At 46.1% G+C, this 69,970-nt stretch overlaps 6 protein-coding genes across 11 annotated transcripts in view; 5 read left to right on the top strand and 1 right to left on the bottom strand.

Moving 5' to 3' along the window:
* Window positions 1-2,576, top strand: part of cnksr1 (connector enhancer of kinase suppressor of Ras 1) — a 16,107-nt gene extending 13,531 nt beyond the window's left edge. For all 6 annotated transcript variants that reach the window (XM_007894877.2, XM_007894875.2, XM_007894873.2 and 3 more), the window contains 2 exons: window positions 401-588; window positions 1,335-2,576. In XM_007894877.2, the coding sequence (XP_007893068.2) occupies window positions 401-588; window positions 1,335-1,811 (665 nt within the window). In that variant the 3' untranslated portion in view covers window positions 1,812-2,576. The remainder of the gene's footprint in view (window positions 1-400; window positions 589-1,334) is intronic.
* A 982-nt stretch (window positions 2,577-3,558) lies between these two features.
* On the top strand, window positions 3,559-11,936 carry LOC103179620 (cation channel sperm-associated protein 4). The gene is made up of 11 exons (XM_042338606.1): window positions 3,559-3,606; window positions 7,117-7,185; window positions 7,583-7,726; window positions 8,382-8,483; window positions 8,991-9,082; window positions 9,532-9,652; window positions 9,922-10,055; window positions 10,287-10,467; window positions 11,134-11,345; window positions 11,531-11,672; window positions 11,841-11,936. The coding sequence occupies exons 1-11, from the start codon at window positions 3,559-3,561 to the stop codon at window positions 11,934-11,936; spliced, it is 1,341 nt and encodes a 446-aa protein (XP_042194540.1).
* Window positions 11,937-13,278: 1,342 nt separating this feature from the next.
* Window positions 13,279-13,872, bottom strand: cldn23l (claudin 23-like). Its single transcript, XM_007894995.1, has one exon. It carries the CDS (start codon window positions 13,870-13,872, stop codon window positions 13,279-13,281), a length of 594 nt encoding a protein of 197 aa, XP_007893186.1.
* Window positions 13,873-26,110: 12,238 nt separating this feature from the next.
* Window positions 26,111-30,386, top strand: LOC103179535 (uncharacterized protein C1orf232). The gene is made up of 4 exons (XM_007894872.1): window positions 26,111-26,286; window positions 26,674-26,763; window positions 28,481-28,584; window positions 29,814-30,386. Exons 1-4 carry the CDS (start codon window positions 26,200-26,202, stop codon window positions 30,130-30,132), a joined length of 600 nt encoding a protein of 199 aa, XP_007893063.1. The 5' UTR covers window positions 26,111-26,199; the 3' UTR covers window positions 30,133-30,386.
* Window positions 30,387-33,194: 2,808 nt separating this feature from the next.
* Window positions 33,195-34,742, top strand: LOC103179534 (protein ripply2-like). Its single transcript, XM_007894871.2, has 4 exons — window positions 33,195-33,358; window positions 33,678-33,738; window positions 33,838-33,914; window positions 34,474-34,742. The coding sequence occupies exons 1-4, from the start codon at window positions 33,285-33,287 to the stop codon at window positions 34,625-34,627; spliced, it is 366 nt and encodes a 121-aa protein (XP_007893062.2). The 5' UTR covers window positions 33,195-33,284; the 3' UTR covers window positions 34,628-34,742.
* Window positions 34,743-36,471: 1,729 nt separating this feature from the next.
* LOC103179533 (serine incorporator 1) lies at window positions 36,472-47,072 on the top strand. Its single transcript, XM_007894870.2, has 10 exons — window positions 36,472-36,582; window positions 39,131-39,292; window positions 40,646-40,833; window positions 41,358-41,437; window positions 41,883-42,020; window positions 42,711-42,880; window positions 43,235-43,325; window positions 43,748-43,898; window positions 44,292-44,498; window positions 45,466-47,072. Exons 1-10 carry the CDS (start codon window positions 36,544-36,546, stop codon window positions 45,602-45,604), a joined length of 1,365 nt encoding a protein of 454 aa, XP_007893061.1. The 5' UTR covers window positions 36,472-36,543; the 3' UTR covers window positions 45,605-47,072.
* Window positions 47,073-69,970: the final 22,898 nt, after the last annotated feature.

Below are 69,970 nucleotides of genomic sequence, written 5' to 3'. Positions count from 1 at the left end.
TGTGGGAGAGGCTGCATTGTCAGAGACAACGTCCAATGAGACATCAATCACTTGATGGCAATTCACTGTGAATTATTTTTGAGAAGTTTGGTTCTGGATCAAATGCCAGTGGGACCCAGGTAAACGACAGGACCCAGGTTCTTTTCCCAGGCAGGGTGAAAACTTAGGCAAGTTTCCTTTCTCCACACGCCTCCGTTTACCCATCAGTAACTAGGAACCTGGTCGTTTGTCGATTGGCAGATCACGTACCCTCTGAAAAAAAACATTTGGTCACTCATTTGTCATAGTCAATCCACATAGTCAATCCACTTAACAATATGTTCCGTGAAGCGCTTTGAGACATCTCAATGAGGTTCAAATGATAGGATTATTATAACCCGAGGATGCTTCTGTCTTCCAGAGTCCATTCCCAAGTCCACTGATGAGCTGGAGGTGCTGATGAAGTGTCTGCAGCAGGGCGGGGTCTCGCTGATCGGAAAGCAGCAGCCGTTTTGCAAAGATTACCGCAAGTCCTTCATCAAACGCTCCAAGAACCCCATCATCAACGAGAAGGCACACAGGCTGCGGACCCTGCACAGCACGCTCAAGGTACGTGAGCTCCTTGAGCCGATCACCCCCATCCTTGCCTGGCTCCCTAAAGGATAGAGTTCAAAATCCTTGTCCCCGTTTCAAAGCCCTCCACGGGCTTACTCCTCACTTACCTCTGTGACCTGCAAACTGATTTCGGCCACAAATATCCAGTTACTTCACTTTATAGTATATCCTGTGAAGTGCTTTGAGACATCTCGGAGACATGATAAGGCACTATATCAAATGTAACGATTATTAATATTTATTTATTACCTACTAAGTGAATACTGACCTGCCCTCTTGCTCAGCAGACTCTAGTCTACTCCATATAGTCTACTCCACCCTATTATCGGCAATTGGGTCCTTCAGCCTTTCTGCTCCCACCCTATGTAACTCCATCCCACAGTCCCTTCGCCTTGCCCCCGCGCCTCCTTCAAGACACATCTCAAGATCCTTCTCTTCGACTGCATCTTCAGTCACCCTCCACCCCCAGCTTGGGTGCAAATCCTTGACTGTCCAATGCCTTAGGAAGCCCTCCCAATATTAAAGGCGCTATACAAATTAATTTATTGTTGTTCACATGCTCTACCTGTTCGAGTGGGTATATCAAAGATCTTCTGATACCATTAAATAAGAGAAGGGAGTTTCTCCCTCCCAGTATCCTGGCCAGCAAGCCTTTCATTCTCTCCCATGGTCTCGTTGCTGTGCACAAGGTGGTTTAAGGAGCTTGTTTTACTAACCCTCGCTACTTCAATGCATCCCAGGCAAAGGAGCTGGACTTGCAATCCATCAACAAGATCCTGGACGACAACCAGCTGACGGTGGACAAATTCCGATTGTGGAAGCAGGAAAACCAGGAGCTGCTAACGGATATCATCAAGAACCGTCATGCAGGGCGTCCACAAGGAGACAGAACAGGTCGGGATCCGCCAGAATATGGACAAGAAATGGGACTGGGGTCCACAACAAGCCTTCCATCCCAGGGGAGCTTTAGATTGAGTTGTGGAAAAGCCTCCCCTTCAGGAACTGATGAGGAACTGGGGGACGGGAATCATCTGTGGACTAGCCGCCTGTCTGTGAAATTGGGAGGCCCTAAGCAAGAGGTTGACGCATCCTGTGCCTCTGGGGTAGAGACAGGGCATGCAGTTAGCTCACCAGATCAAGACTCGGGTCCCAGCAGAGGGTCTGAGGACAGACCCCTGCGGCGTAGTAAGAGCCATCGTCTGAGCACCATTGTATGAGTGGGATGGGGGTGGTCTCCGAGTGTGCTCAGAGTCAGGCTCCATCCCTGGTTCAGTAAGATTTTCCAAATCTGTCTGATTTCTCCCATTTTCTTTGTCAAAGAAATTCAGTGCCTTCAAAGCAATCTGTCTTTATTTTTCTTGTGTGTCTCGATCCTAAAGCTGATGAAATCATTGAAGCAAGAAACAGTGAGCAGGGCCTGGGCTTGTGAGGCGGAGACAGCAGAGCCTTGTGTGTGTGTGTGTGTGTGTGTGGGTGGTGGGGGATTGAAGTGGTGCTGTTCTCCTACACATGGCCTTCTGCTTTTCCAACTTTTGTCTCCTCACTCATCAGTCCTTCCCACCATTGGTGGCGGAGCTTTCAACTGCTCAGGCCTCCAAGAGCCGGAAACCTCTCCCCAAAACTCTTTGCCCTGGGTATTCCCTCCCATATATAACCCTTCTGGAAAGCATATCTCTTTGACCACATGGTCAGAACCCTCACTGCTTAGCAATCCATATCACTCTTGTGAAGGGTTAATTTGACGTGAAAGGCGCTGTACAAGTATAAGTGAATGTTCTCCTAGGAAGCTATGAGTAACTGGGCTGCAATTTTAATCACTTTGATCTAAAGAACTCTGCAAATACCATTACCTGGTTCTGCTGCTCAGCTTCCATTTCAGACAAGTTTAATCAGTGTAAATAAGCTATTTACAGAATTAAATACAACATTTATCCTAGTGCTCTCCTGTATTCATTGGTTGAAATAAACTAGATTACACGTGAGGTGGCTGTTTCTAGTGAATCCAGCGAAACAAATGCGATTTCCATTGGGTTTATATATATTCTTTGCAGCTGTTATGGGGGTGGGGGAATGGGAAAAGACTGTTGAAGTCGAGATTTGAAGCAGATGTTTTAAAATGTCAGGGAGAGCAGTTGCACAAAGGGACAGACGCAGAATGTTGGGGAATGGAAAGCCATACAATGGCTGCTTCGGGGCAACTCAATTATTTAGTTCATAGAAAATACACAAGAGAAAGGGTCAGTCAGTCTGTATTGCTGAAACTCACACACTGTGAAACCTGGTTTAAGTACAGTATAGAAGGTGATTCATTGTGTCCTATTATTTACTGCCCTTCACAAGAAGAGAGCGGAGAGAGGGGGACAGAAGAGGTGCTCTTTCCCTCTCAATTAAAATTCTGACCACTGCGTTTGATTTGTTGGAGATGGCAGTAACGGCAGAGAGCTGGGAATGAAGCTATAATAATAATACTAATAATACTAATCCTTGCATTTCGGTACAGTCGCTTATCACAGAGGAAGGATGGCTTAACCCACAGGAATCACTATGAAATGTAGTGACTGTGTATTTGTAGCCTAATGCAACTGCACAATTGCACACAGCAATGCTCCGCAATGGAGCGAGTTTACACGCTATTTACGTGTGACCTCCCCCACACCCCCCCCCCACCAAACACCCCGCAACAGAGCGAGCACAAGGTAACCCTTCTCAAGCACATGGTGGCGCAGGGCCGAAGGTGGACCGACCGCACGTGGCGCTCGCAGGGTTTGAATTGCCCGCGCTGGCGGGCGGGGGGCGGGGCGGGGAGCGGCGCCTGCGCAGAGCGGGCCGAACGCGGTCTGTGAGGTCACAGAGGGCTTCCCCTGTGACGTCAGGACGTGTGGAAGGGGGACCCGGCACGTGTAGCGCTGTCGGGGGGAGGGGGGGGGGGGGGGGGGTAGAGCCCAAAGGAGCAGCTGAGCCACCATGACCTTCAAAGGACAGGCAACTCTGCGAAGGTTCACCACCATCCTTGTGAGTCTTTGCCAAACTTTCACCAGATCCCCACCCCACACCCACTCACCCCACACACCCCACACCCCCCAACTCCCACACACCCCACCCACTCACCCCCCACCCACTCACCCCACACCCACTCACCCCACACACTCACCCCACACCCCCCAACTCCCACCCACCCAATATACCCCCCACCCACTCACCCCACACCCACTCACCCCACACCCACTCACCCCACACCCACTCACCCCACACCCACACACCCCACACACTCACCCCACACCCACTCACCCCACACCCCCCAACTCCCACACACCCCACCCACTCACCCCCCACCCACTCACCCCACACCCCCAACTCCCACCCCATATACACCACCCAACTCCCACCCACTCACCCCACACCCCCCAACTCCCACCCACCCAATATACCCCCCCCACCCGCTCACCCCACACCCCCCAACTCCCACCCACTCACCCCACACCCCCAACTCCCACCCACCCAATATACCCCCCACCCACTCACCCCACACCCCCCAACTCCAACCCACTCCCCCCTCCCCCCACCCACTCACCCCACACACCCCAACTCCCACCCACCCCATACACCCCCCCCCACCCACTCACTCACTCACCCCAAACCTCCCACCCCACACCCACCCAGGCTCCATAACTCTCCCCTGGTGGTTTGCCCATTCCACAGCTCTCCAGCTGACCAGACAATTGGGAGGATGCTCTCAGATGCTCACTCACACTGCACCCCCCCCCCCACCCCCCACCACCCATGTTTCTGCCCTGCACTTGCTGTGGATGGCAACACACCTTTTACCTGCTTGACCTCAAGGTGCACCTGGTTTTGAGCCTCCTGAGCCCATCTTACCTTAACATTCAGGCTCGCGCAGAAGTGTGGAAACTTCTTTAATTCATTCAATTCTTAATTTAGAAGCTGGTTTTGCACAATAAATAACAGGAATCTGCGCACTAAATAAAAATTGAATACATTTTCCACACCCCTGCACAAGCTTAAACCTTAAGCAAACGTGGATTTACAGGCTAAGGTTATAATTTTCATAGAGTCCTGTAGCTCAGGGGTTAGAGCACCCGCCTTGCAAGCGAGACACTTGGGTTCAATTCCAGGTCAGGGCGAAACCTTGGGCAAGTTTCCTTACTCCACACGCCTAATAATAATCCCTCCAAAACAAAAAAAACAATAATAAATTGGTCATTTTCAATCCACGACTGTTTGTGGGATACTGCTGTGCGCAATTGGCTGCCGCGTTTTGCCCCCACACAAAAAAAAACAGTCAATTCACTTTACAGCATATTCTGTGAAGCGCTTTGAGACGTCGAGAAGATGTGAAAAAGCGCTATATCAAATGCAAGGATTATTACTATTATTAATTTCCAGCCACAGAATTTGACTGTAGTCATTAAAACCCAGTTCACTGTGAGAGTTTGCTTCACATCTCACTAAATTGTGCATGTCCTATCTGCATTAAAAATGAGTCCACTTTATTTTTAGCCTAGACTGTAGATAAGTTGTTTGTTAGTTAGAAGCACTCTCGCCTCCAAGTCAGAAGTTTGAGGGTTCAGGTCCCATATTGAGATTTGAAGCTTACAGTTTGGGCTGACTCACCAGTATAGTATAGTGCTGTACTCGTTGCGTTGTTAGAGGTGCTGTCCTTCAGATGAGACGTTAAAACCAAGTTGCAGCCAGGATTTTCAGGTGGGTATTAAATATCCTGTGACACTGTTGGAAAAGAAAGGGTAGTTTCTCTTCCTGTGTCCTGGCCAACTGGTTAAATTGTTCATTCACTTCATTGTTGTTTGTGGGATCACGCTATATGCAACTTGACTGCTATGTCTGTCTATAAATACACAGTCAGTGCACCTGGCAACAATTCTTTGTGAAGTACTTTCAGCATTCTCGGCACAGTATGCAATGATTATGTGGAGTCCTGTAGCTCAGTGGTTAGAGCACTCGCTTTGCAAGCGAGAGACCTGAGTTCAATTCCAGGCAGAGGGCGAAACCTTGGGCAAGTTTCCTTACTCCACACTCCTAATAATAATCCCTCCAAAACCAAAAACAATAATAAATTGGTAATTTTCAATCTACGACTGTTTGTGGGACATTGCTGTGCGCAATTGGCTGCCGCGTTCGCCCACAAATATACAGTCAATTCACTTTACAGTGTGTTCTGTGAAGCGCTTTGGGACGTCCTCCCGACGTGAAAAGCGCTATATCAAATGCAAGGATTATTATTATTATTATATGGAGTTGTAACTCACTAACTGCAGACATGGCTGAGCTGAGCTGCCTCTGCATGCTCAGAAACCGAACCTTAAACTCCACAACTCTGTAGAGCAATTTCAGGCTGAGAACTCGATTGATTTTCCTTCTTAAAGCAAAGAAAATTGGAGGCTTTCAAAATCAAAGAAAGAGAATGAAGAAGAAACTGGGGAGTTGAAGTATTCAAACTCTCGGTGACCAGAAATACTGATCAGAACACTAAATATTTCAATACTCGGTGTGTGAGTGATATTTGGAGCACAGAGAGAAAACAGCCAATGTATAAACACAACAACTTTAAATTCTCAATAAAAATCCTGTTGAAATTCCCCTGAACTTTCCCTTTCCCTTTCCCCCCGCCCCCCACTATGTCACATGTTTAGCTCAGCAACACATTAAACCAATTCCCAAATAGTTCTTTGCGGATTCTATTGAGTAATCATTTATCTCAAAGTGCTCCTATGACTGCAAAAATTGGAAGGATTCTGTATTCTGTGGCAGAGCGAGAGCCAATTCAAATCTCAATCTCTTTTTTGTTCTCGGCGTGTGTGCTTGAGTGAGGCCAACCTGGGGCGTGATCAAATGCACACCCTCCCTCACCTGCCTTAGCATCCCACAGACACCTTCCATCATGGCCAGACTGACCTGACGAGAATGTATTCTAGAATAAACGGCGTGAACAAGAGATGGAAGGTTAACTGCTGCCTTTTGCCCACAGAATATAGAATAAGTCAATTCACTTTACAGTATATTCTGTGAAGCTCTTTGAGATGTCTTGGGGACGTGATAAGGCACTATATCAAATACAAGGATTATAATTATTTTATTATTATTAGGAATTCACCTTATTGTAAGAATCAATCCGGCTCATACCCCTTCATGAGCTCTGATATCGTGCATTGATTTTCGTTGGATCTCCATGATGCAAGGATGCCATCAATTCCATGCACTATGCAATATCACATTGACCCATTCTTCTGCACTATCTCTTCTTCCAGGCAGGGGCAAAACATGAAATATATATATATATATATACAGTATATCTAAGATACACTTACATGCCTCCTATGAGCCCAAATTCCCTCCAGTTTCAGGTGTTCTCCTCATGTCTTCCTCGGTGCTGACTGCCCACACCTGCTCCATACACATCGCGTCTCAAACGGTGCCACAGATTTGAGGCAAAAAATAAACAGATGTTTTCTGGAGTTGATCCCAGCTTTTCCCTTTCCCTCTTAGAACCCAGTCCAAAAGCGGAGATCGAGCATCCCAAAGGAGGAAGTTTATTTCAAATTTAAAAAGTTCAAGGTAACACTCCATCTGCTCCATCTCCTTATGTGTTGAGGCATAATATGAAAATAATTGTGTGTGTGTATGTGTTCGTGCGCCCGCGTGTCTGTTTGTGTGTATGGGTGGAGTGGGGGGAGGACAAGGGTGAGACGAGGCTGTGTTTGGGAAGATGCCCTAACCCTTATTGCTTAACCTTAACAATAACTTTAAACCAGAAGGTAACCTTGAGCCTAAAACCTAACATGTGCCACATGTCCTAGTTGTAATTTTTGAATGGTTTGAGTATATCTCTCCCCTCCACATCCACTCCTTGTTAGCGTAGTGGATAGTGTGAGGCTTCCTGCTGAAGGTGAAGTGGGGGGGGGGAGGGGGGTCAGTGTCGGATGTTCTCAACTATCCTGTGCTTCACTGTAAGGATGAGTGGGAGGCAGAAGAATACATTACCCAGGTGATGCTGCACAGTTTGCTGGACCACGTTTTCCTGAGGACTCTGGCGGTTGGGCTGCTGATCGGAACGTCGATCGTTATCAGTTTCCAAACTGAACCTTCCTTCTCAGAGGTGAGGCTGACCGTTCGGTCAGAGGTTGCGTAAAATGGGGATGAGCCGCAAAGGGAGATTTAGATAAGCCGGGGGCTCTGCAAGTTTGAGAAGAGATAGTTCCACCTGTGCAGACCTTATAAAACACAAGAAAGTAAATACGGAACGATCGTTTTGCCTATAAAATAAACAGTCAATCCACTATAATATATTCTGCAAAGCACTTTGAGATGTCTCAATGATGTGTTGAGGCGCTATATCAAATGCAAGGATTATTATTATTATACACAAAGACTCGGCCCCATGGGTTCCAAATAAAATGTTTTTAAATTGGAATCCAGTGTGACGGAGCTTCTTGCATTGTGGTGCCCCCAACTCTCCTTCCCCCCCAGCACTGTGCTGTGCTTTCAGCCTGGACTGTGAGCTCAAAGGCCCCTAACTGGGAGTGGGGGGGGGGGGGGCTCAAACCCCGACCTTCTGACTCAGTAAATCTCTCAGTGACTTTGCTGGTTCTGACACTGAAAGGAAGTCTCTTGTTGCCGATAGTAAATGAGTGTCGATTGTTGTGATGGTGACAGACTGCGAGGCTGTGATTGTGGGTCGCAGGGGGACACACCTCCTTGCTCTGCTCCGCTCATGTCTGGACTCTCCCTAACTCTCCGCTTCCTCCTCTCAGAAATACTCTCTGATTTTCACCATGTTCGAGCAGATTGTCACCACAATATTCTTCTGGGAGATTTTACTGAAATGGTATTACGGCTTCTGGATATTCTGGACGGTGAGTCCTGAGCGGCTGATATCTCAGTTCAGGGCTGATATTTAAAATTTAGAATTTATGGTTGGAATATTCAACGATTCCTGGGCATGGCGGAAACCTTAGGCAAGATTCCTTACTCCACACGCCTCTGTTTACCTAGCAGTAAGTAGGAACCAGGTTGATTAGCGGATCGCTTTCTGGAGGTGCTAATCCCTTAAAATAATAATAATAATTTTGTCGCTCAATCCAAAACTGTTTGTGGGACACCACTGTGCGTAATTGGCTGCTGCGTTTCAACCTTAAAAATATACAGTTAACTCACCTTACAGTATATTCTATGAAGCGCTTTGAAATGTCTCAATGAAGTGATAAGGCGCTATATCAAATGCAAGGTTTAATATTATTGTGATATCCTGGGTTAGCAGCTGATATCCCAGGTCAGAGTTCGAAGCAGTCAGTTACTCCTCAATGTGAAATCTTGCACATCTTTCCTCTTATTTCCACTCTCTGTCTCCTCCGCTCCTATAGGAAGGTTGGAATATCATCGATTTCTTGGTTACCTTTATCCTGTTTGTGGGACCCCTGTTTATTAAAGATCACCAGTTATTTTACGTGCTGAGGTAAGAAATACTCCAGTCAATAGGACTGCTTTGGGTGCTTTAAGCGTATTGGCACAACCTGGAGACAATGAACACCAGGCCAGAGTCGGGAAGAAGAAGCCCGAGGAGCGAGAAGCGGCTCCTCCCTCTGCGCTCGGCCCACTCGCTCTCTGAACTCTCCTGCGCTTTGGTGCCTTTGGAAAAATTCAGCATTTTGCAGGTGTGAGGATTCAGAGGGAAGTCACAGTTAGTGATTTGTCCATCTCTAGAATCCGGACGTCATTTCTCCCTCCCTCTCCCCCCTTTCCTCACTTGCTCCCTCCGTCCCTCCCTCCTTCCTCCCACCCCATTTCCCTTCCCCCCCTATTTGAATCCCAGCCACATCCTTGTTGCACCCTTGTTCCCCCGCCCACCCCCCCCCACCCACCGTATGTTTGTCAGTGTTGATGTTCCGCCTGCAGGGTGCTGAGGCTGTTTCGAATGGTGAAGAGCTTTGTGGCTATCAAGGGCCTTGCCGTCATTGTGCACGTGATCTTACAGTCCATCTCAGACATGGCCAACATCATCCTTCTGATCATTCTCATCAGTCTGGTGAGTGCAAGAAGAGCGGCACTTACACAGAGAACTTTTCACCGAGAACTTTTCCCTCTTAGCCCCTCTAGCTGGGTGGGCGATAGAGGGAAGAGGAGTGAGACAACTCAAAAGGAGATTGATCCTGTGACGGGAAAGGTGGTGGTGGGGCGGTGGGGGTGGGGTGGGGGAGGGACGCGGTCAGATGTCCTGGAGGGATAAGATTGGATGGAATGAACAAATGGGCCTTCTTCATCCAAGCCGATCTGGTGATCTTGTCTCTATCTCAGGTTTTCGCTGTCTTCGGGGTGATCTTATTCAGCACCAGCGTCCCCAATTCCTTCGGGAGTTTGCAGGAAGCCATGTACTCGCTGTTCATCTGCATCACACAGGACGGATGGGTGCAGATATACCAAGGATTTATGTAAGAGTTCACCAAGCACTTATGTGAGGAACAGCCCGACACTTTGTGAGAATGTCTGGAAAAGCGCGGGGACCGTGGATGAGGCAGTTAAATCCATGTTATTATTTTAAGAGGGAATTGAATAAATATCCAAAACTTTATAAAGGGGTTGTGGGGAGAAGGCAGGAGAATGGGACTCTCCAAACCATCTCAGACCAAGGCCTGTCCATCAAACTGCTCCCTCTCTTGTAGAGCAAACGGCGGGTTGATAATGTACGGAGGAGCGCTCTACCTCTTCATCTTCATCATCGGCGCCTCGTTTATCTTTGCCAACATCATGATCGCCGTAGTGACGGCCAACCTGGAGCAAGCCATTTCGGAGGAAGAGGAGAAGCGGCATCTGATTCAGAGAGGGTCAGGGTACATGGCACAGGTAGGAGCGACAGATCCCCTCCTTGTAACTGCTGGGTTGGGAGGGGGAGAGGGGATCGGGGGAGGGGGTGTGCAGAGAATACACAAGCACACACGCGTCCCTCGTTAATAAATCTGATAAACCAGATTCAACAAAAGAATGCCGTATAAAGGCAGGGGGAGTGCGGCCGGCATCTTTGACAATAAAGATGTTTTATTTGATGTTCAGTCTAGATTGTGAGCTCAGAATCTCCAGCCTGTGTGTGGGTGTGTGTGTTCTCTAAGCGCTCAGAGGCGAGCTCACATGAAAGGTGCTGTTTTTTCCTCTTAATTCCTTGTCCGCCCAATGCTTGACAACTATCTTCTGGAGTGGAGTCCTGTAGCTCAGTGGTTAGAGCACTCGCTTTGCAAGCGAGAGACCTGAGTTCAATTCCAGGCAGAGGGCGAAACCTTGGGCAAGTTTCCTTACACAGAGCCTAATAATAATCCCTCCAAAACCAAAAAAAACAATAATAAACTGGTCATTTTCAATCTATGACTGTTTGTGGGACATTGCTGTGCGCAATTGGCTGCCGCGTTCGCCCACAAATATACAGTCAACACTTTACAGTGTGTTCTGTGAAGCGCTTTGGGACGTCCTCCCGACGTGAAAAGCAAGGATTATTATTATTATTATTTCTGTTGCCAGATGAAAGATGATACTGAGTCGAGTCCTGAGCTGGACCTGGTCAACATAGACAACTGTATCCGGCATATGGGCACCGGGAACAAGAAGGGGCCCATGAAGTACAGCGCCATGGAAAACCTGAACCAGGGCACGTTCGAGGAGTTCTGCTTCGTGCTACAGTCAATGCAACAGAATCTGCTGGTGTATTCCAGGATCCGCAAAGAACTGGACAGGTGTGGATGTCTATGACTCTCCCTATAATGTTTACTGTCTCTGTACAGTGTTACTCTCTCTCTCTGTATAGAGTTACTCTTTCTCTATACAAGTCTTAGTCTCTCACTCTCCCTCTGTACAATGTTTCCCCGTTCAGTGTTACTGTCAGTGCACTGTGAATTGTCTGGTGTTTGGTTTTGCACAGCATATATTTGGAGGTGTCGGAAATGGAGGTTAACCGAGACCAGCAGACCCTGGTGAAGCAAGAGAAGAAAATGCTGGACATAATGGAGACTTTAGCAGGAAGGAAAGTGGACCTCCTGAACACTCTCTTCCCACTGGAAAAGGTAACGAGAGCAAAGCATCCACACTGGAACTCCCTAATCCCATTCCCTGTTCTCCCACTCCCCATCGTGTGCGTGTTGGGGGCTCGCTCCCCCACGAGAGCTCTCTACTCAGGTTTATTGCTATAAATACTCCCCCCACCCACTCCCTCTCCCTCTCTCTCCCTGCAGATGTCACAGATGATCAACACGGGCAGCCTTAAGATGGACAAGAACGAATCGGATGAGAATTCAGCGAAACATTCTGCAGTGCATAGGCCGCAGTGATGGACCCAGCCCTCGCTCGCTGCTCAGCTCAGCAGCTCACTGTAAATACCATCAGCACTGCCTCCCACACAGAGCTTGGTACCCAACCCAGTGGAGTCAGACTGACCCGGTGAAGGGAGTGGGCACACAGCGCAGACCCCCCCCCCCACCACCCCAGCCCAGAACAAGAGCCCGAGGGTCCCTCGCCTTCCCAGATTTTGCTCCAAACGCTGGGGAGCGGAGAGGAGGAAGGGAGGAGGAGAAGGGGGGGGGATTGCAGGGGGCACGGTGGGACTGTGATGTACCCCTTGTGATGGGGAGAGAGAGAGAGAGAGAGAATGAGAGAGATAGAGATAGAGAGCGGATTAAGGGGAAGAGGAGCAACTACGGCAGAGTTTTAAAAGAAAACCACCGAAGTAAGTAATGGAACGACGGGCAGCGGAGAGCACAGGGCTCAGCTCCCCCACCTTCGCCCCACTAACCCCCCTACCCCACCCCGCTCCTCCTCTGCTGAATCCCAGCCACACGGCGCAGCAGGGATGGTGAGGTTGGCAATGCGTGCCACATTGGGGTGGTGCAGGTCCAGTTTTCCAACCCCACCTCCCCCCACCCTCCTTCGCTCTTCGGTGTGGATCTGCCGCGCAAAAAAAAACACCCAAGAGGAAACATTTCGAGAGCAGAGCTCAGATGAGATTAAAAAGTCATTCCGTGACTTCAGTGACACGTTTGATCGGTCAATAAATTAGATAAATAAAGAATGTGTTAAATACGCACACGCTCAGGTCAGTTTTGTTCCGCGAGTTACCCCCCCGCTCCCCCCCAACCTCATGCCAACCCACCACCACCTCTCCATCTCTCTCTCTCTCTCTCTCTTGTTGGCAGAATGAGATGGGCGATAGTCATAAATTCCGGCCCCGGCTTTTTATTTCGCTGCATACATTTGAGGCAGAATTAATAACGGAACAGCATCTCGCAACCGGACGCAACGCCGGTTGTAATGGGGTGGTGGTGGTGGTGGGGGGGGGGAAGAAATGCAAACGCTTGGCTTCGGGCTTCACCGTTTTTAGCTTAACATTTTATAAGCTTCGATCCGGTGGGAGACTGCTCCCGAGTTAAGAGCGGTTTCGAAGCATTTAGGGCGACGTTTCAAGTCCGTGGCTGAGCGCAATTCTCAAGGGTTTTTCCCGCGGGGTGCACCAACTCTCTCAAGCCATCGGTGGAGGGTTTGGGGACGGGTGGAACCGGACCTGCGAAGTTTCACACCGCGTTTCCTTGGGCTTGGGCTCGGCGTAAAATTTCACCCCCACGGGGGGGAGGAGGGGTGGGGGTGGGAATTATCCGATGATATCCTCCGGTGATTCAACTAGTAATCGACCGGGTAGGAGCGTTTGGCTTCTCGCCGAGCCTCTCGGCACTGGACGCACTGGGGGCAGCTGAAGCTAAGGGCCAGCGAAAGCCCCCCTAAGATCTGGACGCAGCTCCCGACCCACCCAAAGTACAGCGAGTTTCCGTAGCGGTACCGCGTGTGAGTGTCCGGGCTGATCTCCTGCACGTGGCTCATGTAGAGCGCGAGGGGGGTGATGCACAGGGAACCGGCCAAGATGATCACGACCCCGCTGGCACCAGCCACGTTCCGGAGCGGGAAGTCCATCCAGCAGCGGACTCCCACGCTGGCCATGATGATCCCCATCCCGCACACCAGCAGGGAGCTGAGCATCAGGGCTCGGCACCACTGCACGCTCTCGTCCCTCTGGTAGATGGTGGTGACCGGCCAGCATTGCTTGCTGTCCTCCAACTCCAGGCAGGACTCCCACAGTCCATCGTACTTCACGGCCGTGCTCTTGCCCAGGTTGACGAGCCCCTCTCGCCACTGGGGGGTCAGCACGGCTGTGAACACCAAGACCAAGCCCACGGGGGCACAGACGACCCCGATTATCATTGGCACTGGGGTCCTCATGGCTTCCGCACGCTCTGCCCAGGGCGAGGACCTGAAACCAAGCAGAGCAAAAGAAGATCAACACGCACAGTCAGCCCGAGCTCGTTTTCTGAACAGCCCAGAGGGTCTGCAAGGCTAACCCTGGAACTTGCCCCAGGAATCACAATACAACACTAAATTACATTTGTATCGCGCTTTTCAAGTTGGTAGGATTTCCCAAGCGTCGTACAGTCAGCGATTTGGACCTGAGCAGGGGGTGGGGGGGATCGGGATAAGGAGGGTGTCAAAACAGTCCACGTCCTTCCCAGGGCATTGCGGGGTCGAGTGCGGAGACTGTGTATGTTGGCAAACAGCGGTGACCACTTCGCAAAGTCCCACGATCAGGTAAATAAGCGATTTAAGGTGGTGGGGCGGGGGGGGAGGGGAGCTGTCGGCCTGGCCATCGGGAGCCCCTCCCTTATCTTGTCCAATAGCACCTGAAGGCTGATCGAAGGTCTACACAAGCGAGCGGGCGGGGCAAATGGATTTAAAGCTTCACCTGAGCACGATAACAAGAAGGACAACAGACTGCATTGATGTAATAATAATCTCGCATTTGGTATGGCGCCTTATCACTTCATCGAGAGGTCTCAGAGCACTTTACAGAATATAATGTGACTCGATGCTACCAGCGTAGCTAGCGCAAGGGTCACCAATTAGGACATTGCCGTGGTAACCAAGCGTTCAGAAGGCTTTTGTGGCTTCGGTTTGATCCATGATTTCACTTCTGTTTATTGGAATGTGTGGCAGCCTGAACTCCGAGCTAGCCTCCGGAATATCTGAGGACGAATTTATGCAGATTTAGTCACAGGAACCTTCATCCTCAGCGACAACTATCTGCTAATGTTTAAATCTCCATATTTTATGCTACGAATGTCTCCGGCAGCACCTTTCACGCACTTCAGCAAAAAAAAAGAGACTTCGAAATGGAGTCGAGAATGTTTAGGAGAGGAAAATGGTTGTGAAGCTCCTTGAGCTATCTTCTCGTCAGCCCTCATAATCTCATCTCCCGTCTTTCCTCATTCTTCTCTCTCACTGGCGTTGAGGCAACTTTAACGTTCCACCCCAAAAGGGAGATGGGACCCGGTTCCAAATGTCTCATTCAAATGACAGCAGCTTCAACAACCCAACGCTCTCCATCTCTCTCTCTGGCCATCCCCAGCATTATACTGGAGTATCAGCCTGGACTGTGAGCTCAAAGTCCCTGTCATAATAATAATTATAATAATAATAATCATCCTTGTATGTGGTATAGCAGTATATCACCTCGTTGAGATGTCTCAAAGCGCTTCACAAGATATATTGTAAACTGAATTGACTGTATTTTGTGGGCGAGACGTGGCAGCCAATTGCGCACAGCAGTGTCCCAAAAAACAGTCGTGGATTGACTGACCTAATTTTATATTTTTGGAGGGGTTATTACCCCCGGAAAGCAGGGTCTTCATTGACTCACTGGTTGATACTCACACCTATTGAACTGTACAATACAAACCAGAGGAAACTCGTTCAATGTGCTTTATTCAGTGTTGGACAGGTCTGAGCTCTTTGCATTGCTCTATCAGCTGCTCTGACTCCTGGATGCAGACAAATTCACATCCTGAGGAATGTTAATGGCTTTCCATAGGCAAACGCAAGGTTTTTAATTAAACTTTCACCACTCCATAGGTGGTGAATGGTGGTGCATGTCGCTATTTATATTCATTCAAATGCAAATTAGATAGATTTCTTGTAGAAAATAATAGTTTGGGATACTGTTTATGAGTAAATTAAGACATGAGTGACATCTAGTAAGTATATTAAGGCTCGGAGGAACCAGGCAACTTTGGATCTTAGGTTCCTAAAGCTTTCCACTCTGTTGCAGATGAATCCGTACAGATATAATTGCTACGAACATCTCCATTATTTTAGCATGCGACTACCAGGATGGTGGAAGGTTTTTGTCTAGCAATTTCTATGTACCTATAGTGAAGCTCTTTGAGGTGCGTAAGACCAAGGCGCTGTATCAAATACAAAGTGTGTGTTGGTGGGGGCGGAACTGCTGCATTGTCGGATGTGTTTGATCAGATCACTGCACTGTAAACTTCACTCAACTTTATAGTAAAAGTTCTGTCCAACAATTGGAGATGTTTCAACATGACATAAAGCACTATCAAACGGGAGGATCATCTGTGTTTGTTTGGAAGAGCCACAGGCTATTTTTTAGCTGGCAGCTTTCACTGGGGATTGTATCCCAGTGTATCGATTAATCTCTTTCTACCTGTCAGCAACAACTTGCATGTATATAGCGCCTTTCACACAGGGCAGCATCTTGGAGCGCTTCACAGCCTAAGGCTGAGACGGGGGAAATGACTGTAAGCACGGTCGAAGAGTGTAAGCAAGGTCTTGAGGTGTGATCTGAAAATGGGACAGGTGGAGGGATTGAGCGAGAGAGTTCCCATGTTTGGGGCACGGCCACCAAGGTTAGAACGGAGGGGACAAAGGCCAACGGGGTTGCACAGAACTGTCAATGCTGGGGCAAGACTTTAATAGGTTACTGCATGGTTCATACGTGAATATAAATCTCAAAATCAGAAGGTGGATTCAGCCTCAACCTTCTCTCCCTGACGGTCTCCCTGGTGATGCTCGAGTAAGTCTACAAAGCAGGAATTCAGAGTGCTGCTGTGCAGAAGGCTATGGGGACCGTTAACATCCTCATCAGCCTCCCCTTAATGGCATTAACACAAGGGCAGCACCTTCAGGGGTTTGCTCCTTTGAAACTGGCAGGAGAACATGAACTGAAAATTAATAACAGCCTTACACACACACACACACACGCGCGCGCACACAGCACTCTTGGCTGACTGATGCCTCGAACCAGCTAATTCTGCTGCTGAAGAATTCGAGCGCAAAATGGGACGCACGGGGGAGGTTGGACGAAGATGCTCGTGAGAAGCCTCAGACCTGGTGAAGGTTTACTGATGTTGGGAGCAGCTGGTGCGAAGGCTTGAACGTTAAGCAATCTCAGTGTGGCCGCGTGTGAGTGTTTTCTTTCACACGCAAAGAAAAAAGCGTTCAGATTTCTGCGATCAGCACAGCTGTAATAACAGCAGCAGATCCGGGAAGCAGAAACCCCCTCCCTCCTCCCATCCATCCCCTGCACTCCCCCTCCCCCCCCCCCACTCCTCACTCCCCCTCCTCCACCCACCACTCACCCCAAAGCTTTTGCCCACAAAACACAATCAATTCATGTTACAGTATATTCTGTGAAGTGCTATGAGACGTCTTGAAGACATGGAAGGTACTATATCAAATGTGAGCACCACTCTCCCGGAATGTTACTGTGGGACCTTCTGACATTATATCAGCGGATCCACACCACACAGCGCTGGCGTTATCAGTAATTAGTTGTCACACAATAACGATAATCGGAACAAATTGCCATGCAGTGTTTACACCTGTACTGAAGGACCGGTCGGCATGACAACCAGCCTAGCTTTAATTTCCTCCTTGGATAGAAACGAAGATGAGAGAGTGTGTGGCACTTCACGTTAGCTGTGCTCCCAGATCCCAGTTACTCTTATGAAGCCTAAAGATCTACCTTAATCAGGGTGGGAGACTAATTTGCCTTAAAATTTACCCTCGTGTAGATTTCTGTCTGTATAATTCTTCCAATCGGTCTTAATTTAGGAGGCGGTTTTTCACAGGTATAACAACAACAATAAATAGCATTTGTAACGTGCCTTTCACGTCAGGAGGACCTCCCCAGGCGCTGGACAGCTGAGATTTACACTTGTCTAAACAACCAAGTTTAGAATTTCTTCCACAGTTCCACTCCCGCAGGCTAAGACTGGATGGAATTCCAGACCTGTGCTTGAGTCACAGAAATAAATATGAAGAATAATCCTTGCACTTAATGCGGCGGTTTCACGTCTAGAGGACACCTCAATACGTTTCGCACGATTGCACGTGATTTAATGTGGTGACTGTGTATTTTGTCGGCATATCGATTGGCCTCCTTGTCAATACATCTTCCCACTCCCCACCCCACACCTAACCCACCCCAGTGTGAGCTCAAAGCTCCATAGGGTTTGAACCCACAACCTTCTGACTCAGAGGCCAGAGTGCGGAAAATGATTTTTCCCTCCCCCAAAATACATGGCTTTTGGAGATACTGATCGATCCTAATAGTAAGGGGAATTGTAACCCAGTTGCTTTAATAGATGACATTCTGCTGACATTCCTGTATTGATTTCTGTTTTAGATAAAAGACAATATAATGGGAGAGACAGAGCGAGAGACACACACACACACAGGGAGTCTAAAACTTTCATTCTAGCGTTCAGCACTGAATTGACCCCCACTCTCCGCCCTGTCAGAGGCTGATCTGCAATAGAATAGCTTGCAATCCCCCCGCCCCCACCTCAACACATACACACAAACCAACCCCAAGCCATGAAATAAAATAACATTCATCCCAGGGAGTAATATCATTATTACCGACCAAGCCAGCATCCCAACTTTGTGTCCAACAGGATTCCACATTCCTGGGACCTGTGGGAAGCTTCATCACACCCGCGCCCCCCACCACCCACCCCCACCCCAACACACACACCCTAATCATCCCCTGATAAAGCATGTCCTATTCAGCCGTGGATTCCCAAAGGTTAAAGGAAGAGAAAAGCAGAGAAAAGGTAGCATTTGCACTCACCAAACCAACGTAAGTGCAGAGAACGGTGCTGTTGCAGTGAGTTCTGAATCCAGTTACTGAGAGAGTGAGAGACAAAGCCTCTCGTACAGGGAGCTGTCACAGTGGATCTGGGAGTGTCTGATCTCCCTCCTCTGCCCCCACCTACACTTTAATCTGAATTATCTCTTCTCCTCTCTATCTCCCTGGCTGCGCCACCAACTCTCAGCTTCACCTGAGCACCACCTGCCCCAGGATAGCGTTAACCACTATGCTACGAGATTCCACATAATAAGAATAATTATAAGAAAAATTACATTTCATATAGTATCAGCAGACAGCAAAACGTCTCAAAGCGCTTCACAGAGGACTGTTGTCCAGTGTAATAATTGTATTTGTAGGCAAACGCAGTGAGTCAATTTGCACACATCAACCTCCCTCAAAGAACCATGAAATTAATGACCAATTTGTTGGCAGGATTGTTAGTCAGGAGAAAATCTTTTCTTTATTCACGTCCCTCAAATGACCTCAATCTTAACCTGTTTTCTCCTGGTTTTAAGATCAAGTTCTCTCGCGATAATAATAATAATAATCCTTTCATGCTGGGAGGACATCTCAAAGCCTTCATAGGATTTACTGCAAAGGGACGTGACTGTGTGTGTTATAGGCCCATCTGACCTGGATTTTTTGAGTTTATTTGCTAACAATGTTCTCGTAGGTCTCGTATAGTTTCTGTGTAATATTTATATATATCACAGCCATGAAATACAGCGCAGGCTCCTGATTCCATGGCAACACAAATCAATGGCAATCAGAAAGGTTCACTCGTGTGCCTTGCGATTCCAAGCTTCCCATCACAGGGCCAGGAGAAATGAGCCTCAGACACACAGGTTCATAAGAACATAAGAATTTGCTGGTGAAAGAAGACCATCTAGTTCGCCTTCCACCAGTTGCTTGACATGTCATATCCCAAACTATATATTGTATCCTGAGATATTATTTTCTAGCAGAAATCAATCTATTTCTATGAATCTATTTAGTTCAAAGAGGCTTGTGTTAACCCAGTGCCGGACAGATCAGCAACCCTAGTCTTTAAAGAGTGTCTTTCAGGCCATGAGGACCAATGCTTTCACTGCTCTGTAATACTGGGCTTTACCTGACTTCGCTAACGGCTTTAACATGAGATGGATGTAAAGAACAGAGGACGGGAAGCCCCGAAATTCCAACTAATTTCAGCTCGTATACATTTAACATAGTGCCGATTTGTGGAAACCCACGCTTAATTTGGAAGTCGGTTTTCCCCAGGTCATTAAAAAAAATGCTCAACCTGGCGATGGCAGATAGGCGGCAATCAACTCACAGGTTAGATGGATTCAACCGAAACTTAAATGCCAGAGTTGGAATCAATTCCTTCACTCAGACCCTGAGAGAAGCCCACTTGTAGGAAAGTGGAAGGATCTTGGCTTGAGATGGGAAACTGGGAACGGACGGGTTAGGCGGCCAGTCTGGGATTGTCTTAACCAGGGACATGGTTAGTCGGCAATAATCAGAGTATTTTCTTAACAAATAATAATAATAATAATAATCCTTGCATTTGATATAGCGCTTTTCACGTCGGGAGGACGTCCCAAAGCGCTTCACAGAACACACTGTAAAGTGAATTGACTGTAAATTTGTGGGCGAACGCGGCAGCCAAATGCACACAGCAATGTCCCACAAACAGTTGTAGATGGAAAATGACCAATTTATTATTATTTTGGGTTTTTTGGAGGGATTATTATTAGGCTCTGTGTGGAGTAAGGAAACTTGCCCAAGGTTTCTCCCTGCCTGGAATTGAACTCAGGTCTCTCGCTTGCAAAGCACCACCGGACAAGAACCGCAAAGAAGCAGGAATTAATTTTTCGCATCGGATCAAACATTCAGGGACAAAGAAGAGAGTATGTTTTTTCCCCAGAATAAGGGGCGGACTCAGGCTGTATGCTACCTGCAGTGTTGTGGCTGAGACCTTGAAGTCTTTAGAAATGCACAGTTGTACAAACAATAGTTTCACAATCTGACTGGTTCTGAAATGAAAACATTCATATCGTTCCTCAATATTTGCAAGAGCCACTTTTATGCATAAATATTGTGTGTAGAATGCAAATAAAAATGTAACAAGAAAATATATTTTATGTTAGTGATTCATATTATTGGATTCCCACGTTATTGTATTATTATAAAATATTTATATTATATTGGTTTGATATGACCTTAGAGCATTCGATCGTGTTTTTTATGCAGGAAAATTGTTCCCAAATGATTTAAACCCTAGATAAACATTAGGAAGTTAGATTAGGGATGGAAGCCAGGCAGAAAATGATCACAAACTGTGGAACGAGCATCATTCTGAGCACAGCAAGACCTGCACAAGCCATGAAGTGAATAAACAATATGGATCCACAGACAAGCTCTCTTCTCTTTTGGAAAATGCACACTTTGGAACTCAATCCCACAGTCGCTTCGCCTCACACCCGCCTTTTCCTCCTTCAAGGCCCGTCTCAAGATCCTCCTCTTCGACCCCCACCTTCGGTCAACCACCTAACACCCCCCTCCCTGCCCTCCACCCCTCCTGATCCAACCTCCCAGCTCCGGTGCAAATCTTTGACTGTGCTGTATAAATTTAATTTGTTGTTGTTCTCTTTTCCAATTTAACCTGTGAGATGATCTTTAACATCCACCAGAGTAGGCAGATATAACCTTGGCTCAGATTATCATCTGAAAGACAGCATCTCTGTCAATTAACGCAGCGTCTTTCCTTCCTTTCCCAAAGCAAACTGAGAATTACATGCATCCCACCTACACATGGAAATTCCACAGATAGATTGTTGGAATGGAATGCAACTCTCTCCCTGGACGGACGCATCCTGTTTACCTAACATCTGGATAGGATTAGGCACAGTTTGGCAAGAGCTAAGGCTTGTGGATCCCAGAGTGTGCACTGGAGTCTAACCAACTAAAACCACGTAGCTTGTCAATGAGAGCACAATTTGTAGCATTGTCTGAGAAGAGAAACCTTGGAGATGTTGGACACCAGGAGAAAAGACCTCACAATTGAGGAGATAATTGCAACGACAAACAAAGATGTCATTTAACTTCTGGAAGAAGATTGGAGAAATCACTTAGGTTTTCCTGCCTATGTTTTGTGGCATCACCAGATCTCCATGTAGGAGTTACTGTCTCATACCTCGATGCTGTATATCAGGGCCACATTCATCAGTTGGAATGCATCATTTGCAGCTGGAATTGTAGTTTAGCAGATTGATGGACTCGATGCAATGTCCATCCACGGCACACATTCCCCACCAGAAGTTAAATCCAGAGATTTGGCCTCTCTGCCTGTGGAGCTCTCGTGGCCTTGTAGGGTCCTGTCACATCCCCTCTCACAATACAACACACAGTAGTCTACTTTTATACAATGCCTTTCACATTGAAAGGGCATCTCAAAGCGCTTGGCAAGAGTTCTGTTGCTAATGGCCTTTTCCCTGCCCGATTACTGGGGAGATTGTACCAAACCAAGCAAGTAGGTGTCTAACACAGCAACAGTGTCTGTAGCAACAGAAGAGTGAAGCAAACAGTCCGGACCTTTATTTGGGATTGTGACTGGGAAACGAAACCCGTGACAAGCTCGCTCCGAACAGAAATGGGGAGTGGGACGTTCAGCGGGAGAGCTGGTTAAGGCATCCATCCAGTGGCTTGTATTGCGTGCTGCCGGGGTGAAGGTGATATTAAAGCCTGAGGATAATAATAATAATAATCCTTGCATTTGAATAGAGCCTTATCATGTCTTCAAGATGTCTCAAAGCACTTCACAGGATATACTGTAAGGTGTTGTGACTGCGTATTTTGTGAATGAGAAACCTCACTGTTCCCCATCCTCCTTCTCTCACGCACCGCCCTGCATTGCTGGCTCTTTCCTCACTGTGAGGCCTTTTCCCACATGAAAACCCTAATTTTTCTTCAGATATACTATTGGATACACATTTCTTAAACCCCAACACCTCAGAAACGTGTTTCCTGACCCCACATGTCACTGTCGCTGTATGTTATTTACATTTTGTGCATAAAGCATGACAACAGCTAACAGAGCAAGAAATTAGTTTTGAGATTATCCAACCTTGACATGCAAGGTTAATGATGTGATGTTAATGATGAGTCTGGCACAGTGGTTGCTAGTGTAGTGTAATGAAGCTGTGAGGTCTGCGCCCCACACAGATAAGATCAGCTTGGCTGAGAAATCCTTGAGTTGCCGTGATTGGGGCTTTCGGAAAAAAAAGTGATTTTTTTTCTCCTGGTGATCTGACTGACAATCCCCCCACATACCCCCACCCAGATGAATCGCTCATTCACCTTATGCCACCTTGCTGTGAGTGCATTCGCCTACAAACATCCAGTCACGACATGTGAGAGCAATTACCTCTGAATTATGTAATAGGGGGCTACCCCCAGCCAAGCAGGGATTAATGTGTTTGTGATATTGTCATGGAAAAAACTTTAATGAATGAATGGCATCACTGAGGAGTAGAGTAGCAGCCAATTTATGAAGAGGTTAAATATAAGGATTATTATTGTTATTATCGTGGAGTCCTGTAGCTCAGTGGTTAGAGCACTCGCTTTACAAGTGAGAGACCTGAGTTCAATTCCAGGCAGAGGGCGAAACCTTGGGCAAGTTTCCTTACTCCACACAGAGCCTAATAATAATCCCTCCAAAACCAAAAACAATAATAAATTGGTCATTTTCAATCTACGACTGTTTGTGGGACATTGCTGTGCGCAATTGGCTGCCGCGTTCGCCCACAAATATACAGTCAATTCACTTTACAGTGTGTTCTGTGAAGCGCTTTCGAACGTCCTCCCGACGTGAAAAGCGCTATATCAAATGCAAGGATTATTATTATTATTATATTGCTTCTACGATGCCATACTCCAGCTCCCCCCTCCATCGTATCATCTCAACACATGAATTAAAAGCTTGAAAGCCGAAAATTCCATTCCGCTGGTCACCATTGGGTGACATTGCTAAAACCCAAGACAAAACTGTTCTACAGGCTAAGACTGGATGGAATCTGGAGTCTCCGCAAATTAGAAGCCGTGAAGATAAAACCATGAGAGAGCTGAATATTTGAAGGTGCTGAATATAAATCCTTTGACAAACTTAAAGTTCATGAGCAATTTGCCATTAAGTACCTGGACAAATATCTCTGGATCTGACATTATAGCTCAATGGTACGCTGGGAAGTGCCGACTGGTGTGACAGTACTCCGAGAGATATCGATGCTAGCTATAAGCTGGACATGTCTTACAGGAGAATAACATGCAACTCTATACAAAATACACAGTCACTACACCTCACAATCAATACACTTCACCGTAAAATCTCTGAAGTGCTCTGAGACATCTCACACACTGGATCAACTTTAAGGATCATTACTCTTATTACAGGGCGTATAATGTCAAAAGTCACGTTGTGTGTCAGAGTTTAGTGACTCTGTCGTATTTGTAGACAAACGGCCGTGGAGTCACTGGTCAGAATTCCGGTCGGCTATATTCCTGATTACAAGAATGAGTGACCCCATTTGTACACTTCTGATCCTTTATTAAGAAACAGAGCAAATTAGACCTCACTGATCGGCTCGATTAGACGTAATGTAACCTGTCCGGGTTTGGACGTTGGCTGAGCACCAAAGGTCACTGCTGAGTCAGTCACGAGCCAGACTTAGTGTGTGCCTGGCTCTGGGCAGACGTCTGTGACCGGGCAAGACAACAGGGCAATAAATCATTGATCAGACATGGAAACATGAGCCATCCCATCGCTGGGATCAACTGCATCAGATTGGGTGAGGGAGCTGAAAACTCAGGTCATTTTGCTTTATGCTGTGATGCATCCCTCCTTCCCACCCTGACTGCCTCTCTCCCCCAAACCCCCCCCCCCCCCCCCCGTCCCATCCTCCCTCCCTCCCTCCCTCTGGACGCTGGGAACACAATTTGAAAGCTTTCCTTTTCGCGACCAGTCTTAAAACCCCAGAATCAATCTTTAACAGAGCTGGCAAGGAGGAAGACAACCTGCCCTCTGGTGGCTGTCTTGAAGCCTCTTGCGATGGTTTTCGGGGCAGCAGCAGAATATCTCACCTTAAACCAGGTGCCCCCAGTGTTCTGTATTCTAGCTGTGGGGAGGAACCTGGCCTCTGTCTCTCCTCTGGGAACAGTCACACTTGCTTTACAATTTACTTTTGAACATAATTATATATAATAATAATAATCCTTGCATTTGATACAGCCCCTTGAGACGTTTCGAAGCACTTCATAAAATATAATGAAAAGTGAATTGACTGTGTATTTTGTGGCCGAAATTGCAAGAGTCTGGAACATAGCGTGTGACGCTGAGCGTGAGCTTCGGGTGAGAATCAACACCTCCCCCGGCTCGCTGCCATCAATTCCCTGTAGAGGGGAGAAATTCCAACCGAATCTAGATTCAATCTATTTGAAGCATCCAGAGTTAGATTGAACTCAGTCCAAACTTTTGAAGCTGGTTTTCGGTCGTCAGCAAGAAACGTGGATCTGGAATTTTGACGCAAAGTCTCACACGGACTGAGAGCGGGTGAAATTTCAGGAATGGCTATAGCGTAGAATGGATTGGCAGCTCTCTCCTCGCAGCGTGACTCAGGATACAGGGAGGGTCCGTATTGTGAACAGCCTTGGTGCTTGATGCTCGGAGATCGTGGTCCACGACAAAGCGTGGCAGAAAGCGCGTGCGTGAATTTGTGATTTGATTTATCGCAGGCTCCGAATGTTTTGTCGCCATCTTCGTTACGACGAGAGCAAGCCATAAGGAAAGCGCCATCGGAATATACTGCAAAGTGGATGGACTGTATTTTGTGGGCGAAATGCAGCAGCCAATTGCACACAGCCGTGTCCCACAAACAATTGCGCATTGAGTGACCAATTTATTTGAAGGAATTTTTACCCTGCAGAAAGCCATCTGCCAATTGACTAACAACTGGGTTCCTACTTATTGTAGGCGCGTGGAGTAAGGAAACCTGCCTAAGGTTTCACACCACCTGGGAATCAAATCCGGGTCCTCTCGCTTGCAACGTAAGTGAGCTAACCACAACGCTACAGAACTCCACTAGGACGCGCTGCGATGTGCAGGTATGAGCTGCGCATCTCAGCAACCAAGAGGTTTGCAACATTAATGAAGAAATATGAGCTCAAACTCTCAGAGCCAATGGCTGGGTCACATTCAGCAGGTAGCAGCCTGACTGGGAGGCAGTTTCAGGTTATCCTTCCTCCCAGCGTAACCTCGTTGAAGGCTGAATGTCTCGGAGCACCATCAACTCCCGCACTCAGACACTTAGCTCCTCGAGGCAGGACCCGGTCTTCGTGGAGCATTTGTCTTCATCTTTACCGGAGCCCCCTCCCCGCCATGACTGAGGCTCACAGTGATCGCCTTTAGATACTCCTCGATACTTGACCCCCACCCACCCCAACCCCTCACTCCCTCCCTCCTCCCTCCCTCCCAGCCGTGATCAATTGATGGTCTCGAAGCAAGGCTTCTGAAATTCATTTTTATCGAGGAGGTCCGTGCGCCACCGGCACACGAGGAAAAGAAAATGAATCAAGGAATTTGGAAGATTTACAAGAGCAAAGTGCTGAAAAACCTCAGCCCTGAACAGGAGGAAGAAGATATCAAAGAGCAGGTACGTGAAGTCTTCCCCCTTTTGCCTTTCGATGGGCTATTGCTGAGATGTTGTAAGGAAACATTTTCCATCCTGAGCACAAAGATCAAGTGTCGTTGATTCAGTCTTTAACCTGGCGAGATACTGTCAGCACTGTTGTTGGGAATGATAGCATGCTCATAGCCTCATTAAAGAGCATGAGGATTAGCGCTCTGTGTAGAATGGGAATCAAATCTAATTCTCTCCTTATTATTCCACATTACAACTGGAGAGAAGATGCTCTGAGAGATGGGGAGGGAGCGCATGGTATGTGAGGCATCCAATACTTCTGAATTTATTCTGTGGAAGGGTTAAATGGGCGAATGTTGGGATGTACTGTGAATTGTGCAGTGGCTGTGTGTCTTTCAGAGCAGCGACACGGTGACTGGTACACCCCTGCCCATGCCCATGCCCATGCCCGAGGAGGGGTCCACGCCCGTCTCGCAGCTGGCAAAGAAGGTACGGTTGCCATCTTCCCACCCAAACCCACGCTGTGAGCTCCGCGTTTACGATCTCAGTTCGTCAACCATCGATGGCCAACGCAGTCACTCACACTCACGCTCTGTCAATCCATCCTTGCACACTCACTGCACTGTGCCATCACTTCGCAACATCTCCACGTTCTTAATAGGACAAGCTATGAAATGCAATGACTTTTCCCGACCTTCCTTGATTGAACTATTCACCAAATAGATTCCTAATTATCTCTTAGTCTCAGAATTGGATTGGATCTTTCCCCCATTCCCCCATCTCCATTCTATAAACATCAGAGAACCAACATTTCTCATGGTTTTAGCTTTTGAATCAATTTTCTTCTTAAGCTATAAGATTGGGAATCTTTCTTAAACTTCAAAGTCTTGATTCAGAGGCTGGTTTTCAAGTTATCAAAGAGGAATTGAGCCCTTGTTCAAAAATTTTCCACAATTCTATGTGACCTTGAGTCTCGCAGGCTGAGAATTGGCGGAATTTAAGATATCAATTTAAGAAGTTTGGCTTTTGGGCAAAGATCCTGCCAACACTCACTATCCAGGGACGGAGAAGAGTCTCTCGAGTAAAGTGCTGGAGGGAGCTTGTGAATAAGTACAGAGGGAAAAAGAGGATGAGCAGAGAGGTGGGGAGCTGGTGAGAGAGAAAAACAAGTCTTGTGACTGGATCAGGTGTAAAGGTTTGAAAGCCACAGTAACTCATGAGAGACTATAACTTATTGAACATCTCATTAGAGAAGAAGAAAGAAGATAGTTTGTGCATAATTCATTGTGCATAATATGGTACCAAAGTGCATCACATTTCACTGAAATATTTATCAGTTTCAGGCCAGAGACCAAGACTTTCGGGTCAACACCTTTCCAGGGACTCACTTGTTGCAGGAAAGACCGTCCGTAACAGCTGAGATCTCTCTAATCGGGCATTTCCCCCTCCATCTCCTTCCATTTCCATTGCATTCATGTTGCAATTCACAACCTCTGCCATAACAAAAACAACAACAACAAGAAAATTACATTTGCAAAGCACCTTTCACATCAGGAGGACATTCCAAGGCACTGGACAGACAGAGTTACGGATCTGAGCTGAGGGAGGGTAGAAGCAGGGGGGGAAGCAGAAAGATAGAAAGCATGGTCGAAGAGGAGGGTCTTGAGATGGGTCTTGAAGATGGCAAGGGAGGGGATGAGGTGGAGGGACTGCAGGATGGAAATCCAGAGGGTGGGGGCCGAGTGACGGAAGGCCGGCCCTCCAATAGTGGGGCAAGCGAGGCGGGGGATGTGAATCAAGCTGGAGCCCGCTGAGTGGAGGGAGCGAGCAGGATGGTAGGGGGTTAGGAGGTCGCAGAAGTAGGGGGGAGTGAGACTGTGGAGGGCTTTGAAGTTGTTCTTGTAACCTGTGTTCCCTGTATTGTAGATTGTGTTCTCGTTGTTATGCTCTATCTGTAGTTGGGGTAGGGAATTTATGACTGGAGTAGAAGTATATGGCAGGGGTCGGGGATAGATGGCTGGTGATGCTCTCAAGTTGATCACTGGAAAGCACCTTCCCCTATTCTCCCATACCTAACCCCCACCCCCCCTACCCCACACACCCACCACATTGCAGCTCTCCAGGCTGATCAGTGTGGACCTGTGGGTGTCTAGTTGACTGTCCACTCTATGTGCTGGTCTCTGAGACTCTCTCTGTGTGTCCTCAGATGCAAGGAGTCAGTGTGAAGGGATGGAAGTGCATGTCTTCACTCTTCAACAAGGAGGATGAGCACAAGTTGCTGACGCCTGAGAACTCCACTCCAGTTGAGCAGTGAGTCCTTTCTCACTTCCCATTCCGCTGGTTTCGTTAGCTCGCTGTATGTTGGGGGAATTAAATGAGACAGAGACAGCATTGCTACGGTGACCGGATAAGCAAGAGGCACGAAGTGGAAAATGAGTTAGATTCCCCTGTGAAGCCTGGACCTTCAACACGTTGACATCCGCCATGCCCTCTGCCCACTATTGAGCCTCCTCACCTCCACCTCACCCAATGACAATCACCACAGCCCCCACCCTCACCCCAATCCTGATCACTCCTGGGATCCTTGACTTCTGCAGTGATCGGTTGCCTTCGCTGTGACCCCCAACTCTGTTGAGACCCCGACCTCCATTTTGACCATTCTTTTGGTGCACTGACCCCAGCCCCGACCTCAACACTGTTTAATAGATGTGAATGATCTCTCGCTCTCGCTATAAAAAGAATCCATCTAAAAGTGACAGATAATTAAAACCCGTGAGTAACGAGCGAGCCGAAAATAACTGACTTCACGTTAAAGATTGATGCAAATTGGATCTTAATTAAATTGCATGATTTATTGCCTTTAAAATATGTTGAAATGAAATCCGGTCCTGATAGCAGATCCATCACTTGACACCTGGGCTCGTTCTCGTTTTCCTCCTCCGAGGCATTTCATTTCATTCGGCGACTTTGAGCTCACAGTTCGGGCTGACACTCCAGCGCAGTGCTGGGGGCATGTGGGGGTGGTGGGGTGGGGGGGGTGGCGGGGGTGGTCACTGTGTTATCAGAGGTGCCATCCTTCGGCTGAGACATTAAAGATCCCAGGCCATGATAATAATAAATTGGTCACTTCAATCTACGACTGTTTGTGGAACATTGTTGTGCACAATTGGCGGTTGTGCACAATTTTCTTCAAAATATACAGCCAATTCACTTTACAGTATATTCTGTGCTTCGGGACGTATTGAAGATGTGATAAGGCGCTGTATCAAATGCAAGGATTTTTATTGTTATAAAAGCTGTCCTGCCTCATGATCTTCCAGATAAATCGGTCATTGACTTCATGGCTGTTTGGAGAGGCATATTGCTGCATCCAAATTGGCTGCCTACAAATGTACACAATGACTGCACTTGACAACACTTCACCGTAAAAAGTGTTTCCAATGCTATTGGCGCTGTATGGAATATCGAGTTGTTGTTTCTTATGATGACTAATCGTCTCTCTCTCTCTCTCTCTCTCTCTGCCTTTCTCTGCACTGCAGTGTTCTCTCAGAGCCAGCCCCGGCCCCAGAAGCAGCCCAGACCGAGAGGAAGGTGACCAGCTTTTGGGACACCTTCGCCATCAAGTGGAGCCAGGCCGGTGAAGCCAACCAGGGAGGTGCTCCGCCCCACAACAACGAGACGGAGGAGGCCACGGAAGGCACGGGCACGGCTGGGGTCACGGGTGGCGGAGCAGAGGAGACATCCAGCTCGAACGACTACACCAACCTGGAGGGTTCCGGTGACAGTGGATTCAAGTGGAATTTTGTGACCAGCAAATTAGCAGAACTGAAAAGCAAAAGTCTTGCGAAGAATAACTGAAGCTCTCCTCCACGTGTGGGGATGGAAAGGGGCGTAGAGAATTCCAATCGCATGCACCCAAAACCGGTCCCAGAGAATAGCCCGTGTCTGAATTGGTAATCACTGGGCCAAAGTTTGCAACGTTTCATAATGAGCTCCTTGTTGTTTGTTAGCACGAGGAGTGTTATAAAACACTGACAAACTTTACCCCGTTCTCTGGAGAGTGAATGAAAACTACACCATATATTTGTAAACTATAATAAAAGTAGAAACATGGGCACTGAACAAGAGAGCATGGTTCATGTACTTGGCTTTTTCTTTCTCCATTTTGTTTTGTGGCAAACACAAACAGCGCAGAAACTAGATGTAAATAACAATAACAATAATACGTACATTTGATATAGCGCCTTATCATGTCTTCCAGATATCTAAAGCGCTTCACATGTCTCTCACCCGTTCTACCCAACTCCCCCCTCCATGGGCTACAGATCATCCAGAACTTGATGGCGTATCTGTACTCCATGTCTTCTTCCGCACCAAGCTCCGTGACCTTATGGGGGCACCTCGCCCAACTCCACTGGCTTCGCATCACACAGAGGATACGATTAAAGATCCTGGTCCTTACCTTCAAAGCAATCCATGGCCTTGCTCCCCCTACTGCTGCAACCTTTTAACCCCCTAGCAACCTGCCCGCTCCCTCCTCTCAATGTGCTCCGGCCTGCTTGACATCCCTCGCCTGCCCACTATTGGCAGGCGGGCTGTCAGCCACTCTGCTCCCACCCTCTGGAACTCCATCCCACAGTCCCTCCGTCTCACCCCTTCACTTGCTTCCTTCAAGACCCATCTCAAGACCCACCTCTTTGACCATGCCTTCGGTCACCCTCCTTTCCCCCCTGCCCTCCACCCTCCCCAATCCCAAGGTCGGGTCCGAAACACTGATTGTCCAGTGCCTTGGGACGTCCTCCCAACGTGAAAGGCGCTTTACAATTGTTGTGTGAGATCAGAGGACCAGCACAGATACAATGAGTCAAGTGACAAAGACTGACACTGATACAACGGGTCAAATGGCCAACTGCTGGGTCGAGTTCCACACGTCTACACATATACACGTCTGTCTGGTTTAAGGATGGTGCCACTTGCTGTCCATGGTGGGTAATTGCATCTCCACTTCTCACACTAAGTCACCGTTGCGCAAGAAAAAAGGTTCCGATTCCCCTGCAGGACCAGCGGGGGAGTCAATCTGCTGGGTATGGATGGTGGACATTTTACTTTCACCAGGCGTTTGCAGACCAGTATGTCTCAGGAACAATAACAACAACAAATTACATTTGTATAGCGCCTTTCACATTGGGAGGACGTCCCAAATGCTGGACAATCAGGGATTTGGTCTCAGAGACATTTCCATGGAGCCAGAATAACAGAGTCTTGCAACGCAATGCAACTTGCTGCCTCTGGTTTATCTTGGACTGTTTTTAGTGAAGTGAGAGAGTGTGGCGGGCCATGTTTGTGCATCTATTTGCAGAAATGAGCTACGTTGACCTCACACCTTTGAAAAGGCATTAAAAGCAGCCTGACCTCACACTTTTAAAGAATGCAGCTAAATAGTTTTGACCTCGTACTTGGCAGAGACAGCCTGCCAAAAAATATAGTGCAAAAAATATCCATTCCTGCAAATAGGAAGGTTGCACAAACAAACACATCTTTAATAGAACGTATGCGCTGAGCGGGACACATAGACCTGACCCATAGACTTGTCCCAGTGGGCTCATGTCCCTCTCTCCGTACTGTCAGACCCTGGAGCTCTTGGCTGTCTCAGCACTGAGCAAGGCTGTTCCTTCTGCTAGGGATTAAAGCAAATATTACGGCAAACCAGTACATTTTCCCCAGACTTAGAAATTCCAGGAATATTCAGCCAGCATTCTGCTCTTGAGAATATCCCTGGCAGCTTTGTTGTAACACATACACCATTTATCAGTCACACTTCCTCCACGCAGTCAGATTTATGCCTGAAGCATTCCAGGTGCTTGCTGACAAAAACAGTCACTACACTTGACAATAGCCACTGAAGTGCTCTCAGACATGACAAAGGAAAATTAAAGTGCAGATTCTGTCGTTCTTATTAACATTTCTAATTATTTTGATTCTCTTCAGCTGCTGCTCAGGATATAGAAAGAGCTGGGTCTTCAAAGTACTGAGAGCCATGGATAATATAATATTAAAAAAAATTACAGGAGAAAGGGTGGGGGAGCGAGCACCAGCACAGACACAATAAGGAAAGAGAAGGGGAATGGGATTAGACAGCTCCCTTTTTTATCTAACAATTCTTATATTCTTACGGAATGGGATTAGAGTAGAGAGCTCCATGGGGGAGCGAGCACCAGCACAGACATGATGGGGCAAACTATGATGGCCACCCATTCTTCAGATTAAACATTTCATTCCATGTGCGTGGGACCTTGATGTGCACAAATTCGCTGCTAGATTTGCCAACAGGTACATAGACCTGTGAAACAGGTGGAGATGTTTTGGAGTTCTAGCTTTCTGGGGATAATATTCCCTCCATTCAATCCACGACTGTTTGTGGGACACTACTGCGTGCAATTGGCTGCCACATTTTGCCAACCAAATACAGTCAATCCACTTTACAGTATATCCTGTGAAACAGTTTGAGATGACTCAATTTCATGATCAGGCACTTTATCAAATACAAGAATTATTATTATTAAACCGATGGGGAATTTATCTCATTGTTGTTTGCGGGACATCTCCAGCGCTGTGTTGCCCTTCATTCATTTCTAATGATTATATATTTGCAAAGAGTTTTGAGAAGTTTATTTTACTTTTTAGGTTGCATAAATACGTTAGTGTTATGATCCAAGTGGAATTGGCTTTTTACAGAGAAAGGCGGGTCCTTGGCAAATAAATCTGCATTTCATGAACTGTTTCCAATGAGATATCAGTTTGTTTTATTTCTACAATGTGATGTGAAATATGTTCACCAATAAGACGGTGACAGAATGGTTATGTGAGCGTCTTTGGCTGGATTGCCTGAGTGTGTGGCTCCCGGCCAGGCAGCTCAGCAACAGGGAGCAGCAACAGGAGGCAAGCCTGGAGTCCGGGAACAGCGGCGAGCGCTGGAAACAGCCCCAGGAATATTGGGAAGAGGGGTGAGGATGAAGGGTACGGATTGGCAGTGTGATGGAGCGGCTCAGAGCAACATTCAATGCTCACCGACTGCACAGGACAGGTCAGATCCCGGCTCAGCTCTACACTGTCAGAGCCACATGACCCTGTGTATGTGTAGGGGGGTGGGGGTCAGTGAGAGTAAAGGGCTTTGTGTGTGTAAGTGGGTCAGTGTGAATGATTGTAAGTGGGTCAGTGTACTTGTGCGTGGGGAGGAGAGGTAGTGTGTGTGTGTAAGGGGGGTTTGTGTGTGTAAGGGATGGCAGTGTGTTGTAAGTGTGGGATCAGTGTATGTGAAGTGGGGGTTAGTGTGTGTGAGAACGGGGACAGTCTATCTCTGTAGTTTCCTGCACTGATTTCTGATAGCACTTTATTCTGTGCAGAAGTGATATGAGGGTATGGAGACCTTGGATAGCAACACCCAGTGACACCCAGCAGATGTGGGTGAGTGTGCGCTGCCTCGTTGTCATTGTCACTTTGGTACTAAAATCCACCAGTTACCCTCGCTCAGCACCTCTAAGACTGGAGCTTGTGTTTTCTCAGGCTGAAGGGGTTAATATTCCGAGCCCGCAGAGAAAGCCCGGAGAGGACGGGACAGTGGTTTTCCAGCATCCCGTCAGGTGAGAGCCCAGCTAGGTACCTGCCACAGGTACATTGCCCAACACAAACACAGTGCGAGGCTAATGAAGTGCTAAACAGTGGAGTCTTGTAGCGAAGTGTTTAGCACTCTCCTCGCAATCAAGAAGACCCGTGTTCAATTCCAGGGCAGGGAGAAAAACTTAAGCGAGCTTCCTTACTCCAGACATCTCTGTTTACCCAGCAATAAGTAGGAACCTGATTGCTAGTCGATTGACGGATTTTTTTCAGGGATAATAATCCCTCCAAAAAAAATGTGGTCACTCAGGCCAAGACTGTCTGTGGGACACTGGTGTGACAACTGGCTGCAGCGTTTCGCCCACAAAATACACAGTCAATCCACTTTACAATAGATTCTGTGAAGCGCTTTGAGACGTCTCAGTGATATGATAAGGCGTTATATCAAATGGTAAAATTATTGTATAAATAAAAGTGGCTCAACAGGGGAATACATTCACACTCTAGAAAGTTGCAACGGTTTAAGGCGCCTCTTTTTCTGTGTGTTTGATTTTAATAAAACAATAATTATTTCTATATCTCCAGGCTGCTCTGGCCACAGTCCCGGTGTTTTGATTATTTATACGAAGACGCTGAGAGACTGCTGCAGAACCTCCCTGTGCAGGCCACCATCTCACTATACCCAGAGGACAGCGTGGAAAGCACCTCACGGATCCAGTGCGGTGTTAAATACGATTAGCCTTTGCTCTTTTGTATAAAACCTTTGCGTTCCTGTTTTCCATCCTCTGTAGTTTTAAGTTTGACCCACATCACGGTAAATCCAGTTACAATATATTCTGTGAAACGCTTTGAGACTTCTCAACAACATGATGTGGTGTTATATCAAATGCAAGGAATCTTATATTGTTATATATAACATTGCAGTTTTCTGTTTTATTTCTGTCTGCATGTGCTTTGCTTGTGCATTTATGGATAGTGATTTTGTACATAGATTGATGTAGACTGTACAGCATGGAAACATTTATGGCCAATAAATACATCGATGAAAACAACCTACACCCATGAGGTGGGACAAGTGATCCAAATTTTTTTTGGTGTGCAATAGCATTTCATAAATCAGTCTAATTATTTCCACTGGAGGGAGAGTGAGTAAAGACATATGTTTAAGATAGTCACAGCAAGATTTGAAGGGGAGGTTGTATGTAGGGGGTGGGAGGGGGAAGAAATCTTTATGCAGAGGGTAGCTGCAATGTGGAATTCTCTGTCTGTCATAAACCCTGCCTGAAGTGGGGTCCACATAAAACATAGGTCATTGGCCAACACAATACACAGTCATTACACTTTACAGTAAATCCTGTGAAGCATTTTGAGACGTCCTTCCAACGTGAAAGATTCTGTATCATATATAATGATTATTGTCATTATTATTACTCTTTCAGTACAGACCTTTTTCCCCGCTATCTATATCAATAATAATCCTTGCATTTGACATAGCGCTTTTCACATCTTCTAAACGACACAAAGCGCTTCACAGAATAGACTGTAAAGTGAATTGAGTATATTTGTGAGCGAAACACCATCTGTTCTCAACCCCCTCATGATCATTATCTCTCATTCTACTTTCTCAGTTGGGAATTAACGGAATGGTTAATGAGTCTCGACCATTAAATATTTGATACACTTTGGTGACGCTAACTGCCTTTTTTTAAGTTCCTCTAATCTTTCTTCATGCCTCAACACCTTTTTGTCCTAGATTCCCATCTCCTTTGGAGGAGACGTTAAACCGAGGTCCTATCTGCTAATTCAGGTGGATGGCAAAGAGCTCATGACATATTTGAATTGGGAAGCGAGTTTATTACGGACGCCTGGCCAATAATCCTCCAGACAAATGAATTTATTTAAGGCCCTTTACTAGGATTGTTGAATGTTATGATAATAATAATCCTCACATTCGGTATAAAGCCTTTAACCGTAGAGCTGCAGAGTGACACGTTGGCCAAGTTTCCTTAACCCGCAACGCCTGTGTTGGCCGCGCAGTGAAGAGGAACCCGGTCGTTAATGGATTGGCGGATCGCTTTTCCGGGGGTAACAATCCCTCCCCAAAAATAATAAAAATAAATAACAATAATAATAATTTGGTCACTCAATCCACGACTGCCTGTGGGACGATGCTGTGCGCAATTGGCTGCCGCATTTCGCCCACAATTGACTTCACAATGTATTCCGTGAAGCGCTTTGAGACGACTGGAAGACGTGATAAGGCGTCATATCAAATGCAAGGATTATTATTATCATTATCATTATTATTATTATTATTATCATTATCATTATCATTATCATTATCATTATTATTATTATTATTATTATCATCATTATCATTATTATTATTATTATTATTATTATTATCATTATTATTATTATTATTATTATTGTTATTATTATTATCATTATTATTATTATTATTATGCAATGTCCATCAGTGGCCGAATCCTCCTGGTGGGGGCGCTGCAGCGTCCGTCTGACCGGAGTCCTCCGGGGCTCAGGGGGGCGCTGTGGAGTCCGTTTGACCGGAGTCCTCCGGGGCTCAGGGGGGCGCTGCGCACAGTGTCAGCCGAGTCCTCCTCCGAGTCGGTCGGAGTCGCCGTCGCCGCCGCCATGGGGGCCTGTTTGGGAATCTGCTCCATCGCCAGCTGCGTGAGTGTACCGGGGCCCGGGGATTGCGGCCTTCCCCTGGGAGCGGGGCCTGGAGGCCGGTGACGATCGCGGGCGGTTGGGAAGCGGCGGGAGTCCGCGTCTCCGCCAGGTCCAGGCCGCCAGGCCCCGGCCTTCAGGCCCCGGCCGCCAGGTCCAGGCACACGGGCTGACAGTCACCCGAACTGCTCACTGACCACGTCAGGGCTGTGGTTGTTGTTTGTTAATCTTCTTGTCGTCGTCTGTTGTTGTTGTTGTTACTGTTGTTGTTGTTACTGTTGTTGTTAGTGTTACTGTTGTTGTTACTGTTGTTGTTGTTAGTGTTACTGTTGTTACTGTTGTTACTGTTGTTGTTACTGTTGTTGTTACTGTTGTTGGTACTGTTGTTGGTACTGTTGTTGTTACTGTTGTTACTGTTGTTATTGTTGTTGTTACTGTTGTTGTTACTGTTGTTGTTGTTACTGTTATTATTATATTATTACAACTTATTATTGTCTGACTCCAGCCCACCCCTCCCCCCCCACTTCATCCTCGGTTCTCTTCTAACCCCCCCCCTCCCCCCACCCGCCTTTCCTCACCCATCACCATCTCTCAAGGGACATTTCCGTGCGTTGTTAACAGTAACGCCACCGTCTACCCCACGCCCTCACCCCTATGGTCGGACGGTTATGTGTCGTGGCCCCTTCCCACCCCCTCACGTGAAGCTGAGTCCCACGTTTCATTGCATGCGAAATTGCTTACAAAACACAGTCGCTACACTTTACGGTCGTCCCCGTGAGGTGCTTTGAGACCCTTCCGACTTGAAAGGCGCTGTGTCAGACGCAAGGATTATACACGTGAATGGGGCTGGGGGTGGAGGGGGAACCTTAAACGTTCACGTGCGATGTTTGTCCGTCACAAAGCGCTATCCTACGCGAAGGGTGCTATGTAAATATAAGTTGTGGTTGTCGTCAGTGGCGGTCATCATAATCTTTGCATTTGGTAGATGTCAGAACATCTCGGGAGATAATTGCTGTCGAGCGTAGGGACTGCGTGTTTTTGTAGGGAAATAAAAATCTAGTTTAAAACCAGTTTATGTTTGCTGGTGCAAGTCAGAGATTGCTTGCATTTTCAAGATTTAACCACAAACTGTTGTCAAAAACCTACTGTGTTTATGTGTTGTCAGTCCAAAGGCCAGATTAATACTTTCTTGTGTTTATTTTGGACGTGCTGCACTCTAGCTCTGGTGGAGTAGATTTTATTAAAAAATATATATATATACTGCACGCTTAAATTAAGGTAGAATTTGTTTTCTGCTTTTAATAAGCGGTTTGAATTGTTGGAATGATGTTCCAGTCGCTCCTCAACCTACTCTTTACCTTGGAGAAGTATTTAGTTTGAGCTGATGATGTGTTTTGGCTTTCATCAGCTGGGGGCTGGTTAAAACCAGAGCTGGCCTCACTGACGGTCTTTGCCGGTTTGCAAATGGGAACTGTGTTCTCTGTGGATTGATGCATTGTTTGCTCTGGTGTTTAGTGGTGAAGAGTTTCCGTTTATTCCTTTCTGCTCCCATTCTGGAATCCTGTAGCTCAGTGGTTAGAGCACTCGCTTTGCAAGTGAGAGACCTGAGTTCAATTCCAGGCAGAGGGCGAAACCTCAGGCAAGTTTCCTTACTCCACACAGAGCCTAATAATAATCCCTCCAAAACCAAAGTAATAATAAATTGGTCATTTTCTATCCATGACTGTTTGTGGGGACATTGCTGTGCGCAATTGGCTGCCGCGTTCACGCACAAATATATAGTCAATTCACTTTACAGTATATTCTGTGAAGCGCTTTGGGACGTCGAGAAGATGTGAAAAGCACTATATAAAATGCAAGGATTATTATTATTATTATCCTCTGTTCTCTGTCTGCTTGACCTGGTGTCTGTGTGTAGAAGGCTTTGGGGGGAATTGTAGAAGAGAGTGGTAAGGAGAGAAATTCAAGAGGGGATTAGGTAGTGACCCCTTGCACCCTCCGCTCCACCATTGGAGGTTACACATTCAGCCACTATGCCCCGAAACTCTGGAACACTCTCCATCAATCCCTCCGCCTTGCCTTTTGGACGTCCTCCCAACGTGAAAGGCGTTCTATAAATGTAATTTTGTTGTTGTTGTTGCCCCCGCTCTCCCCTTTTTTGAAGTCCAGTCTGAAGACCTTCATTTTTGACAGTGCTTATGGTCACATCTTCTCCCTCCCACCCCCCACCACCCTCTGGGCACTCTGGGACCCTACCCTGCATGGAGGGCGCTATATAAGTGCAAGTTGTTGTTTTGGTGAAGAATTGAACTGAAGACACTAGCAAGAATATGTGACACCAGTTATAGTTCTCATTTTATTTTACTTTGAGATTGTCCAGATGGACTGAAATGGTCAGATCCTGTACGTTCCTGCATTCCTGTATAAGAAATCTGATCTGTGCTGCACTCGCGTAAACCCCGTCTTGAGTTCAATGTTGGTGTAATTTGCCAGTGACACTCAGGGGATAAATTGGAAAGCGCATTGAGCTTGGCTTTGCTTTGTGTTTCAGGTCTCGTGTCTGTGTGGAAGCGCACCATGCCTGGTTTGTGCTTGCTGTCCTTCCTCCAAGAACTCCGTGGTGACCCGCCTCATCTACACCTTCTTCCTTCTGCTGGGAACGATCGTTTCTTGCATCATGATAGCACCGGGGATAGAGGCCAAGCTGAAAACGGTGAGGACTGTGCCGAATAATGAACATTTCCTCAGTTGTGGAGCTACAGTGACTGTACTGTATCAAACAAGACCCTGATTGTCTCATGCATCCAAATAGTCCCATGACGTATTTCTTAACTTCCTCTTTTTAACATTGTTGTGTTCTCGTTGATCTAAAATAACCATGTAACTGCTTCAGAAGGGAATGTAACTGCTTCAGAAGGGAATAATCTGGGAATAAACTCCCAATTTCCCTGCCTTTCACCACTTCTAAACACCCAAATAATCTTTTACGTTTTTCTCAATAAGATCATGTCCAAATCCGGGCAACCCGGGTTCACAGTTTGCGCCATATGTCATGAAACCATCCTTGTCATTTGTCCCAGAGCCACGCCCAAATGTTTTCTTCTTCTAAACTTGTGTCCACCCAGCATAGGCTTCCAAATATGACCTTTTACATCATAATGGAATCAAATAACCAGTTTATTTTAGTTGAATTTTACATTACATCATAGCACGTAATTGTTTTGGGTAATAATCACTTTAGCATCACAGGAACAGGGTTCCATCGAGTCCACTAATTAGTTAGTGAGAGATCTTTTAAACCCATTTCCTCACCTATTGTTCATACCTCTGACACCCTTACTCCCCAAATATTTATATGTCTCTCTTTTGCACATCCCAATTAATTTCCCCCAAAGGGCACCTGGGACTGTGTGTTCCACATTCTCACAACCCTCTGTATGAAGAAATGTTTCTGATTTTACTGATAACTAGTTTAGTTGAGATTTCAAGATTGTGTCATATTTACTGTGATCAAACCTCTTGCCAAAGACTTCAATCCACCCATCATACTGGGTGTGTATTTCCTGAGTCACTGTGCATTACCTTGCATTTTCAAGAGGAAAACTCACCTTAGCCTTGTTTTATCACATTCCTTACCATGTTGTCAGCCTGCTTCACTAGGTGTCTGACTAATTGTCACAGTGTTAACCGTCTTGACTTAATGCAAAACAGGCTCGATGGGCTGAATGGCCTTCTCTATTGTTTCACACCCCACTTTGTATTTCTGTTGCAATGCAAGTTTTCTGCTCGTCTGACAGTAATTGTGAAACGTTTATCTGTAAATGACTCAAAATGCCTCCTGAAAATCCTCTGTATTTGGATTTCTCCTGTCAAGAACTCCGGTGACCTTGTAGGTCAGACTCCTTGGCTGCCTCCGTAGAGTCTGTATCTTTCCAAAAAGATCGTAAATAGATGTTAGTAATGTCATCATACATCCTGTTAACAATCTGCAGCCAGCAGTGTGATTAACTGGCTTAGAATTCTCAAACGTTAAGTAACATTGGTAACTTTTATTGGTCCTTCGCAGATCCCGGGATTTTGTGATGGAAGCTCAGGGATCCCGTTCGTTCAGGGTCATGTTAACTGCGACCTCATCGTGGGTTACAAATCCGTCTATCGCATCTGCTTTGGGATGGCCGCTTTCTTCTTCCTCCTTTCTCTGATTATGATCCAGGTCAAAACCACTAAAGACCCAAGGAATGGCATTCAGAATGGGTAATCTGTTTCTCTTTCTTTACTTCGTGATTTTCCGCTCCTTTCTTGCCCGCTGGGATTCCAGTACATGTGTTGTTGCTTCACGGATTACCATAGACATGGTGTGATCATAGAGGACATAACCTCTCCTCTTGAATTCTCCTCCCCCAGTTTTCACAAGTGAATACTATGCTCCCTTGTCAATAGTTTCCAAACTTAAGGTAACTATTTTTCTTTACCTTACCTTGTATCTCAGAATATGTCGATCATATCATAAGAACATAATAAATTGCTAGGAGAAAGAAGATCAAGGTCTATCTAGTTCGCCTTCCACCAACCTGGTAGTCGCTTGACATATCGTGTCCCAAACTATATACTGTATCCCGATAGATTTCTGCTGGAAAATAAAATATCAAATTTGTTCTTGAAACAAACCAGCATTTCTGCTTTCAGTGTCTCCTTAGGAAGCGTGTTCCATAAGATATCGCCTCTCAATCCGCTCACTTACTCACTCAATCTAATCAACATCTCTGCCTTTTGTTCAGGTTCTGGTTTTTCAAATTTCTGGCCTTGGTGGGAATCATTGTCGGTGCCTTCTTCATACCCAACGGAACCTTCTCAACAGGTAACGAGCAACTCTATGGGTCTGCATTGAACAGTGAACTTGATCAAAGGTGGGAATCCTTCATGAGATTAGCCTTGATGTTGTTCGTTTTCGTTGCCTTCAAATATAAGACTGAGCAGAAACATTTGGAAACTTGTAATTCGGAGGCCAGTTTATGACCTGTGGAAAACTGACTTCCAAATGTTACTGAATTTAAGGCATTCCAAAATTCAACCCAACCTGGATGGACCTTGGTCTTCTTTCACCTAACAATTCTACCCAGTCATCTTAAGGAGTCTGAGGGGATAGCAGACATACAGACAGACTGTATTATCTGTGCGGAATTATTGTGCAATTATAAATGAGTTTGATTTATTTGATTCTTGCCGAGAGCTGCTTTTGTGTTTTTTTGCTGCTGGGTAATTGACAGGCCTTAAATAGCTAATGAGTTGATTTGTATTCGCAGTCTGGTTCTACTTTGGTATCGTCGGTGCCTTCAGCTTCATCATCATTCAGCTCATTCTTCTCGTTGACTTCGCTCACTCCTGGAGCCAGCTCTGGGTGACAAACATGGAGGAGGGCAACTCCAAGGGCTGGTACTGTGGTAAGTAAAGATAACCCCGGGATTAGCTTCATAGTTTGTTTGGGAGGAGACTTTAAACCGAGGCCCCGCCTGTGCCCTTTCAGATGGACATTAAAGATCCTGTGACACAATCGGAAAAGAGAAAGCAGTCACTCGCTTTCTCTCCCTCTCTCGCGCTCTCACTCTCCCCCAGTGTCCGGGCTGCTGTGGGACCTTGCTCTGAGCAAAATGGTTGCTACTTTTGCTTACCAAATCCTACAGACACTTCACAGCAATCGTCTGTGCTCTTTGAGACTTGTCAATGCCATAATAACAAAATGTTTTAATTTCAAGGTGGGGAGCATAGGAATCTCTGGGAATGTTTGTGTGAACAAGTCTCTAATTTTGGTTTTCAGAAGATAATTCTTACTTGAACTCTTGACCGTGCCTTCAGCTCCCCTCTAGACTCTCTACCCCCTCCTCGCTCCCTCCCTTCCCTCCCCTCATTCTGACCATTCCCCCCCTGCTCGGGTCCTGACCCAACTGTCCAGCGCCTTGGGACGTCCTCCCGACGTGACAGGCGCTCTATAAATGGAATCTTGTTGTTGTTGTAAATATAAATTAGAGGGCGCCCCTGGCTGATTTGTTAGAGGGTTTAGCATTCGTTTTATTTTTTTGGAATCTGATTTGGCTTTTAAAATTGTCCCTCGTCACTCACGTGCCGCCCTCCAGCCTTGCTGACCTTCACTGTCCTCAACTACCTGGTGTCACTGGCTGCTGTGGTGCTGCTGTACGTGTTTTACACAACCCCCGATGACTGCGCAGCAAACAAGACCTTCATCAGCCTGAACCTCATCTTCTGTATCATTGTCTCCATCGTTTCCATCCTGCCCAAGGTTCAGGTAAGAAAGCCCTCTTCACACTGTGACTCTGTGGGCTTTGTTTCGGCCAGTCAAGGATTTTCACCTAAGCAGGGTATTGGGATCAGGAGGAATGGAGGACAGGGAGGGTGGGGGAAGGCGGGTGATCGAAGACACACTTGAAGAGGGGGATCTTGAGACAGGCCTTGAAGGAGGCAAGGGAGGGAGCTCAGATCAACATATAAAACTTATGTGTGGCACTTAAAAACAATCACGGTGCATCTTTTATCGATGAAGTTTCTTCCATAGTTGCAGTAGTTTACTGATGGTCGCAGATTTGATATTTCTCGGAATATCTCTTTGTAATCCGTGGTGTGTTTGATTGTCTTTACGCAGGACGCTCAGCCCTATTCTGGCTTGCTGCAAGCCTCTATCATCACTCTCTACACAATGTACGTGACCTGGTCTGCAATGACCAATGAACCAAGTGAGTCTGACATCACAGCTTTTTCTTCAGGTTTCTGTGGACATAGAAGAGAAATTAAGGTTGAGTTAAGAGTTATTCCACTGAGTATGAGAAGAGGATTTTTCTGAAATGTTTGCCCTCTCGTTACTCATTGGTAATTGAGCAGCGGAGTTAATGTACTAGCATTTATCCTATGTCACAGTATGATTCAGTACGGACCTTTTCCAAGATTAGACCTTAAATGAAGATGAGAATAAAAGTTATGGGAATTTTATTGCCCCTAACTTATAGGGAGACCCTAGGGAGATGGTTGAAGCAGGAATGTTGATTCTTTCAAACACAGATTAGATAGCTTTTTTTAGGAAATAGCATTGTGGGATATAGTATGTAGTTTGGGACTTGAGGTGGTTAATGTGGTTGTAATTTGCGTCTGTTTTGTGCAGATCGGAAATGTAACCCGAGTCTGCTTAGCTTTGTCCACCCAGCGGGCAGTAACGCAACAGTGTCTCCGTCCACAAGCAGAGTGGGGCAGTGGTGGGACGCCCAGAGTATCGTGGGGCTGGTCATCTTCCTGTTCTGTGTGCTTTATTCAAGGTCAGTGTAAACGCATCGTTTTCAGGTCTACTCTGTTCTATTCCTACAAAAATAGTCCAATTAGATACACATAGCCTACTCCTACTTATAGACATATAAGTAGGAGTAGGCTATTCAGCCCCTTGAATCTGTTCTGCCATTATATAAGATCATGGCTGATCTGTACCTCAAGTTTAGTTTCTCGCCGTTTCCCCATTATCCCTTAACACCCCGACCCAACAAATATTTATCTACCTCCGTCTTGAAATTATGAATGGACCAACTCTAAAAAATATATAATGGATTTGTGGCAAGTGGTGGGTAAGCACTCTGAACCGCAACCCTGCATGAGGGAATGTTGTTGTACTTTCTTTATACCTGACGAGTGCAGTTCTCTTCTCTCCGCCTCTGCAGCATCCGATCCTCCAGCAATGCTCAGGTTAACAAACTGCTGCTGAGTGATGAAGAAGGCAAAGGGAAAGAAAAAGAGTTGGCGATCTCTCAGGAAGAGGATGGTAGGGATAACAAGCCGGAAGTGGTCAGCTACAGCTACTCCTTCCTCCATTTTTGCCTGTTCCTCGCCTCGCTCTACATCATGATGACACTGACCAACTGGTACAGGTATGTCTGCATTCATAGACCGAGCAGAGATAACAGTCGATAGTGGGGATTAGTGTATGATGACTCCCCTCAATGCACCTCAGGGCAACAGCAGAATAAACTGCAAGCGAGTGGCTTAACTATAACATAGGGCTAAAAGGGTTGGCTGCAGATCAATGAGGTGTGTCTAGGCAGAGGGGAAGCATTTCTGCCACAGGATGAACACTGAGAGGTCTGCTCTCCTGCAGCACCTCTCGGCCAGTTGCCAAACAGCGGTTCACCTCCTTCGATGGGAGCTGAGTGTGGTGGGTTGGGGAAAAGAGGAGGAAATAAATCAGCATTTAGGGGTGGTTGGCAAGAGGCTATTTAGCTTGTTTTAAGGATTTTTTCAATGTGTTTCACTGCTATCATTCCTAACCTTAACCCTTTACTATCATTACTTGCCAAATATCTCATCTGCTGAGCACCTCAGTGACTCTTGTGTGTCTAGGCTTTCTCAGATTCTCAATACTTTGAGTAACAAACTTTCCTTTTTCAACTCCCCAATGTTAAATTGTTGGTAACTTTAAGTAAGCGGAGAATAGCAGAGTCCTAGTTAATTTTTTATTGTCATTATTATTATATCAGTGCCAGCAATTTTTTTTTCAAACGGAAAACTAAATGTTTACATGATGGTGTTTTCGCGGAGATAGCGACATTTTCACTGTGGCCGTTGCCAATTTGTTTCCGCACTCTCTCTCTCTCGCTTGCTTGCAATCTCTGTATTGCCCTTACTGAGCTCTGCTTGCCTTCAGTCTGTGCCAAGCCTCCTTTCCTGTAGCTTGTCTACCAAATTGCAAATCGTATCTTCTCAGTGAACGTGTACAATGCCAGTGCGGTAGGGAGCTGATGCCAGAGAGAGCCGACCTGAGTGTGCACTCAGCGAGTGGCTTGATGTTGCTCAGTAAGTGGTGGCTTTTATTTTATTCCTTTTTGATTTCTTTCTCAGTCCCAATGTTGACTATTCGAAAATGACCAGCACCTGGCCCGCAGTTTGGGTAAAGATGGCCTCCAGCTGGGTCGGACTCCTGATCTATCTCTGGACCCTCGTGGCTCCCCTCATATTAACCAACCGTGACTTCAGCTAAAGCCGCTGCCTTTTCACACTACACCATCAACCTAAAGTTTACTTTAGGCCTTACATTTTTTTCTTTAGAAAATCTGCTTGAAACAGTTAATCACCAATAAAATGAAGCCTTAACTGTCACGATAGGATTGATTGGATGGCACGATGCCTGCCTTTGTATTTACTCGCTGCTCATGTCTGCATCCTTCAGGTATTCTATGTTGCAGATTATCCTCATAACCTCTTCCTCCCCCGCACTCTTACACAGGAACCAACAAGAGGGTCTGATGGTCATGTTTGAACCGCGCAAAGTGTTAGATGTAAGCCATTGCTACCAAAATACAGTCTGACCCCGTATTAGAAGACTTGTAACTGTGAGCCGATTTGTACCGCTGATAGTGTGTGATACTGTACCACTGCGAGAGAGATTTTCAGCACTGATTGGATAGGAAGCAGAAAGTGATGTCAGTGACCTAACGACATGGAAGAGTGACCTGTATCCACTTTTTTTCACAACTTGTTCTAATGCCGGGCTGGGGCTGTGTCTGATTTTATGGCAGCAAAATAATATGTCATAACGGGGTCAGACAGTATTGTCCTGCGGATCAAAACCATGATTTGCTGGTAACTTTTCAGTATTTACTGGTGTAATGGCAGTGTGTAAGTAGAGGCCAGTGGAATTAGCTGCCGTTTCGGCCTGAAATGAGATCTTTGCTTGTTAGTCCACAGTTTAGATTCCAGGTGAAGGGCTATCTTCCATTTACTTACAACAGAAGCTGAATAAATCCAATGTAGGTCGTAAATGTAAATGCAGAATTTTTCTTACACGTCAGGGGGTTTGTAAGAGTGACTGTATAATAGGAATTTAATAAGTTTAATAGGGATAGAGGTGAGACAGTGGAGATGGAGTATCAGTGACGCATGTGACGATGCAGAATGTTTAAACCATTCAGTTGCACAACTGTAGAAAATGACAACGTCTCAACGTTGAGTTCTAAAGAACTTAACCCTTGGTTTGTCAGAAGTGCTGTGTAGGATGCGACGCATGGGGGAATGTTTATCCAGTAGGTGTCATAACTCATTTCTCTATGTTTTCTTGGGTACGACTTTTTTTTTATTTAGTCAAACTTTCTATAAACGTGACGATTTATCCTATTCTCTAAAAATGTAGTGCCTCATAAACCTGTGCATGTTTCCGACAATGTATTTTGCTATTTTTACCAGTCAGGAGCGATGGGTGCATCGCAAGGGAATTCCTGTTAGTTATTAGTACTTTTGCTACTTTACTCCATGGTAATGTTTCTGTGAGAGTTTGATCCGCTTCTCAAGAGACTCGCACTTGGGAGCTGTTTTTAAGACGGCAAATGAATAATTTTTTGAAGTATAGAGGGCGACACTCCTCAGTGCACTAGTTCGAACTTGCCTTGTATTCTCTCACTTTTCAGGAATGTACAATGGATTTTTACAAATTAAAGATTTTTTTCAATGCACCAAACGTGTGCGTGTGTGTTTTCTCCCCTCCATTTTATTCAGGTTCTGTGACCCCCCATCGTGTTGATTTGGAAGGGTGGGGATGTGTCAACCCATGGCAGTTGATCTTGGGTGGAAGAGTTGCAGTGTTTCCTTGTGTGATGCATAGTTACAGAGTATTCCTTTCTTCTGGTACAGCAGTAACTTCACAAAGCACTTCACACGTATTGATGTTGAGTGCTGTTAAGGCAAACCCATCCTGTTCACTGCTGGGTCTCGTGGTGCCTACCAATTAGAAATTAGGTGATTAATTTGTGCCACCAACATCCTGCGCACAACAGCATAAATCTTTTTTAAAAAAAAACTAAGGAAATCGATTATCGAAAGGGTTTCTGTACCAAATGCAAGAATTATATAAAGAGTGTGTTCCAACGAGATGTTGTAATGTACAATATATTCCTTTCCACCAGGTGTTGCTGTTGCTTGTTACTTGGTCTCACAGTAAGTTCCAATGTCGGCTGCTGCAGGTAAAACCTCCCCGAGGAGCCTTTATACATTGAGAATGCCAGGAACACGAGTCATCATGACAGCGATGTCACGTGAAGCTCTGGACTGTTGTGCTGCTCAGGTCCCTGGTGATATTTCTGCCGCTGTGTTACCTTATTTAACAATTTACCAATTGATTTCGAGAGTGTTTCAGACCTGTACTCGTGGCTTCTAAATAGTCACAACAGGTGATTAGTTCAGTCCATGCTATTCCAACCCCCCAACTACGAGCCTGCTATCATTCCAACCCATATTTCCCCAGAATTTAATGTTGTCTCCTTGTTATTTGTAACTCGCTCTAACCTGCGATTGTATGAATGAAATCTGGTGTCCCTTATCACAGTATACACCATGTAACCCTGACACCAGCTCTTGTCTGTCAGGACTTAGAGAGTTTACAGTCAGGGCATTGTTGAAGGTGCCTTCCTTCCGATGGGATTTTAAATCGAGGTCCTATCAGTGCCTGTTCAGATGAAGTTAAAGATCCTGAGACTCTTGGTAGAGGAAAGGGAGTTTCTCCCAGTAACAGTCATCCAGATAATTCTTCATTCAATTTATACCTGTGAGTGGGAGCTTGCTACGTATGAAATGGCAGCTGGGTTTGGGTATTCAAACCATTGTCAAACTTGATGATAATAATTACTATGAACACAAATTGCTTTTCACCCCCTAACTCAAAAAGCCCTCCCCCCCCCACCCTCCCACCAACACACACAGACACAGGGCTTGGTGTGGGACTTCTAGGCTTCTGCATATCTATTCATACAAATCCAGGGATTACTTTAGAGGCTGAGTGTTACCCTTAGCGTAAAAGCAAACATTGCAGCTCTGGACCGGAGAGGAAACAGGGACTTTTCCCAGTGCGAGCACTTCCTGCTGCTGCTCTCTCCCTCACTGTGGAGCTGCGTACCACAGAGTCACTGACCTAAACGTGCCACCCCTCCGTCTCATTAGGCGGAAGTCTTTGGGCTATATTTAGCCGCCACACAATAACTCCCCCAGAAGGAGGTGACGTGATCACAAACGGATTTCGATGGTTTGTACCTCATGATCCCTCTGCTCCTTCTGCCTCAGGGAAACCACTGGAATGCAATCAGCCTATTGAGATCATCAGGGGAGAAAGTGACTCAGTCTGATTATCTCCACGGAGCTTTAACCATTTCAGCATTGTTTCCCGAGTAGCTTGGAGCAGCAGATACAGAGCTCAGCTTTACATTGGTGGGAGTCCTGTAGCTCATGGGTTAGAGCACTCCCTTTGCAAGAGAGAAAGAGAGCTGGGTTTGATTCCCGGCAGGGTGAAACCTTGGACAAGTTTCCTTACTCCACACGCCTGATAATAATCCCTCAAAAAAAATAATAAAATTGGTCATTTCAATCCTGTTTGTGGGACGTCACTGTGCGCAATTGGCTGCTGCATTTCGCCCGCAGTCAATATACAGTCAGTATATTCTGTGAAGCGCTTTGAGACGTCTAGAAGACGTGAAAAGTGCTGTATCCAATGCAAGGATTATTATCATTATGTGTTTTGTGTTATTCATCTTGTCTCACTCCTGGACTTGCACTGCTGCACTCACTGTGAAACACTTTGAAGTTACATGTTCCAAATTATTAAAATGAATAATAATCCTTCCATTTGAGATAGCGCTTTATCACTTCGTTGAGCCGTCTGAAAGGGCTTCACAGAATATATTGTAAAGTAGATTGACTGTGTTTTTTGTGGGCGAAATGCGGCAGCCAATTGCGCACAGCAGTGTCCCACACACAGTCATGGATTGAGAGACTAAATTAATCGTTCCAATTTTTTTTGGGAGGGAGTATTACCCCTGGAAAGTGATCTGCCAATCGACTAACGACTAGGTTCGTACTTACTGCTCGGTAAACCGAAGTGTGTGGAGTAAGGAAACATGCCTAAGGTGCGGTTTACCCCGCCCGTCAGATGTAGTGTCTGATCTTTGGAGGCAGGTGAGCTCATCCAACTTTGCAATATTGCAACAGTGCAGATCTTAATTCAGAAATTCCATAGATAAGACAGCGATGGTGAGGAGGTATGAGGTGGCGGTGCTGGTGCCAGCAGTCTGCAAGCGCTTGTGAGGTGCGGCGACGTGAGACCAGGAAACCTGCAGGTAGAACAAAATGAATTTAAACTTCCCGACAATCTTCTCCCGAGATATGAGATGAGGCAAGTCTGTCAGCTTATCGATGACGCTCACTCTGTGGGCTCAGGCGTGCCGTACAGGCACTTGGGTAAGAGCGGAGGGTGACTCATGGCTGTGAACTTGCACGCACCTTGTGTTCATCCACCGTGACCTCTGCTGCCTTCGACACCGTTGACCACTCTGTCCTCATCCACCGCCCCTCCTCTCACCTCAACCTTCATGGCTCTGTCCTTGACTGGTTCAGATCGTACTTGTCACACTGCCTCCACTTCATCTCCACAAGCGGTTTCTCCTCTAGCCTCCGCACCGTCTCGTGCGGTGTTCCTCAGGACTCTCCTTGGTCCCCTCCTCATCAATATCTATATACTCCCACTCGGTGATATCATCCCCAGACATGGGGTCAACATCCACATGCAGATGACACTCAACTTTACTTCTCTGCCTCCACCCTTGCTCCAGGACAATTGCTGTCCTGACACAATGTCTGTCAGACGTCAAGTCCTGGATGAGAGCTAACTTTCTTCAGTTGAACATCAACAAGACCGAGACTCTCCTGATTGGCTTCTGTCAGCGCCTCCACACCTCAGGCGCTGTCAGCATCACCATCCATGGATGCACATGCCACCTTACTAAGGCAGTCCGTAACCATGACATCTTGTTTGACCCTCAACTATCCTTTCTACTCCACATCCGTGCCGTGATCCGTTCTGCCTTCCCCCACCTCCGCAACTTCGGCCAGCTCTGCCAGTGACTCAACAACAACAACAAGATTCCATTTATAAAGCGCCTTTCACGTCACACCACAGGCCGCCGAAATCCTCAAATACACATTCATCACATCGAGGCTCGACTATTGCAAACTCCTTGCTTGTCAGCCCCCCAACTCCCGCCTCCATAGGCTGCAGATCATACAGAAGTCTCCTGCACCATGCTCCTGGCCTTATCATCCCCATCATTGCCCGACTCTACTGGCTTCCCACCACTCAGATGATACAGTTCAAGAACCTGGCCCTCACCTTCAAAGGCATCCATGGTTTTGCTCCCCTCTACCTCTGCGACCTCCTAACCCCATACCATCCTGCCCACTCCCTCTGCTCGGCTGGCTCCGGCCTGGTTCACATCCCCCGCCTCGCCTACCCCACCATTCTGCCACTCTATCCCCACCCTCTGGAACTCCATCCTGCAGCTCTTCCGCCTCGCCCCTTGTCTCCTTCAAAACCCATCTCAAGACCCTCATCTTCGACTGTGCTTTCGATGACCCTCCTTGCCCCCCTGCCCTCCACCCTCCCCAATCCTGCCCCCCCCCCCCCCCCCCCCCCAGCTCGGGTCTGAAACACTGACTGTCCAGCATCTTGGGACTTCCTCCTGACGTGAAGGATGCTATACAAATATAATTTGTTGTTGTTGATGCTAGATATAGTCAATATGATTTTCTGCAGAAATCAGTTAGCCCTTGTAAGAATTTGTTTTGCTCAGCCCGGTGTCTTCACACAAACTCAGCACTGTGCTTAAGACTATGCAAACAGAGTTCCATGTGGAAATTCATGTGCATTGGAATGGAATGTGCACTCTCTCCCTGGAGGGATCATCCTGCTTACCTAATGCTGGAAAGTATTAGGCACAGGTTGGCAAGAGCCAAGGCTTGGGAACTCCAGAGTGGGTGTTGGGGGATCTGCTGCAGTTAAAATTCTAACCAGTTAAAATTTGCAGAGCTTGACATTGATAGCAATGTCTTTGAGAGAGGAGGAACAAAAGGAACAAGTAACTCAAAAAAAATAAAATACAGCAACAGATTTTATACTAAACATTAGTCCAAAGGCTGGACCTCTTTAATTGGTTATTGTTGTTGCTGAATTTTGTTAGATTTTGCACAGATAAGCTTAGGGCTCTTCAGCCTTGATGAGAGAGGTCTTGAGAGATAATAAATCGGTTTAAGGTTGCCAAGGCTCGATTTAGGACAGACACCAGGAAGTGCAAGTGGGGGTAAGACACTGGCTAAGACACACATAACAAGAAGCTGCTGGACAGGGAATTGTAGGGACAGTAAGGTGAGAATTCAGGAACGTTGAGATCAAGTGAGCTGAAGGGCCTTCTTCATTCAAGCCTTGCATGTGATCTTGTGATAGACGTAGATGTTGGTGAAAACTGAACCACAAGGTGACAGACACAGCCCTGGGCTGGGCATCCCAACCCCCATTTCCCCCCACAAACTGGGACCTGCTCCCCAGATCTACCCCTGCTGGTCTACAGAGCAGGCTGAGTGCCCAGCCCATCGCCAATCATTACCACAATATTCTTTCCATTTAGTATGAGTCCATTTGCTTCCGAGCCAATGTTAAAGCAATGTCACTCCGTCCGTTTCGATCGAAGGCCGCATATAATTCATTTGCTGTTTATGAGCCCCATCAGAATTGCAACAGTGGTAATTCTGGCCCCAATCTGAACAAGCAACTGCACAGCAGGTCAGGCTGTGTCTCGCTGAGCAAGGAAGGTAGACTTGTTTCTGTGAAAAGGGAGGGAAATATAAAGAGCAAGGAGTTGATGCAAATGAAACGAGACTTTGGGGTCTAATATGCGGTGATTTCTAAAGAGATTTCTTAGTAATGGAACAAGTCCACTCCACTTGTTTGGACTTCTTTTTGAGATGCGTTCCTTGGATCGTGAAGGGATCTGGGATGATGGAGATCAGAAGGCAACCAGGAGGCTTGTTATAATAATACAAACATCAATAATAATCCTTGCATTTAATATAGTACCTTATATGTCGTTGAGATGTCTCAAAGTGCTCTACAGAATACAGTGGATTGACTGGATATTTTGTGGGGAAAACATGTTGGAGGTGGATAGTGGTATTTAAGTGCTCCGATACACTTTCCCAGTTGAAGGACATTATATAAATGCAAGCTATTGTTAATGAGAAACCTTGCATTTGGTACGAATAAACATCAAAACGCCTCAAAGTGTGTTTGTATCGTGGGCCTTTAAAAACGTCCCTGCTCTAATTAGACAGCAAGGTCTGGTGCTCTTCTGGATCAGCTTCGCACCAAGGTTAATGTCATCACAGAGCTTTCAGAAAGAGCAGCTGCATCTTGTGTTCACAGTACAGCGTTGTCAACCGTACCCTTTAGATGAGACACTTAATGAAAGCGCTCGTTGCTTCTCCTGTCAGACAAGGTCTTGCCCTAGACGAACTCCTACCTTCATTATCTTGGGCGCGAATAGACATGAAAGCCAGCATCTTGCCAGACATTGGTTGCTTGAAATATCCTCACAATAAACAAATGGAAAGGAAAGTGAGTCAATTTTTCGGGTCCACGACCCTTTGTCCGGAAGAAGGGTCGTGGACCCGAAAAGTTGACTCACTTTCCTTTCTCCATAGATCCTGCCTGACCTGCCGAGTGTTTCCAGCCACTTCTGTTTGTGTTTCAGATTTCCAGCATCTGCAGTATTTTGCATTTTGTTAAATGTATTTACTGTTCCTCACACTGAGTTGCGATGGTTTATTTTGGGACTAATCGATCGAAGACAACTGTGGAAAGGAGACCGAACAAACAATTTAATTGGTAGCATTGGTAAACGCCTCAATACATGTGGTCCTCTGCACTTAATACTTTCCGGAATTAGGTAAGCAGGCTCTGTGTCCCTCCAGGGAGAGAGTGTGCACTCCATTCCGATAATCTATCTCTGGGATTTCCATGTATGCGTAGGTGTGATGCGTGGAAATCTTAACTTGGTTTGGAGACTCTTAAGCACGGTGATGAGTTTCCGCGTGTGTCAGACAATAGGCTGACCCCCAAAAATCGTTACAGAGTAAGAAGCAATAAACTTAGCACTCAATAAGTAGGTCTTATCGTGTTAAGTAAGAGCCTTGTGGTAAGCTGTGCGCTAAAACAATAAAAGCCAGTGGGAGAGATTAGTTCAGCGGTTGCTGGAGCAAAACCAATTAGTGAAGATTTCTGAGTGGCTTTATGGTCAAGTAGCCTGGCCAAGCTCTTGCCACACATCGCTGCTAATCTGGAGGAAGCGCCTTCTCTTTTTCAGAAGTCGCGCGGACTTCGTGACCTCGCGTCTCATCTGAAGGTCTTCATTCGCTTCCTCCATCTCCCCCCACCTCCAACACACACACACAAAACATGAAATGGGAGTCAAAATTGTGGTGTGTGATAATATCCAGATTGTTAATTATCACATCAACCGCAAAAGCAGTCAGTAATTAACACTAGTCTCGGGGTACTCGAGTACTTTGGCCCACATTTTTGCTTGGTGTGATAATTAACAGCGGTGATGTTAATAATAATAAAATAATCCGTGATTATCCTCCTTGATACAGCTCCCTTCACGGGCAGAGGATGCTTCAAAGTGCTTCACAGGAGATACTGTAGTGGGATGACTGGGGTGACTGTCTGCTTGATATTATCACACGTTGCAATTTTTGATCCCAATGATGGGGAGTTGGCCCCGAGTCATAAAGATGAAAGATATTTTTGCAACATGTGGAAAAATGTAGGAGATTTCAATTTTTTTTGGAAAAAAAAGACTCCTGTTCACTTGGAAACCAAACTCAAAATATTCGTATACAGTACACATCTCTGTAAACGTTGGGGCAGTGAGTGGGGGAATGGAAAAGTCATTAAAAAAAATAGTTTCTGCAAGTGCGCTGCATAGCAACACGTAAACCTCAGTGACTAAAGTTACTCAAACAGGCAAGTGATGACATGAGAACAGATGAGGTTAAATGCCATGAACGAGTGTAACTGGCAACCTCCGAACCTTCAAAACCGCTCTGGCCAGAACAAAATCAATCTTTTTGTTATGATTTACACATAACTTGTTCCAGTGGCAAGAGCTGATTTCCCCCACCCCCCCACTCCCACCCCCACCTTGTGCCATCACTTTAAGGCGTTCTATCGTCTTATGCACAAGGTTCAGTTTCCAGACATACTTGAACCTTTCATCTTCTGTTCTGGATAACAAATTAGGTTCTTTTTTTTGCCAAGTCAGCAATATTCTTCAGATCCAGTGAGCACTTTGGAGGATTCAGTTGTTGGAAAGTTTCCGAGCTCAGCCTTATCTTGTGGCAGCAATGCCAACAGTTTTGGGCGGGAGAACGCTAGTGTTCTGGCTCTCGGTTATGTTTAGTTGGTCATTGCTTGGAGGGTAACAAGTGCACGGATGAAGTGGTGGTGGGGGGGTGGGGACAGGAGGGGTGGAGGTATTTATTCTGTGCTTTTATTCTTGTAAAATGGTTTCCCTTATCGTCCTTATCTTACAATCTTGGGGGCTTCACGACACTCTCGTTCCCCCCCGTGGCCTCAGAGTCCGACAGCACCCCAACCACTGAATCAAATGGAAGAACACTGCTGAATTATAATAATAATAATCCTTGCATTTGATGTAGCGTCTTATCACGTCATTGAGACATCTCAAAGCGCTTCACAGCATATGTTGTAAAGTGGATTGACTGTATTTTGTGGGCAAAACGCTGCAGACAATTCTGGACGGCAGCATCCCACAAACAGTCGTGGATTGAGTTATCACATTTTAAAATGTTTTTTTTTAGCTGATCCTTTGTCAGCCTAGGTTTCTGCTGCTGATTCCAATGCGTGGTTCCTGTTGGGAAACGTGCTGTGTATTTTGTAGGTGAACCGAGTATCCACAGTGATGTCCTCACAAGGAGTCGTGAAGAGAATGACCAATATTTTTGTTACCTAGAGGATTGTCCGTCAGGACACTGGGAGAAATTCCCTTCTCTCTTCGAACAGTGCCACGGTTTCTCAAACATCCACCTGAACAGGTTAAGAGGACCTCAGTTTTACATCTCACCTCAGAAAAATGCAGTGCTTATCCCATCACTGTCCTAGAGGAATCAGCCCTGATGTAAAATGAGTGCAGGATGGGTCAGCTACTCTCTTACCCTCCCCTTGTCCCCCCCACCCCCCCGCCCCTATCCAGGTCAAAGAAACCTGCCCACACACTGTTTGGGCTGAAGCATGATTAATGACCACTTGTGGTAAAGATGCAAGAGGCTGTCAACATCTATTGAGGCCCAGTCTTCAGGAGTACTGGAATCAGGAAATGCTCGTGAAGTGCAATGACTTACCAGCATATTTTCATCGGTTGTGTTAACATTGGCACAGAGAACAGAGCGGAGCAGCACAGACAGTGATTTGCTAACGCTGGCACTGCAGTGGTGTCCTGCTGGCACACTATCTGTTCACGTTGGCATCAACGAGAGAAGGAGAATGGTTTATCTCCTGTATTGACGTCAACCAGAACAGCAAATTCACCCAAAATACATTGAAACGTGACCTGATTTTAATTTAGAATGAAAAAAAGTCTCTTTTTTAAAAAAATCTTCATAGTTTGTTTTTTCGGAATAACAACAATAACTCACATTGACACAGCGCCCCTCACATAGGGAGCGACGTGGCATTTAAAATAATAATAATCATAATAATAATCATAATAATCCTTTCATTTGATGTAGCGCCTTCTCATGCTGTTGAGACTTCTCAAAGCGCTTCACAGGATAAACTGTAAAGTATAGTGACTATATTTAGTGGGCGAAATGCAGCAACGACAACAAAATTGCATTTTTAAAGCGTCTTTCACATCGGGAGGATGTCCCAAGGCAGTGAACAGTCGGGGATCAGGACCCGAGCGTGGGGGGGGGGCACAGTTGGGGTGAGGGAGGGCAGAGAAGTAGGAGGGCAGCTGAAGGCACGGTCGAAAAGGAGGGTCTTGAGTCGTGCCTTGAAGGAGGCAAGGGAGGGAATACTGGCAGCCAGTATTGCTTGCTCAAACAGCCACCTAGTGAGTGGCCAATTTTTTTTTATTTGGGAGATTTGTTGGACAGGACACCGGGAGAGAGATGGTGCCATGGGATCTTTAACGTCCGCCTGAACAGGGCTCCTCTTGCAAACCAACAGGAAAAGAAGTTCTTCTAAAACTATGCGAAGATTAAAAGGCAGCGTCTATAAAAGTAGAGTTCATGAAGTGGTCCATTGAATCCGACCTCAAGTGGTGAAATATTGAGTCCAGTGTTGGAAGCGAAGTTGCGAGGTGCTGATGGTTTGCGCTGGTATTCAGCTCACCGTGTGGGTATGCAGCAAGCAACACTGCTTCATTATTGGAGACTGGGAGTCTGAATTGTTACCATGACTTCCACGATATTTTAGTCTTATCATTCAGAACTGTGAAGCCAGGTCTAGACATTGGAATAATAGGATGTCTAAAAATAGGACATGCACTCATCAGTGAAACATTTCCATTCTCCCAAGACATGGTTGCAGGTTAATCCTGCATTATTGCTCTTGGCTGCATGTCAGCTTATTAAAGATTGAAAGTGCAGTGGGAACATCCAATTCTTACACGTTTGTATCATTTTGGGGGATGTTACAGCTCATGTCTTGCGTTTAAAGAACATTCCCTCTATTGAGCACTGTAAAGCCCAATCAGGAGGGAATGTGTGATAGTCTTTGCGGTGAATCCCTAGAGAGTGGGTACTCGAGCTTTCTGCTTCCTGTGTACTCTTACTTCCTGTGTATCCCACTTTAGTGAGTACTCCTGCATTCCTGCATACGCTAACATTCCTATGTGTCTCTCACGCCCCCTCAATGCCTTAATCCTATAATGTTTCCTCTATATTCGCCTTAAGTGTCCCTGGCTCTGTCGGTTGCATTCTTGCCTCTCAGACAGAAGATTGTTTGTTCAACCCCCACCCCTTTCCCCCCCCTCCACACACACACACTTGCACTTGAGCTCATCATTGAGACACGGACTTCAGCTCATGGGGAGGGAAGGTGAGCAGAGAGTTCAGATTTAATTACTTTACACAGTTAAGTATGGGGAGGGCACAGCCCCCAAGAGGCAGATTGCAACAGCAAAAAAAAATTCACGGGGGAATCAGACAGCACAGAATTTCGCAGAGATATCGATCGAGGGGCGTGAGAGTGAAGGGTTATTCATTGTGTGGTTAAAAAAGAGTACATATTCAGCACAAAGGAGTTTCGCTGTTCTGGAGTAATTAACGGTGCAACAAGGAATTTGCTGGATGGAACTGCTTTCATTTCTCTCAGTCCTGAGCTCCCTTGGAGTACAGGAGAGCTCCCCACCCACGCCCTTCGCAACTCGCTTTAGGAATCACTGCAGACACCCAGCCCTGAGCTTGTGTGTTTTCTGCTTTGTGCAGTAACGATTCCCATAACACCACCTCATCACAGTGCACGAGGGTATCCGGTTACAACCCAGGTTCAGTTCCATGCACACATATGTCAACCGGGCAGTAATCAAAATTTTAGCCATCAATTTATAAATAATAAACGTTTGCTACGCCTTCTGTAGCATCAGAAATGTAGCAGCCATTTTTTGCCACTGCTGATGGCTCCACAAAATGAATGCTCCTCTGGAGAATTGACGGTCAGAGACACCCGGAGAGAGTAATTCCCTTCTCCCTTTTCCACTAGTGACACAGGATCTTTGATGTCCACCTGAGCAGACTTGAGATTATTTCATCTGAAGGGCAGCACCTCTAAGAATGCAGTGTTCCTGCTGTACAGCACTGGGCCTCACCTCAGTCTGGACTGCGAGCTCACAATTCCTGACGTGGGAAGGTTTTTCAACCCGTAACCCTCTGACCTAGCGGTGAGAGGGCTGCCAACTGGCACAAGCTGGTACTTACAAAACACACACCCAGGTCATTTGGCAGCGAGTCTCTAATGTGAATGCTTCTGAGTATCAGATTGAATATCCCAAACGGGACAGAGTGCAACTTGTAGGCGGTTCTCCCTTCGCAAGCTCTGATCATTTAATTTGGAACGCTGATATAATGTGCGGTTCCTGTTTTCCTTTTTCACGCTGCCTTTTCAGCACTTGAAAGAGTCGCTCTATCTATCTTTCTCTCTCTCTCTCTCTCTCTCTCTTTCTGACCCCCAGGAACATTTCAAACACTGCACTCCCAATCATAACAAACAGTCCAATAGCGATGCGTCTAAACATCGACCAGCTCCTTCTTTGCACTGGGGACCTGTCCCTCGCTGGGGTGGTGCCAGTGCTATTTCAAGCATGAATGATCTTTGTTAGTAGTAACTTATCAAGTAATTAGTATGAAAGGCGGGCGGTGAATAGAATGTTTCCTGCACTTTTAAAAGGCTTCGAAGCCTTCTCTGACCTCCTGCTAGAAGTGAGTGGCTCATCCCGTGCCCCTGTTTTGATTGGAAGCAACCGACCCTCAATTTTTAGTGTGGCCTCTCCTACACAAAAAAAATGTGGTCACTCAAGCCACGACTGTTTTTGGGACACTGCTGTGTGCAATTGGCTGCCGCCTTTCGTCCACAAAATATACACTCATTCACTCTACAGTATATTCTGTTCGAGACACATCTCAAAATCTACTTCTTTCACAATGCATTCAATCATCTTTCCTCTCCCCTCCCCATGACCTCCCTCCCCCACTCCGCCCTCAGCTTGGGTATCTGTATTACTATAAATTGCTCTCCCCCCATCCCCTGTTCAAATGGTCAGCCATGTGTCAAACCTGACCATGAGGTTGTGGTTCACGATGGACAGTGTGATGTAGATTGTCTGGACTTTATTTCCAACCAGAATTGCGCTGTTGAAAGCCGAATGGCCCAGTCAGAGAGGCAGAGCCACAGAGAAATCCCTTATTATTTACCATTCAGCAAAAATAATGCTTCTTTCTGACTCCAGTAACCAGCCAGATGTGGCTATTGACAGGATCCCACTGTTCACATTGGGAAATACTGAACCACTTTCTTTAAAGTTAATTGAGATCCAAACCAACCATTCTGAGCTGCGTTCAGACTAGACGGAAGCGTCTGGTAAGTTTGTGGTTAGTCGGGGGTGTTTAGAACATTTCTGTGACATGCACAAAGCTACTTTTGGGGCCAGTTGATCCTAATGCATAAAAGATAGGTTTCAGCTACGGTTAGTTAACCCTTTAAAGAATAACGCAGGTTAAACCCTACAATCACTGCCTGATCTTGACATAATTGTGCAAAACGAAAACACTCAAACCCTCGATCGATTTATTCTTTATGGTCTAGTCTTTGCCACTGGAACCAAATACCGTTCCTTAAATAAAAACTGTTTTTTAAGTCAATGGCCTAAGGAGGAATCCTATTGAGGTTTGAAGACAGGCAGATGTGGCCGTGATACAGGCTGACAGAGGGTATTTCACCTCTAAACTAGTAGATCGCAAGAGAAGACAAGGCCCCCAAACACTCTATCCCACAAGGTACAACTGCAGTGATCAAACATAGTGCCTTACAGTTTCTGTACTTGTGAATATTAGGTTAATGAGACAGAGTAGATTCAGTGAAACTTGCAAAAGCTAACACTTAATAGGATGAACGTCTTGCCTTAAGAGAGACAAGGGGAGGAGGGTCACTAAACATGGAATATTAATTTGATCATTACTGTTTGTAGGATACTGCTGTGTGCAATTGGTTGCTGAGTTTCACCCACAAAATATACAGGAATTCACTTTATAATATTTTCTGTGAAGCGCTTTGAGACATCTCAATGACATCATGATAAGGCACTATATCAAATGCAAGGATTATTATTATTATCAATAATAAAGCAGGGAGAATTCTAGGCTGTTGACCAAAGACACGGTCAATAGAAATTTTTAGAGGGTTTTCAACCTGTGAGGATGGAATTAATGACTTAAACTACTTGGCTGCTCAGTCGGTGCAAGAGGTTATCCGGAGACCTTCACACGTGCCAGACACCCGCCTGGCCAAAATAAACCAGGCTCTAATTCCACTGATGGAAGCAGTCGCTCGATTTTTTTTATGCAGCGCTCAGTGAGTGCATCAACACCTGCCTTGAAAAAACATCCATTCCAGGATACTTCCCTCACTGAGGATCCAAAGCACCAAAGGTACTTGAGGCGAGCTCACGTCCCACACATGCATGTCTTAGTTGCAGTGGAAGCCAACTCTCTGTACTGTTTTTATAGTCCTTTATTCTGGCATATAAATGTGCAGGCCAGGCCGGCATATCCATTAATAAGTCTCAAGAGAGACATTCCTTCTCAACAATTCAATGTGAAGGCAGTGAGTGGAAGATGAAGAGAGACGTGTGATGGAACTATTTATGAGAGGTAGTGGTGTCCGGAGGGAGTCATTTAAGAGGCTCAACAATGAACTAGTTTGTCCTGTTTGTTACGTTTTGTTCTAGGGCCTTTTCAACTTTTCTTTTATTGCTTTGCTCTATTTCTTTTCCCCTTCATTCTATGTTAATATTATTGCCTCCCATAAATGCCTTTTCGAGCTTTGTTGGAATTCGGATCCACAATTCATCATTCCTCGCCAGCGTTCCTCATCCAGAGTCATTGATGTTTTACTGACTCTCTTCCTGCTTTTGGTCCACTCTCTCTTGGGTGGGAAGTGCGGGGAGAGGAATAAGATTTGCTTCATTCGTCTTGGTTCTGTTACCAATTGAATTTTTCCCGGAGCAGATTTCCCTAAGTTGTGAGTGAAGGAGATCGACTGAGATGGAAGGAGTTAGAGGAAGAGGGGATAAGAGCACAGTGCTGGAATGTCAGTCTACACTGTGAGCTCAAGATCCCAGGGGTAATGAGACGCTTTGTAAGTTCAAGTCCTTGCTCATTGCTCGAGACTCTCAAAGCCAAAGGCCGAGTCACTCCAATTGACAGCAATAACAACTTGGTATTTATATAACGCCCTCCATGCGCGGCAGCGTTCCGAAGAACTTAACAGTTTTCCGAAAAGCTGATGCTGAATTGGGTGGAGGGAGGAGGTGATCGGGGGATGGAAGAGGAGGGAGAGAGACCTAGTCAACAAGCCGACCTATATGCCAGATGTCCGTCTGTCCTGGGACTTGGAATCTCCTGGCCCTGAGATTCTGATTGTGACGCTCCTTTGCTTCCCAGACCCTGAGGCTGGCGCTGTGTATGGATCGGGCGGGTGGGTTAGTGCCACCTCGGGCACGGTCTGGTGGAGCAAGGTGAAGGAACGCTGGATGAGCACGTTGTGGTCAGATCTCCCTTATCTGAGCTGCGTTCAGCCTCACACTGGCAGCCCAGCTTCTCTCTCCTCCTTTGATGGTATTTTTTTTGGCATGGCTTCCTGCGTTGTTGCTAGCCGTGTTGCTAGGCAAACTCATGTCACATTTGCTCACTTGACGCTGAGCAGCTCTCAGTCGCCTCATTCATCGCAAAGGGAATGAGGACAACGACAGCTGATTCAATAACATGAGCTCTGAGAAACCAAGAGGGGGATGGAGGAACAAGCAGCCTTCTCAATGGGCAATCTCTTCCTCTCCAGAGACCTGAAATTCCACCCAGTCCCAGCCCGTAAAGACCCATTTTGCCTCAAAATTGAACATTGTTCAGAGACCCGGAATATTCTTGAATCCCATCCTAATTTGGTTTAATGGATCCAAAAACAAGGAACGTCGTCTTAGAATTGGAGCTGGTCCGGGTCAAAGTGACCTTTTCTTCACGCAGAGGGTGGTGAAAATGGGGATCGCGTTTGGGTCAGGAGTGCTGTCGACATAGTATTGTCGGGCATGTTCGAAAGGGAGGTGGGGATGGACACTCGAAAAAGCAAGGGTGTGAAGATTCAGTCTTGGCCAGGCCTGGACCTGTTCCCCAGGGCATCTGCTCCAGGCTTGTTCTGCAAACAGCAATTCATCAGAGAAAAGTCCCATTTCTCTGACTCTGGCAGTGCACGTTCGATGAGATGAAAGACTTTCAGCCACTATGCCCTCAAAACTCTGGTACACTCTCCTTCTATCCCTCCATCTTGCCTCCTTTCACTTTGCCCCCTCGTTTCCCAACTTCAGGTCGTGCCTGAAGACCTTCCTTTTTGACCATGCCTACGATCATCTCCCCACTCCCCTTGGCTAGGCGAGAGACCTGAGTTCAATACCAGGCAGAGGGCGAAACCTTGGGCAAGTTTCCTTACTCTACACGCCTAGTAATAATCCCTCCAAAACCCAAAACAATAATAAATTGGTCATTTTCAATCTACGACTGTTTGGGGGACATTGCGGTCCGCAATTGGCTGCCGCGTTCGCCCACAAATATACAGTCAATTCACTTTACAGTGTGTTCTGTGAAGCGCTTTGGGACGTCCTCCCGCCGTGAAAAGCGCTATATCAAATGCAAGGATTATTATTATTATTATCGTGCTCTGCTACTGTCAAGTGCTCTGGCTTGCTATTCAAGGGGCGTTATTCAAAAGGCAAGTTGTTGTTGTTGGTCTTGACATAATTTGCCGAAGACTTACATAGTCCTCTTGTGTGGCTCGACTCAATAATTATTAATGCAACTAATAGGAAATGGTGTTTGAGAACACGTCCAAATGGATAATAATATCTAATGATAGATTACGTAAAATAACATCCCAACACCAGAGTATTTGCAAATCCGTTAAAAACTTGTTTATCCCTTCAGGGTTACTTCATCCTAAGCAGATCCTGTTCTGTGCTATTAATCTATAACGTGCTCTATTTCGTTCATTTTTATTAATATTTAATGTGCGATTTCAAGACTCAGGGCTATAATATTTGTGGACGCATTAAGAAATGTTATGTGTACTTTGGCAGCGAATGGCAGGCTGGATGGTAAAGTATTAGCTGGAGTGCAAAGAGGTGCGATGAGTTCACAGCAACGTGAGCCCTCGGAAGGGGGAATTGCTCCTGAAATGTGATGAACTGTAATTGAATTCTCGGATAGACAGGCAGAGAGCAAACACTTGCTCATTACACAAGATGATCAGCGGCTTGTAAGAGATTAGATGTGCAATATATTTTTCTTACCTAATATCCCTCATCTGCCAGAGTAAGTGTTTGAAGGACAATATTTTCTGACCAAGCTTTTAGTCATCATTCCCCTAGTCACCATTTCCGGCTCCCTCCCTCCTTTCATCCAGATGTCCTCCTGGCATGAAAGACATGATATAAATGAAAAAATATTTTTCAATTTCTGGAAGTATAATCTCTTTAGAGGCACAGACCTGCAGATAAGATGTTGAAGTGAGGTCTGCCTGTTCAGGTGGAAATTCAAGATTCCATGGCGCTATTTGAAAACAGTGGAGAATTTCTTCCGGTTTCCTGCCTGATAATCCTCCTGATTAACTGCTGGTGAAATGTCTGCTACTTTTGCACACAATTACCATTTTACACTGGACTGTAAGGTGAAGTGCTTTGAGTTGTTTGAATGTGATACGGTGCATACGATGTGATAAAGCGCTCCAGGATGCTACCCCGCATGAAGGGCGCTATATTACATCGAGGCTCGACTGTGCAAACTCATTGCTTGTCGGCCTCCCCAACTCCTTTCTCCACAGGCTGCAGATCATCCAGAACTCTGCAGCCCGTGTCCTCTCCCACAATAGGCTCTGCGACCCTTACAACCTTGTTCTCTTCCTCCGCTCAGCGGGCTCCAGCCTGCTTCACGTCACCCGCCTTGCTCATCCACTATCGGCGGGTGTGCCTTCCCCGCCACTCTGCCCCCACCCTCTGGAACTCCATCCCTCAGTCACTCCATCTCGCCCCCTCCCTCGCCACCTTCAAGACCCACCTCAACACCCTCCTCTTCGACCGTGTTTTGATCTCCCTGCTTCGCCCCCTCTATCCTCCTCCTCCCCGACCCCCAGCTCGGGTCCGAAACTCTTTCTGTCCAGCAGCTTGGGACGTCCTCCCGAGGTGATAACCGCTATACAAATGTACTTTGGTTGTCGTCGTTTATAAATACAAGTTTTTGTTGTTGTTGATGTTATAAAGAGAAAAGGTGAAGAGCAGTGAAGTTGTTCCTGTTGTTGAAAATTAATTCCCAACTTTGACCTTATCTAATGCTTTCCGTTTAATATTTACAAATACAAACCGGTGAAATGTGTGGAGGTGATTTAAATTAGCCTCGGTTACAGGTTAAAGCAATTAGGTTTAATTACAAGTCTGCAAATTTAGCCTTTCTTTTCATGCAGCACTCAAAAGCAATCCTGAACCGTGAATTCATTTGACAAATTGGTTCAGCCTTCCCTCGGCTGCAATATGTACCGGACATTGAGTTTCACGGTAATCTACTGTACACCATTTCTCAATGAGCTGCTGGAATAGAAACAAGGGCCACAATTATTCTCCTGATTGTCCTCCTCTCCAAGGGCATTGCAGCCTCATGCGAGAACCACTGACGAGGCTTAACTGTACCAACAAATAGAAGAACATTTCAAACTGTTTCATATTATGTAAAAATGTAGGTAGCAGAGAGAGATTTCAAGGGTGTAATCCAATCTCTGAGTTTGGATGGCAGCCCAGCCCATTTGAAGCTTCCATAGAGGATCTATTGAGTCATGCACGCTCTTCTCTAAGAAGAAACGGTGCCTAGTATCTGGTATTGTCAAGTTAGCTCAAATCCTAGCACTTTCACCTTTAGTGTCTGAGGTTTGTGGGTTCAAGCCTCAAATTGGAAGTTAATTTGTTAGTGCACAGCACGGTGGTGGGGGAGGGGAGGGGAGCCCTGTATCGGAGTCCTGTAGCTCAGTGGTTAGAGCACTCGCTTTGCAAGCGAGAGACCTGAGTTCAGTTCCAGGTAGAGGGCGACACCTTGGGCAAGTTTCCTTACTCCACACAGAGCCTAATAATAATCCCTCCAAAACCAAAAACAATAATAAATTGGTCATTTTCAATCTACGACTGTTTGTGGGACATTGCTGTGCGCAATTGGCTGCCGCGTTCGCCCACAAATGTACAGTCAATTCACTTTACAGTATATTCTGTGAAGCGCTTTGGAACGTCCTCCCGATGTGAAAAGCGCTATATCAAATGCAAGGATTATTATTATTATTATTATTATTATTGACGGAGATGCCAACCTTAGGACATTGGACTGAGTTGCTGTCTGTACCTGTTCAGGTGGACTTTAAAAGATCCCATAACACTATTAGTAAAGAAAAGGGAGTTTCCCATGGCGTCCTGGCCAACAATTCTCCAGAAAGCTGGTTGTTAACCTCCTAGCTGTTTGTGAACATTTGTGTTTATGATACCAGCGATTAGCACTGAGGGAAGCGCGCTCCACGTGGAGTGTGCTCAGCTCTGTTAAGCCCCCTAATTGAAAGTATTAAATTGTCTGTCACAAAGGACTCTCATTTCCCTCGATGCCTATGATGAGTGGGGGAAACTGAGCAGATTACATAGCTGCACAAGCGTGGAGTGTAACAGAAAAAGGAGGAAGTAACTGAGGATTCTTTCCTCTGTACGCTGATGCTTATTGCAGAGTCTTCAGCTCTGAGTCCTGACCAGGGATTGAACCTTCTTGATCGATATTCCCCCAGTTAACTCATCCACCAACAATCTTAATTAGACCAGAAAGCCATTCGCTCACTGAAGGATAGAGAGGAGAATAAGTCGAGTGGGATGTTCGCATACCTTGTTTTCTCCAGCCTTGCTCTCCTGCTCACTTCGTAAAGTCAGGCCTTCCGCCACTCTGCACCCACTCTCTAGAACTCCATCCTGCAGTCCGTCCATCTAGTCCCCTCCTACGCCACTTTCAAGACCCACCTCAAGACCCTCCTCTTCGACTATGCTTTCAATCTCCCTGCTTCCCTCTCTGCCCTCCCCCCTCCCCCCCCGACCCTCAGCTTGGGTCCGTAACTCTATCTGTCCAGCGCCTTGGGACATCCTCCCGACATGAAAGGCTATATAAATGTAATTTTGTTGTGGTTGTTGTTGTTGTTGTTGCTACCTGCCCATTTTTACCTCACCATTGGTAACCGTCACTATCCGATTAGCATGTTCTGCTTTTGTGTTCTCCAGTAATATTCCATTTGAAACAGTGTCACGTCCAGGATCGTGAAACGGAAGTGCGTTCCGCAGTTACATTTGAATTACAAAGCAAGTCGTTGGCTTCGTTAAGGAATTTGGGGCTGTGCTGAGCCACTGAGAATTGCTGTTTGTTTACCTTCTGCAGGGCGAGAAATGTGTTTCACGCAGTCGGAAACAAAACATGAATTGGTGATTGCTCTAGTTTCTATGGTATTTGCAGAGTAACACAAAACATACAGTCAATTCACTCTGCAGAATATTCTGGGAAAGCGCTTTGAGCCGTCTTGAAGATGTGATAAGGCGCGATATCAAATGCCACGATTATTATTATTATATTACAAAACCTTTTTAGAATCAAAGTGAAATGGATCTGACCTTGTATCTGTGTCCTGTTCAAATATGAAATGATTTTTGAAATGGAATGATTCCTGCACCTGATTTAGACCTGACTTCCCTTTACACTGTGCCTCTGTGCCTTGAAACAGATCAATAAAATGCCGAGTGCTTTACTTTACGGAGTGTTACAATCCCATTAAGGAAGACTTGTCTCTTTCAGCCTTTGGTACAAAACCCAGTGATTCAATCACATGTTCCATCCCAGAGGATGCCCAACACATCAGTTCATAGCTCATCACGCAAAGATGTATCTTATCACCTTAACGTGCGTGTTAGAGAGAGAGAGAGAGAGAGAGCATTGTTATGTTAGATAAATGACAGGGACAGAATTTCACCTGTGGGACTCCCTCTGTTCTCCAGTGTTGAGTGCAGAATGCTAAAGTGAAAAGAGATAATGAAATGGGATAGTAATGGGATTCAATTGTGTTTCAGCGGTTTGATGTTCGTTACACTTGAGCTGCTCCTAATCAGCCGTCAAGACGGTGAGACTGACCATTGTCTCTTTTATTCAGTAGTACGCACTGCGCGCTGTGAATTATCAATTTGCTCTGTGAGATTCCACCAGAGACCCTGCAACTCCCCCACCACCCAACCCCTCTCACTCCCACCCACTCACTCAATTTGGTATCATCTGCAATGTAATTACTGTATCTTGTGCTCATCCAGGTTATTTGTGCATGGTCAGGCCAGGAATGATCTCAACACAGACTTCTAAAGCACCGGTCAAAATCTCATCTCCCATTACCTTATCCCCCATTATTTCAGCTGAGTTCCCCTTATAGTTCTGTTTTTTCTCTTTACCCAGTTACTAATCTACTCCTTTGTTCGATAGCCACTGACATTAATGTTTGATAGTCTATTATGCAGCACTTTACGAAACAACTTCTGCATACTGCATCATCATCATCATAATAATAACAATCATTGCATTTGATATAGCATCTTGTTATGCTGTTGAGACATTTCAAAGCCCTTGACAGAATATATTATAAAGTGGATTGACTGTGTATTTTTAAGTGAAACGCACACAGCAGTGTCTCACAAACAGCAGTGGATTGAGTGACCAAATAGAGTATATATTTTTCTCATATTGCTGGAATACATTGGCTCCTAATGTGATTTGGCAACTGACACATTGCCTGGCTTTTTTTTTGTTGCACGTGCATTTACCAGCGAATAACGAGAGTTAAACATTCAGACACTGTTTATTGCGGAGCTGAAATTAATTCGCTTTTACATCCAACATTTCTGAAATTGGAAGCGTTCCCAGAGTATAAAGTGTAATCAAGCATTCATGACTGGATCATACGCTGGCACCCATTTCTCAGTCTTCCCCACACAAGCATTTTTTTCCCCCCAATTTTGTTCCTGGAGGACTCTCGTGGGAGAGATGGCTCCTACGCATGCATTTAGTTCATTGCTAAAACATTTTTCCCTGGTCGATTCAAGCCTACTCTGAGCTAACAGCAGTGAAGTAACAGACGTTTTCCCAGACTGGACGGACATGTGCAGGGGAATTTTTCCAGTGATTGTTATATCTTATCATGAAATTAATCTTCAGGCTGTTGGCCTAGGAAAACAGCCAGAAACGAAGGATTTCCGCAGCTCTGAGATGAAACTGGGAGACTCCCAATAACATGCATCTGTCTCCTGTAACCTGAATATGAAGTTTGACAGATTATAAACTCAGTCTCTCACCTGCTCTTAGGCTATATGTTGGATTTGATCAAATCCTGTGAGCAAGGAGCTAGGAACTGGACTTTTACGATCAACGTTACTGCCAGCTGTTTTTTAGCTATGTTCTGATCCACAATCACTAGGGCAGCATTTCCGATATGGAGCACATTGAATGTGCCTTGTGGGTGCTTGAGGTGACCCCTCAAGAGGGTGCAGGGTGCGGGGAGTTTGTGTGTGTTGGTTCTCCATGTGACGAGCTGGAGCTGGTTTTGTTGGCAGCTGTGACACAAATAAATGTTGAGAAATCCGACTTTTTATTTCTGTCCAAATAATTGGGCTACATTAACGTTGTTGGGCTGACCCGAAGTGACCTTAAACCTGGCTGCAGTTTAGTCTTATTAGCATTGCTCTGTGATTCAATTGCATGAGCTGCCGTGTCCATAGCGTTAATGTCATTTATCCTCTTGCCAACACTCCCTAGCATTTTAATCCCCAGGCTATTAGTAGTGCCGTGGGATTTAGTGTGACTGATATTAATCTGCCAGTGAAGGTGCCGACATAATGGTGCACCAGCAATGTTGTTTATGTCTTTCTTATGTTGGCGACTCTGCCTCAATAAAAGGCTTTAAGAAGCCAGGTGTCAAGTTGGCTCAGTCAGTCACGCTTTAAAGTCAGAAGGTCGTGAGTTCAAGCCCCACTTTGGGACTTTAAGATCCTAATGTAGGCTCACACTCCAGTGCAGTGCTGGAGGAATACAGCATTGTCGGAGGCGCTATCCTTCAGTTAAGACGTTAAATTGAGGTCCTTTTTTGCCCATTCTGGTGAACGTTATGAATATTAAGGGACTATTCGGAAAAGAGAAGGGAGATTTTTCAGGCGAACTGACCAAGAAATATCCAACTGAGGAAACAGAGGAAAGGACTGACTCAGTTGCAGTGTTCACTGAGTAGAGCGGATTGAACTTTCATTCCGTGGTGTTTTGTCTTGTGGAGAAAATCGAAGCGTCCCTTTTTCATCTCTTCCTCTCTCATCCCTCCGTTTGCCACTCTCTGCCGGAGAGGCCAGGAGAACCATTGCTTCCTGGGCCTTCTCCAACCTCGCTGCCAATTAAGAATTCCTTACTTTCATCCCGCACTTCCCAAAGGAAACTCCCACATGAGATCAAGAGCTTACTGTGCGGGTAATTGGGTAAGAGAGAGACTGAAACGGTCCCATTCAACAGAACACTGCACTGGCCCAGTGCCACACAACCACACTACCTCCCCAGCATTAATTTAAATGTGTACCTGAGAGATTTCATCATGCAGCAATTTATTTTTATCCGGACC

This window comes from Callorhinchus milii, unplaced genomic scaffold, assembly GCF_018977255.1.
Source record: "Callorhinchus milii isolate IMCB2004 unplaced genomic scaffold, IMCB_Cmil_1.0 Scaffold10, whole genome shotgun sequence".
NCBI lineage: Eukaryota > Metazoa > Chordata > Chondrichthyes > Chimaeriformes > Callorhinchidae > Callorhinchus > Callorhinchus milii.
Note: the sequence above shows the minus strand (reverse complement) of the source record. Positions and strands in the feature narration are given on the sequence as shown.

Coding starts and splice junctions, on each gene's coding strand:
- LOC103179620 (XM_042338606.1), top strand. CDS start 3,559: ATGACCTTCAAAGGACAGGCAACTCTGCGAAGGTTCACCACCATCCTT. Junction 10,468..11,133: donor GGTCAGGGTACATGGCACAG/GTAGGAGCGACA, acceptor TTCTGTTGCCAG/ATGAAAGATGATACTGAGTC. Junction 11,673..11,840: donor CTCTCTTCCCACTGGAAAAG/GTAACGAGAGCA, acceptor CTCTCCCTGCAG/ATGTCACAGATGATCAACAC.
- cldn23l (XM_007894995.1), bottom strand. CDS start 13,872: ATGAGGACCCCAGTGCCAATGATAATCGGGGTCGTCTGTGCCCCCGTG.
- LOC103179535 (XM_007894872.1), top strand. CDS start 26,200: ATGAATCAAGGAATTTGGAAGATTTACAAGAGCAAAGTGCTGAAAAAC. Junction 26,287..26,673: donor AAGAAGATATCAAAGAGCAG/GTACGTGAAGTC, acceptor TGTGTCTTTCAG/AGCAGCGACACGGTGACTGG. Junction 28,585..29,813: donor AACTCCACTCCAGTTGAGCA/GTGAGTCCTTTC, acceptor TCTGCACTGCAG/TGTTCTCTCAGAGCCAGCCC.
- LOC103179534 (XM_007894871.2), top strand. CDS start 33,285: ATGAAGGGTACGGATTGGCAGTGTGATGGAGCGGCTCAGAGCAACATT. Junction 33,359..33,677: donor TCACCGACTGCACAGGACAG/GTCAGATCCCGG, acceptor TATTCTGTGCAG/AAGTGATATGAGGGTATGGA. Junction 33,739..33,837: donor GTGACACCCAGCAGATGTGG/GTGAGTGTGCGC, acceptor GTGTTTTCTCAG/GCTGAAGGGGTTAATATTCC.
- LOC103179533 (XM_007894870.2), top strand. CDS start 36,544: ATGGGGGCCTGTTTGGGAATCTGCTCCATCGCCAGCTGC. Junction 40,834..41,357: donor AGGAATGGCATTCAGAATGG/GTAATCTGTTTC, acceptor CCTTTTGTTCAG/GTTCTGGTTTTTCAAATTTC. Junction 41,438..41,882: donor CAACGGAACCTTCTCAACAG/GTAACGAGCAAC, acceptor TTGTATTCGCAG/TCTGGTTCTACTTTGGTATC.